General features: G+C 48.0%; 2 protein-coding genes and 1 long non-coding RNA gene across 3 annotated transcripts; 1 reads left to right on the top strand and 2 right to left on the bottom strand.

The window, feature by feature from the left end:
- Positions 1-28,810: 28,810 nt before the first annotated feature.
- LOC103650787 (uncharacterized) lies at positions 28,811-33,715 on the top strand. Its single transcript, XR_002268129.2, has 3 exons — positions 28,811-29,049; positions 33,123-33,216; positions 33,306-33,715. It is a non-coding gene; the product is annotated as an uncharacterized lncRNA (long non-coding RNA).
- Positions 29,300-29,886, bottom strand: LOC100276337 (uncharacterized). The gene has a single exon (NM_001363955.1). The coding sequence runs from the start codon at positions 29,764-29,766 to the stop codon at positions 29,614-29,616; it is 153 nt and encodes a 50-aa protein (NP_001350884.1). The 5' UTR covers positions 29,767-29,886; the 3' UTR covers positions 29,300-29,613.
- Positions 30,234-32,606, bottom strand: LOC103650786 (neurofilament heavy polypeptide). The gene is made up of 2 exons (NM_001351638.1): positions 30,879-32,606; positions 30,234-30,743 (listed from the first exon to the last, which is right to left on the bottom strand). The coding sequence occupies exons 1-2, from the start codon at positions 32,506-32,508 to the stop codon at positions 30,583-30,585; spliced, it is 1,791 nt and encodes a 596-aa protein (NP_001338567.1). The 5' UTR covers positions 32,509-32,606; the 3' UTR covers positions 30,234-30,582.
- Positions 33,716-71,893: the final 38,178 nt, after the last annotated feature.

The following is a 71,893-nucleotide window of genomic DNA, read 5'->3' as shown; positions in this document are numbered from 1 at the left end:
TTTGGGGATAATTCAAAAGGGAAAGTTCAAGGACTTGGCAAGGTGGCAATTTCAAATGATCTATCAATTTCAAATGTTCTCTTGGTTGCACCTTTGAGCTTCAACTTATTATCAGTGGGTGAAAGGGAAATAGAGTCAAACCTTTTCCTAAATGATTTTGGTGGTTGAATTGCCCAACACAAATAATTGAACTAACTAGTTTGCTCTAGATTATAAGTTCTACAAGTGCCAAAGGTTCAACACAAACCAATAAAAAGTCCAAGATAGGGTTCAAAAAGAAAGGAGCAAAACCAACCGAAGGTTGCCCTGGTCTGGCGCACCGGACAGTGTCCGGTGCACCAGGGAGATCAACTCTGAACTGCTCAGCTTCAGATTTTTGGAGAGCCACTCCACTATAATTCACCGGACTGTCCGGTGTAGCACCGGACTGTCCGGTGTGCCATGCGGAGCAACGGCTACTGCGCCAACGGTCGTCTGCAAAAGTGAACGGTGAACGTGAGCAGTGCGCGGACAGCGCACGCAGAGTCAGAGCATCGCCAGAAGGCGCACCGGACAGTGAACAGTGACTGTCTGGTGCACCACCGGATTGTCCGGTGGTCCCAACTGTCAGAGCTCCAACGGTCGAACCCTAACGGTTGGGTGACGTGGCTGGCGCACCGGACAGTGTCCGGTGGCGCACTGGACTGTCCGGTGCGCCCATCGATAGACAGCCTCCCCAACAGCCATTTTGGTGGTTGGGGCTATAAATACCCCCCAACCACCACACTTCAAGGCATCCAAGTTTTCAGCCATTGAATTCAATACAAGAGCTTTAGACTTCACTCCAAGACACAAACAAGAGATCAAATTCTCTCCCAAGTCCGGAATCACTCCAAACAATTAGTGACTAGTGAGAGAGAGATATTTGTGTTCATTTGAGTTCTTGTCGCTTGGATCGCTTTTCTTCTTCCTCCATTCTTGTTCTCAAGCAACTTGTAATCAAGTAAGAGACACCAAGTTGTGGTGGTCCTTGTAAGGGGTCTAAGTGACCCGTTGATTAAGGAGAAAAGCTCACTCGGTCTAGGTGACCGTTTGAGAGAGGGAAAGGGTTGAAAGAGACCCGGTCTTTGTGACCACCTCAACGGGGAGTAGGTTTGCAAGAACCGAACCTCGGTAAAACAAATCACCGTGTCATCTGCTTTCATTTGTTTGTGATTTGTTTTCACCCTCTCTTTTGGACTCGACTTTATTTCTAACGCTAACCTCGGCTTGTAGTTGTGCTTAAAGTTTATAAATTTTAGATTTGCCTATTCACCCCCCCTCTAGGCGACTTTCAATTGGTATCAGAGCCCAGTACTTCATTAGAGTCTAACCACTCGAAGTGATGTCAGGAGGATCCGCCAAGAGGGATATGGAGACCGACACAAGCCGTAGGAGAGCTCCATCAAAGGAGTCCGGTGCCAAAGGAAGGGAGGAGTCACCTCCCCGCGTCAAGTCGCATCGGAGTGGTGACAAGAAGAAAAAGATGAAGAAAGTGGTCTACTACGAGACCGACTCTTCGTCGTCCTCAACCTCTGGCTCCGATGCTCCATCCGTCACTTCTAAGCACCATGAGCGCAAGAAGTTTAGTAAGATTCCCCTATGCTATCCTCGCATTTATAAACACACTCCTTTACTTTCCGTTCTATTAGGCAAACCACCGGTTTTTTATGGTGAAGATTATTCTATGTGGAGTGCTAGAATGAAAGGTCATCTAACCTCACTCCACAAAAGCATATGGGATGTTGTTGAGTATGGAGCGTAGGTACCACACGTGGGGGATAAGGACTATGACTCAGATGAGGCCGACCAAATACGGCACTTTAACTCCCAAGCAACAACTATACTCCTCGCCTCTTTAAGTCGAGAGGAGTATAACAAAGTGCATGGGTTAGAGACCGCCAAAGATATTTGGGACGTGCTCAAGACCGCACACGAAGGAGATGAGGTGACAAGGATCACCAAGCAGGAAACGATCGAGGGGGAGCTCGGTTGATTCATGCTCAACCAAGGGGAGGAGCCACAAGCCATGTACAACCGGCTCAAGACCTTGGTGAACCAAGTGCGCAACCTCGGGAGAACAAAATGGGATGACCATGAAATGGTCAAGGTTATTCTAAGATCACTCGTTTTTCTTAATCCTACACAAGTTCAATTAATTCGTGGTGATCCTAGATACAAGCTAATGTCTCCCGAGGAGGTTATAGGAAAGTTTGTGAGCTTTGAATTGATGATCAAAGGCTCCAAACAAATCATCGAGCGAGGCGACACCTCCACACCCGAGGTGCAACCCGTTGCCTTCAAAGCAACGGAGGAGAAGAAAGAAGAGTCTACGTCAAGTAGGCTTCCCATCGATGCCTCCAAGCTTGACAACGAGGAGATAACGCTCATCATCAAGAGCTTCCGCCAAATCCTCAAGCAAAGGAGGGGGAAGGATTACAAGCCCCGCTCCAAGAAAGTTTGCTACAAGTGTGGTAAGCTCGGTCATTTTATTGCAAAATTGTAAAAGCCAAAAAAAATTTTGTATCAGAATAAATATTTATATGTTTTTATTAATTTATTCAAAGAGGATTATTCTCCTTATAAATTATATCAGTAAAAAATACTTTAAAATAATAGGTTAAAATATATCCTGATAGAGACTTCACATATCTTGCTCAAATAAAATACGTAATAGATAGCCATAGTGGAATTTACTTTTAATTAAATCACACAATCATAACAACTTTTTTCCCTAAAGTAAATGATGGGTGGGTATTTCGTATTTGCAACACAGAGTAAATAAATATTTGATAAAATAGACCATGTAAACATATTGGAGTTTTTGTTTGACACTTAAATATAATTTAAATTTAAACTCTATGTGAATTTAATTCGAAATTCAAATTTGAATCTAATGTGAAATCAGAGATAGAAAACAAAATGAAAAAAATGAAAATAAAAAAAGGAATGGGAACTCGTCACTTACGTGCACCAGTAGCCCACTCTCATTTCTATCCCTGCAGCCACGTTCCCTTGCCTTGCGTATTCTATTTTTTTTTGTTTCCTTCTGTTAATTTCCTGGCCGGAATCCATGGTGTCCTAACGTCATGGGTGACGTCAGCAAGCTAGCTTCCATCCACACGTATCTCGTCGCTGGCTCGCTGGGCCGTTTATCATGGTGCCTTCGCCTCTTTCTGCTGGGTCGCTGACTCTAACGTCCAACTTTTGCGTGGACACAGCGCCGACCATCGTCTGTACCGATTCTCCCTGACGCGTGGGGCCCAGGCGTCAGCTCTATCCTCTCCGCTCAACAACCTTCCGCCGCACCGCAGAAACTCCATGCCAAGTCTACCGCATGCGCAACGGCACCCGAAATTCGGGCGGTTCCCCTTGATCCAAAGCCTGCGCAGGGACCCCGGCGGCTTAATCTCCTGCGCTCTCCTTATCCCTACAGGTCCGGTGCCTGCACGATTATGCATGGCCAGGAATCTCGCGACCAGACGTCTAGGCTCTGCCCGGATCCTTCGCAATCGACCTTCTCAGCGCGGGGATCGGTCATAGTGACTCCGCTCTCAACTATAAATAGGACCGTGACTTATTACGCCGTTGCAGCCGCGCCATGGCGGGGTGCTTGCATGCCCCGTGGTGGACTCCGCGCCGCCACTGGATCCATCCGACTGGCGTGCGCCAACGGAGGTGAGAGAGAGACGTAGAGCGCCACGTGACCGTGAGGATCTTCTTCGTATGCTGACGGCTCGGATTCTGCTGGCGTCAACCACCACCGCATTGAACTCCGGCATCACGGACCCCAACTCGATCCGTCCCGTCGTCGACCGCGCGACCTCCGCGCTCGAATCCACCTTCTTCGTCGCGCTCAGCCGCACCCGTGGCGCGCTTCGTTTCGCCATCCTGGATACACCTGGTGCAGGCCTGGGTGTTGCGACTTGCCGCCGTGGGGAGCTTCATTACGGCCACCATATCTGGTATGGATTGCGCTCCCCAGTTCACCAATCCGTCCGCTTCGGGTGGGATCTGTTGATGCCAAGAATCACGCGCCAGGGAGAATCATCGCGTGCGCCGACGATGGCGCCGTCGCGATGCGCTTGTGCCGCTGCGCTCCTGCGGCAAGGGAAGAAGAAGTTGCGTGCGCCGTTGGATTTAATGAACGATCCCGATTAGAGATGGGAAGGGAAATAGCTTTAGGCCGTTGGATCCTTTTTGAGTGATCGTGATCAAAACGCTGATACCGATTCGACTCGGGGATGTTCGGGTCGTTGATCTTGAATCGGAGGGCCTCAGGTTGATTCCAGTTTGGATGATGCCCGATCTAATCCTGCCCATCGATTCTAGATCGGATGGCCGATACTCGCCCGTACCCCGCTTCGACCTGTGCATTTTGCAGAAGAGCCCCTTCTCTTTCTGTGAATCAACCCGCCGTCCAACTCGGGGATTTCTGAGTCTAGGGAATCTTTCCAGTTAGCCCCTGGACTTTTGTTTATTCTTGCGCCCAGTCCAGAGTTCTAGGAAAATCAGATAAATGAATTTAGAATTTGATTTTCAATACATAAATAATACTAAAAACTTGTATAATTCATAGAAAATCCATATTAAGTCCAAATTAGTCCATTCCAGTTCCTATAACTTTGTAATATTATTATTTATCAGTTTGTGCCACTATTTTGACATAAAATCCACATTAAAATTGTTATCTTAATTAATCTTGTACAAAGCACATAGAATCTTTTGAAAATTCATAACTTAAAATCTATAACTCCAAAATTAATAATTCCTGTTCCTGTGATCTTATTTCAGTATGTAGATTATTAATATGTATTTTGCATATATGTTTGGTGTAATGTTAATTTTGCCTATACACTGTTTGTTTGTATTGCTACGTTTAGCAGTGAGGACACGTGTCATCTGAAAAGCAAGTTGGTACCTGGAATCTCAAGTCCCAGGCAAGTTGTGCCTTTGATCACTTCTTTTTACCTACTCATGTTCTGATTAATCATAATGATCTGCATAGGTTAATTTTGATGGGACCCAATAGGTTACCCTAGTTTGATTATCTTTATACCTTGTTTACCACTGAACTTTTTGGGTAGTACTTGCTAGTGCTTTATGTGGTTTTGGGTATGAAGATACATTATTCAAGATTATACTTTTGTTATCCGTTGTTATTTACTGTTCATGATAAGATCATTATGTTAATTGGAACATGGAGCGACCACCCGGGAAAACAGTGCTACCACAAGGGTATAATGGGACGCCCTTGGCTGATTAATTAGGAAAGCTAGTGGAGGACTACCTTACCCGAAAGGGGCAAGGGCAGTAGGGGAGTGGTCAGTGTAGGGAGGCCCTCGGGATGATTTTGCTGTGATGGCGGTCCTGCAAGGGATTCCTGCATTGGAGCTTCCTATAAACTGTAGCGGGTTTTCTGAAGCTAGTGGAACTTTGTAAAGGCCTCGTAGTGTTACCCTGCCTCGCCTCCTCGGTAGAGGTGTATGGGAAGTCGCGATCCCTTGGCAGATGGGTAACATGACTTGTGGGTAAAGATGCGCAACCTCTGCAGAGTGTAAAACTGGTATACTAGCCGTGCTCACGGTCATGAGCGGCTCGGACCCTCACATGATTAAATTATGGAAGTTAAACTCAATTTGTCATATGCATTGCATCGCAGGTGAGGTTGTTACTTTTGTTCTACTACTTAATTGGGCTGGTATTTACTTATACTTAGTAATTGCTAATAAAATTTTGACCAACTTTAAAAGCAATGCTCAGCTCTAACCATCCTCTTTGGTAAGCCTTACACTTCACGTGAGCTCCCATCTTTGGCGAGTTCATGCACATTATTCCCCACAACTTGTTGAGCGATGAACGTATGTGAGCTCACTCTTGCTGTCTCACACCCCCCCACAGGTCAAGAACAGGTACCGCAGGATGATGCGCATGGAGGATGCTGCGATGTGTTCGTGAGAGGTCTAGGCCGTCGTCTCCCAGTCAACTTTGGGTTGCTGGACCGTTGTCTCCTTATAATGTAATTATTTATTTATTTTGTATAGAACTCCCGTTATATAGTAAAGATGTGACATTCGATCCTGTGCCATGATTCATCATATGTGTGAGACTTGGTCCCAGCACACCTGGTGATTATGTTCGCGCCCGGGTCTTGGTGCCCCAAAACCCGGGTGTGACAGAAGTGGTATCAGAGGAATGTTGACTGTAGGACGAAACCTAGATAGAACTGGACAACCATTATCTACTTACCTTACTCTGATTCTTTTCTAAACTTATCTTAATCTACTCTCATCTATTTCCACTTTACTCTGATTACTCTTACCTTTTTCTTCTAAATACAAATGTGGATTTCACACTTTGAAATCCTGTGCCTAAAGTGACTTTTAGGAATAGGAGACCTACTCTTAAGAAACAAAAATAAAACTATTTTCTATGAACTTGAATGTTTGTTCTTATGATACTTGTCTGATTTGGATCTTTGATTGAGTGTGATTAATTGTGGAGTAATGTCCACAATTACATCTGCATATACATAAAAAAATGCTTATAAAAATAACTAGATAAACTAGATTATCCCTCATTAAAATATCTAGCCTAACAATATCCATCTCATCTGGAAAGGATTCTATCCTACCTTCGTAGATCCATTCTTATCTTAAAAGAATCTATCTTATCTTATCTTATCTTATCTTATTCTAACCACTTTGCTTATCTCACCTCAGAGTAACAATCATGATCTAATCCAAATTAATTAGATTTTATCTAGTTCAAGCTAGTCACACCAATCTAACCTAGATCTGATCTAATCTAAAGTGACTTATCAAACATGTTAGATAATACTGATGAAATAGATTAGACTCTACTCCAATAGAACATGTCTTAACTTAGTTCACCCTACACTAAATTAAGAACGACAGACCAACTTGGCCATATGCAACTACCTTAACCATATGATAGTTGCATAACCCCTCGATTTTAAACCTAGCAATAGATTCTAACCTACCTACACCACATAATCCATGCTACTCACATATATGTTAACCATATGTCCTTAACTCGGATCGCAACTCCAACAAGAAAGGCCAAAGGAGACCAACCATGTCAAAGAAGGATAAGCATCAACTCAAGGCTTCAAAGATCAAGTTGAATCGCCAGTGGAATCAAGATCCAAGTTCAGGATGAAGTCTTTCCTTATTATACCCTTACCACAACCTCTACTCGCCATAACTGTACCTCATCTGACCTAATAAATGTCTAGACATACAATATTCATATCATCTACTAACTGTTATGTAAAAAAAACTTGAACAAAACTTTGATTCCCACAACCAAATGAGAAACTAAAATTCTAGACCAAACCTATTGTATCCCTCTTCTTACAAATCTCGGGGACGAGATTTCTGTTAAGGGGGTAGGATTTGTAAAAGCCAAAAAAAATTTTGTATCAGAATAAATATTTACATGTTTTTATTAATTTATTCAAAGAGGATTATTCTCCTTATAAATTATATCAGTAAAAAATACTTTAAAATAATAGGTTAAAATATATCCTGATAGAGACTTCACATATCTTGCTCAAATAAAATACGTAATAGATAGCCATAGTGGTATTTACTTTTAATTAAATCACACAATCATAACAACTTTTTTCCCTAAAGTAAATGATGGGTGGGTATTTCGTATTTGCAACACAGAGTAAATAAATATTTGATAAAATAGACCATGTAAACATATTGGAGTTTTTGTTTGACACTTAAATATAATTTAAATTTAAACTCTATGTGAATTTAATTCGAAATTCAAATTTGAATCTAATGTGAAATCAGAGATAGAAAACAAAATGAAAAAAATGAAAATAAAAAAAGGAATGGGAACTCGTCACTTACGTGCACCAGTAGCCCACTCTCATTTCTATCCCTGCAGCCACGTTCCCTTGCCTTGCGTATTCTATTTTTTTTTTTGTTTCCTTCTGTTAATTTCCTGGCCGGAATCCATGGTGTCCTAACGTCATGGGTGACGTCAGCAAGCTAGCTTCCATCCGCACGTATCTCGTCGCTGGCTCGCTGGGCCGTTTATCATGGTGCCTTCGCCTCTTTCTGCTGGGTCGCTGACTCTAACGTCCAACTTTTGCGTGGACACAGCGCCGACCATCGTCTGTACCGATTCTCCCTGACGCGTGGGGCCCAGGCGTCAGCTCTATCCTCTCCGCTCAACAACCTTCCGCCGCACCGCAGAAACTCCATGCCAAGTCTACCGCATGCGCAACGACACCCGAAATTCGGGCGGTTCCCCTTGATCCAAAGCCTGCGCAGGGACCCCGGCGGCTTAATCTCCTGCGCTCTCCTTATCCCTACAGGTCCGGTGCCTGCACGATTATGCATGGCCAGGAATCTCGCGACCAGACGTCTAGGCTCTGCCCGGATCCTTCGCAACCGACCTTCTCAGCGCGGGGATCGGTCATAGTGACTCCGCTCTCAACTATAAATAGGACCGTGACTTATTACGCCGTTGCAGCCGCGCCATGGCGGGGTGCTTGCATGCCCCGTGGTGGACTCCGCGCCGCCACTGGATCCATCCGACTGGCGTGCGCCAACGGAGGTGAGAGAGAGACGTAGAGCGCCACGTGACCGTGAGGATCTTCTTCGTATGCTGACGGCTCGGATTCTGCTGGCGTCAACCACCACCGCATTGAACTCCGGCATCACGGACCCCAACTCGATCCGTCTCGTCGTCGACCGCGCGACCTCCGCGCTCGAATCCACCTTCTTCGTCGCGCTCAGCCGCACCCGTGGCGCGCTTCGTTTCGCCATCCTGGATACACCTGGTGCAGGCCTGGGTGTTGCGACTTGCCGCCGTGGGGAGCTTCATTACGGCCACCATATCTGGTATGGATTGCGCTCCCCAGTTCACCAATCCGTCCGCTTCGGGTGGGATCTGTTGATGCCAAGAATCACGCGCCAGGGAGAATCATCGCGTGCGCCGACGATGGCGCCGTCGCGATGCGCTTGTGCCGCTGCGCTCCTGCGGAAAGGGAAGAAGAAGTTGCGTGCGCCGTTGGATTTAATGAACGGTCCCGATTAGAGATGGGAAGGGAAATAGCTTTAGGCCGTTGGATCCTTTTTGAGTGATCGTGATCAAAACGCTGATACCGATTCGACTCGGGGATGTTCGGGTCGTTGATCTTGAATCGGAGGGCCTCAGGTTGATTCCAGTTTGGATGATGCCCGATCTAATCCTGCCCATCGATTCTAGATCGGATGGCCGATACTCGCCCGTACCCCGCTTCGACCTGTGCATTTTGCAGAAGAGCCCCTTCTCTTTCTGTGAATCAACCCGCCGTCCAACTCGGGGATTTCTGAGTCTGGGGAATCTTTCCAGTTAGCCCCTGGACTTTTGTTTATTCTTGCGCCCAGTCCAGAGTTCTAGGAAAATCAGATAAATGAATTTAGAATTTGATTTTCAATACATAAATAATACTAAAAACTTGTATAATTCATAGAAAATCCATATTAAGTCCAAATTAGTCCATTCCAGTTCCTATAACTTTGTAATATTATTATTTATCAGTTTGTGCCACTATTTTGACATAAAATCCATATTAAAATTGTTATCTTAATTAATCTTGTACAAAGCACATAGAATCTTTTGAAAATTCATAACTTAAAATCTATAACTCCAAAATTAATAATTCCTGTTCCTGTGATCTTATTTCAGTATGTAGATTATTAATATGTATTTTGCATATATGTTTGGTGTAATGTTAATTTTGCCTATACACTGTTTGTTTGTATTGCTACGTTTAGCAGTGAGGACACGTGTCATCTGAAAAGCAAGTTGGTACCTGGAATCTCAAGTCCCAGACAAGTTGTGCCTTTGATCACTTCTTTTTACCTACTCATGTTCTGATTAATCATAATGATCTGCATAGGTTAATTTTGATGGGACCCAATAGGTTACCCTAGTTTGATTATCTTTATACCTTGTTTACCACTGAACTTTTTGGGTAGTACTTGCTAGTGCTTTATGTGGTTTTGGGTATGAAGATACATTATTCAAGATTATACTTTTGTTATCCGTTGTTATTTACTGTTCATGATAAGATCATTATGTTAATTGGAACATGGAGCGACCACCCGGGAAAACAGTGCTACCACAAGGGTATAATGGGACGCCCTTGGCTGATTAATTAGGAAAGCTAGTGGAGGACTACCTTACCCGAAAGGGGCAAGGGCAGTAGGGGAGTGGTCAGTGTAGGGAGGCCCTAGGGAGGATTTTGCTGCGATGGCGGTCCTGCAAGGGATTCCTGCATTGGAGCTTCCTATAAACTGTAGCGGGTTTTCTGAAGCTAGTGGAACTTTGTAAAGGCCTCGTAGTGTTACCCTGCCTCGCCTCCTCGGTAGAGGTGTATGGGAAGTCGCGATCCCTTGGCAGATGGGTAACATGACTTGTGGGTAAAGATGCGCAACCTCTGCAGAGTGTAAAACTGGTATACTAGCCGTGCTCACGGTCATGAGCGGCTCGGACCCTCACATGATTAAATTATGGAAGTTAAACTCAATTTGTCATATGCATTGCATCGCAGGTGAGGTTGTTACTTTTGTTCTACTACTTAATTGGGCTGGTATTTACTTATACTTAGTAATTGCTAATAAAATTTTGACCAACTTTAAAAGCAATGCTCAGCTCTAACCATCCTCTTTGGTAAGCCTTACACTTCACGTGAGCTCCCATCTTTGGCGAGTTCATGCACATTATTCCCCACAACTTGTTGAGCGATGAACGTATGTGAGCTCACTCTTGCTGTCTCACACCCCCCCCACAGGTCAAGAACAGGTACCGCAGGATGATGCGCATGGAGGATGCTGCGATGTGTTCGTGAGAGGTCTAGGCCGTCGTCTCCCAGTCAACTTTGGGTTGCTGGACCGTTGTCTCCTTATAATGTAATTATTTATTTATTTTGTATAGAACTCCCGTTATATAGTAAAGATGTGACATTCGATCCTGTGCCATGATTCATCATATGTGTGAGACTTGGTCCCAGCACACCTGGTGATTATGTTCGCGCCCGGGTCTTGGTGCCCCAAAACCCGGGTGTGACAAAAATGTCCTATGTCAAATGATAGTGATAGGGGCGACGACAAGAAGGGGAGAAGGAAGGAAAAGAAGAAGTACTACAAGAAGAAGGGTGGTGATGCCCATGTGTGTCGGGAATGGGACTCTGATGAGAGCTCCACCGACTCCTCCTCCGACGAGGACGCCGCCAACATCGCCGTCACCAAAGGCCTCCTCTTCCCCAACGTCGGCCACAAGTGCCTCATGGCAAAGGACAACAAAAGGAAGGTAAAATCTAGAGCCTCCACTAAATATGCAACATCTAGTGATGAGGATAACTCTAGTGATGAGTTTGCTTGCTCTTTTTGCCAACCTAAACATGCAACAAAAAGAAAAATTAAATGAATTGATAGGTGCTATTCATGAGAAGGATGAACTCTTGGATAGCCAAGAGGACTTCCTTATTAAGGAAAACAAGAAGCATGTTAAGGTTAAAAATGCTTATGCTCAGGAAGTAGAAAATGTGAAAAATTAACTAGTGAGCTTAGCATTTGCCATGACACTATTTCCAACCTTAGAAATGAGAATGCAAAATTAATTGCTAAGGTTGAGAAGGTAAATGTTTGTGATGATTCTCTTGTCAACCTCAAAAATGATAATGCTAGTTTGATTTCTAAAATTGACAATTTGAATGAATCACTTTCTAGCCTTAAGAATGAGAATGAGAATTTAATTGCTAAGGCTAAGGATTTAAATGTTTGCAATGATTCTATTTCCAATCTTAGAAATGAGAATGCCATGTTACATGCTAAGATTGATGAATTAAATGCTTGCGAACCCTCTACATCTACTATTAGCCATCTTTCTATTTGTACTAGATGTAGAGACATTAATGTTGATGGTATCCATGATCACCTAGCTTTAATTAAACAACAAAATAATCACATAGCTCAACTTAGTGCTAAAATTAATGAGCATGACTTAGAAAATGAAAAGTTTAAATTTGCTAGAAGCATGCTTTATAGTGGGAGACGCCCTGGCATTAAGGATGGCATTGGCTTCCAACAGGGAGACAATGTCAAGCTTAATGCACCTAAGAAATTGTCTAACTTTGTAAAGGGGAAAGCTCCCATGGTTTAGGATAACGAGGGTTATATTTTATATCCTGCTTGTTATCCCGAACACAAAATTAGGAGAATTCATTCTAGGAAGTCTCACTCTGGCTCTCATCATGCTTTTATGTATAAGAGTGAGGCATCTAGTTCTAGGCAATCCACTCATGTTAAATTTCCTAAAAAGAAATCTCCTATTGCATCAAATGAGCCTATTGTTTCATTTAAGACTTTTGATGCTTCATATGTTTTAACTAACAAATCAGGCAAAGTAGTTGCCAAATATGTTGGGGGCAAACACAAGGGCTCCAAGACTTGTGTTTGGGTACCCAAGGTGCTTGTTTCTAATGTCAAAGGACCCAAGACCGTTTGGGTACCTAAGAACAAGGCCTAAACTTGTTTTGTAGGTTTATGCATCCGGGGGCTCAAATTGGATCATTGATAGCGGGTGCACAAACCACATGATAGGGGAGAAAAGGATGTTCTCCTCATATGAGAAAAACCAAGATCCCCAAAGAGCTATCACATTCGGGGATGGAAATCAAGGTTTGGTCAAAGGACTTGGTAAAATTGCTATATCACCTGACCATTCCATTTCAAATGTTTTTCTTGTAGATTCCTTAGATTATAACTTGCTTTTAGTTTCTCAATTATGCAAAATGGGCTACAATTGTCTTTTTACGAATATATGTGTTACTGTCTTTAGAAGAAGTGCTGATTCAATAGCATTTAAGGGAGTGTTAGAGGGTCAGCTGTACTTAGTTGATTTCACTAGAGCTGAACTCGACACTTGCTTAATTGCTAAGACTAATATGGGTTGGCTCTGGCATCGCCGACTAGCCCATGTTGGGATGAAGAATCTTCACAAGCTTCTAAAGGGAGAGCACATTTTAGGACTAACCAATGTTCATTTTGAGAAAGACAGGGTTTGTAGCGCATGTCAAGCAGGGAAGCAAGTTGGTGTTCATCATCCACTCAAGAACATCATGACGACCGACAGGCCACTTGAGCTACTCCACATGGACCTATTTGGCCCGATAGCTTACATAAGCATCGGCGGGAGTAAGTATTGTCTTGTTATTGTGGATGATTATTCTCGCTTCACTTGGGTGTTCTTTTTGCAGTATAAATCTCAAACCTAAGAGACCATAAAGGGATTCTTGAGACGGGCTCAAAATGAGTTCTGCTTAAGGATCAAAAAGATTAGAAGCGACAATGGAACGTAGTTCAAGAACTCTCAAATTGAAAGCTTTCTTGAGGACAAGGGCATCAAGCATGAGTTCTCTTCTCCCTACACACCACAACAAAATGGTGTAGTGGAGAGGAAGAATAGAACTCTACTTGACATGGCGAGGACCATGCTTGATGAGTACAAGACTTCAGACCGGTTTTGGGCGGAAGCAATCAACACTGCTTGCTACGCCATCAACCGTCTCTACCTTCACCGAATCCTTAAGAAGACATCATATGAACTCCTAACCGGTAAAAAGCCCAATGTTTCATATTTTAGAGTCTTTGGTAGCAAATGTTTTATTCTTGTTAAAAGGGGTAGAAAATCTAAATTTGCTCCTAAGGCTGTAGAAGGCTTTTTACTTGGTTATGACTCAAACACAAGGGCATATAGAGTCCTCAACAAATCCATTGGATTAGTTGAGGTTTCTTGTGACATTGTGTTTGATGAGACTAATGGCTCTCAAGTAGAGCAAGTTGATCTTGATGAGCTAGATGATGAAGAGGCTCCATGCGTCACGCTAAGGAACATGTCCATTGGGGATGTGTGTCCTAAGGAATCCGAAGAGCCTCCACAAACACAAGATCAACCTTCATCTTCCATACAAGCATCTCCACCAACCCAAGATGAGGATCAAGCTCAAGATGATGAAAATGAAGATCAAGAAGAGCCACCTCAAGAGGAGGACAATGATCAAGGGGGAGATGCCAATGATCAAGACAAGGAAGATAATCAGGGTCCAAGACCGCCTCACCCAAGAGTCCACCAAGCAATACAATGAGATCACCCCGTGAACTCCATCCTCGGCGATATTCATAAGGGGGTAACCACTCGATCTCGTGTCGCACATTTTTGTGAGCATTACTCTTTTGTGTCTTCTATTGAGCCGTACAGGGTGGAAGATGCATTAAGATATTTGGATTGGGTGTTGGCAATGCAAGAGGAACTCAACAACTTCACGAGGAATGAGGTATGGCATCTTGTTCCACGTCCTAATCAAAATGTTGTAGGAACTAAGTGGGTCTTCCGCAACAAGCAAGATGAGCATGGTGTAGTGACAAGGAACATAGCCCGACTTGTGGCCAAGGGATATTCACAAGTCGAAGGTTTGGATTTCGGTGAAACCTATGCACCCGTAGCTAGGCTTGAGTCAATTCGTATATTACTTGCCTATGCTACTTACCATGGCTTTAAGCTTTATCAAATGGACGTGAAAAGTGCCTTCCTCAATGGACCAATCAAGGAAGAGGTCTATGTTGAGCAACCTCCCGGCTTTGAAGATAGTGAGTACCCTAACCATGTGTATAAACTCTCTAAGGCGCTTTATGGGCTCAAGCAAGCCCCAAGATCATGGTATGAATGCCTAAGAGATTTTCTTATCACTAATGGCTTCAAAGTCGGCAAAGCCGATCCTACTCTCTTTACTAAAACAATTGCAAATGATTTGTTTGTATGCCAAATTTATTTTGATGATATCATATTTGGGTCTACTAACAAATCTACTTGTGAAGAGTTTAGTAGGATTATGATTCAAAAATTCGAGATGTCAATTATGGGGGAGTTGAAGTATTTCTTAGGATTTCAAGTAAAGCGACTCCAAGAAGGCACCTTCATCAGCCAAACTAAGTACATTCAAGACATACTCACCAAGTTTGGAATGAAGGATGCCAAGCCCATCAAGACACCCATGAGAAACAATGGGCATCTCGACCTCGACACGGGAGGTAAATCCGTAGATCAAAAGGTATATCGGTCGATGATAGGATCGTTACTCTATTTATGTGCATCTCGACTGGATATAATGCTTTCCGTATGCATGTGTGCAAGATTCCAAGCCGATCCTAAGGAAGTTCACCTTAGGGTCGTGAAAAGAATCTTGAGATATTTAGTTCATACGCCTAAGTTTGGTCTTTGGTACCCCGAGGGATTCACCTTTGATTTAATAGGTTATTCAGATGCTGGTTGGGCAGGGTGTAAGATTGATAGAAAGAGCACATCAGGGACTTGTTAGTTCTTGGGAAGATCCCTGGTGTCTTGGGCTTCAAAGAAACAAAATTCAATAGCTTTTTCTACCGCCGAAGCCGAGTACATTGCCGTAGGCCATTGTTGCGCGCAATTGCTTTGGATGAGGCAAACCCTTAGGGACTATGGCTACAAATTAACCAAAGTCCCTCTCCTATGTGATAATGAGAGTGCAATCCGCATGGCGGATAATCCCGTTGAGCACAGCCGCACTAAGCACATAGCCATTCGGTATCACTTTTTGAGGGATCACCAACAACGGGGGGATATCGAGATTGCTTATGTTAGCACCAAAGAACAATTAGCCGATATCTTTACCAAACCACTAGATGATAAAACCTTTACCAAACTTAGGAATGAGCTAAACATTCTTGATTCTCGGAATTTTGATTGATACTTTGCACACATAGCTCATTTATGTACCTTTGATCATCTCTCTTTCATGTGTTATGACTAATGTGTTTTCTAGTACATTCTTATGCTAAGTCATAGATTGAAAGGGAAATGGAGTCTTCGGCGAAGACAAGGCTTCCACTCCACTCTATCGGTATCATTTATCCTTCGCCGTCACTCCGCATCACTCTCCACTTTGGTATAATCTTCACTCATATTCATTACTCATACCATTGGGGAGAAAGTAAAAGGGCTCTAAAGACTCCGTTTTTGGCGATTAATGTCAAAGGGGGAGAGAGTATTAGCCCAAAGCAAAAGGACCGCACCACCACGCCAATTTCAAATTTTTTCGAAACAAAGTTGTTTTCAATTAGTATCTTTAAAATTAATTAGTATTCCTCTATGAAATTCTATCTCAATTGGTATCTATATTTTAAGGAGGAGTTTTTTTTTCAAAAATTGGTATCTAAAATATTTGATCTTCTTTCAATTTGTAAAACCCTCTTGAACACTAAGAGGAGAATTTCATTAAGGGGGAGTTTTGTTAAGTCAAAGGAAAAGCATTTGAAACAGGGGAGAAAATTTCAAATCTTAAAAATGCTTCTCGAAATCTTAATCATATACCTTTGACTATTTGCAAAAAGATTTTGAAAAGAATTCCCAAAAACATTTGCAAAAACAAAACAAGTGGTGCAAGCGTGGTCCAAAATGTTAAAAGGAAGAAAGCAATCCATGCATATCTTTTAGAAGTTTAAATTGGTTTAATTCCAAGCAACCTTTGCACTTACCTTATGCAAACTAGTTCAGTTTTGCACTTATATACTTGCTTTGGTTTGTGTTGGCATCAATCACCAAAAAGGGGGAGATTGAAAGGGAAATAGGGTCAAACCTTTTCCTAAATGATTTTGGTGGTTGAATTGCCCAACACAAATAATTGAACTAACTAGTTTGCTCTAGATTATAAGTTCTACAGGTGCCAAAGGTTCAACACAAACCAATAAAAAGTCCAAGATAGGGTTCAAAAAGAAAGGAGCAAAACCAACCAAAGGCTGCCTTGGTCTGGCGCACTGGACTGTCCAGTGTGCCACCGGGCAGTGTCCGGTGCACCACCGGACAGTGTCCGGTGCACCAGGGAGATCAACTCTGAACTGCTCAGCTTCGGGTTTTTGGAGAGCCACTCCGCTATAATTCACCGGACTGTCCGGTGTAGCACCGGACTGTCCGGTGTGCCATGCGGAGCAACGGCTACTGCGCCAACGGTCGTATGCAAAAGTGAACAGTGAACGTGAACAGTGCGTGGACAACGCGCGCAGAGTTAGAGCAACGCTAGAAGGCGCACCGGACAGTGAACAGTGAATGTCCGGTGCACCACCGGACTGTCCGGTGGTCCCAGCTGTCAGAGCTCCAACGGTCGAACCCTAACGGTTGGGTGACGTGGCTGGCGCACCGGACAGTGTCCGGTGGCGCACTGGACTGTCCAGTGCGCCCATCGATAGACAGCCTCCCCAACGGCCTTTTTGGTGGTTGGGGCTATAAATACCCCCCAATCACCACACTTCAAGGCATCCAAGTTTTCAGCCATTACATTCAATACAAGAGCTCTAGACTTCACTCCAAGACACAAACAAGAGATCAAATCCTCTCCCAAGTTCGGAATCACTCCAAACAATTAGTGACTAGTGAGAGAGAGATATTTGTGTTCATTTGAGTTCTTGTCGCTTGGATCGCTTTTCTTCTTCCTCCATTCTTGTTCTCAAGAAACTTGTAATCAAGTAAGAGACACCAAGTTGTGGTGGTCCTTGTAAGGGGTCTAAGTGACCCGTTGATTAAGGAGAAAAGCTCACTCGGTCTAGGTGACCGTTTGAGAGAGGGAAAGGGTTGAAAGAGACCCGGTCTTTGTGACCACCTCAACGGGGAGTAGGTTTGCAAGAACCAAACCTCGGTAAAACAAATCACCATGTCATTCGCTTTCATTTGCTTGTGATTTGTTTTCACCCTCTCTTTTGGACTCGACTTTATTTCTAACGCTGACCCCGGCTTGTAGTTGTGCTTAAAGTTTATAAATTTCATATTTGCCTATTCACCCCCCTCTAGGCGACTTTTAGTGGGTCAACTCTGTGATCTTGGACTTTAATGCTTATTCACTCCAACAGAGGTTATTGTATCAAAAATGGATGATGAATCAATGGTGTTCAAAGGATTTAGATACAACAATTTCTACTTAGTGGATTTCACCTCTAAAGATGCAGACTTAAGAACTTGCCTCTTTACCAAAGCATCACTTGGATGGCTATGGCATAGGAGGCTTGCACATGTTGGAATGAGCACACTCAAGAAAGTATTAAAGAAGGACATGGTTAGAGGATTAAAGGATGTTGTATTTGAAAAGGACAAGCCTTGTAGTGCATGTCAAGCTGGGAAGCAAGTTGCTAACACACATCCTACAAAATCTTTCATGTCAACATCAAGGCCACTAGAACTACTTCATATGGATTTATTTGGACCTACAAATTATGTAAGTGTTGGTGGCAACCTCTACTGTCTAGTGAGAGTTGATGATTTCTCAAGATACACTTGGGTGTTCTTTCTTCATGATAAATCTGAAGTTGCATCTATATTTAAGAAGTTTGTCAAGAAAGATCAAAATGAATTTGATTGCAAGATCAAAAAGATTAGAAGTGATAATGATAAAGAATTTGACAACACCAACATTCATGAATACTGTGATGAGATTGGGATCAAGCATGAAGTATCTGCAACATATACACCTCAACAAAATGGAGTTGTTGAAAGGAAAAACAGGACCTTGATCACACTTGCAAGAACAATGATTGATGAATATAACACACCGGAGAGGTTTTGGGCCGAAGCTGTCAACACTGCATGTTATGCATCAAACAGGCTATTTCCTCACCGGCTACTTGCGAAGACTCCATATGAACTGCTAAATGGGAAAAAGTCAGACGTCTCCTTCTTCCGGGTGTTTGGATGCAAATGCTACATTTACAAGAAACACCATCACCTAGGGAAGTTTCAAAGATGTTGTGATATTGGTTTTCTATTGGGTTATTCATTAAAGTCCAAAGCATATCGAGTATTCAATCATGCCACTGGCATGGTAGAAGAAACATATGATTTGGAATTTGATGAGACTAATGGCTCCCAAGGAGCACTTGAAAATCTTGATGATGTAGGTGATGAGCCACTTAGGGAAGCCATGAAGAACATGCCAATTGGAGCTATCAAACCAAAAAAAGATGAAGAAGGGTGCAAAACATTAACATACCTTCTTCATCAAGTGTACCACAAGATGATGAAAAAGATGAGAGGCATGTAGATGAAGATACATTTGTCTCTCATGAACAAGCAAGGGTACAAGCTGAAGATGTTGATGCTCCATGACCTTCTTCCCAAGTGGTTGACAGGAGAAACTCATCACTACTTCAAGCACACCCTCAAAATCAAATCATTGGGAGTCCTTCACAAGGGGGTATTACTCGATCACATAAACATGCTTCTTTTATTGAACATCACTCCTTTGTTTCTTGTGTTGAGCCTACATGTATAGATGAGGTGCTACAGGATCCGAACTGGGTGAACACCATGCATGAAGAACTAAACAACTTCACCCGTAACCAAGTTTGGACCCTGGAGAAGCCCCCACAATATGCAAGAATCATTGGAACAAACTGGGTGTTCAGAAACAAACAAGATGATCAAGGTGTGATTGTTAGGAACAAGGCAAGACTTGTTGCAAAGGGATTCTCTCAAGTTGAAGTCATAGATTTTGGAGAGACCTTTGCACCGGTTGCTCGACTGGAAGCCATTCGTATCCTACTCGCATATGCATCATGCTATGATATAAAGCTTTATCAAATGGATGTAAAAAGTGCATTTTTAAATGGCTTCATAAATGAACTTGTATATGTTGAGCAACCACCTGGTTTGAAGATGCTAGATATCCTAACCATGCTTACAGGTTGTCCAAGGCGCTATATGGATTAAAGCAAGCTCCAAGGGCTTGGTATGAGCGTCTTCGCGACTTCCTCATCGAAAAGGGCTTCAAGCTCGGGACCGTCGACACAACTCTATTCACAAAGAAACATAACTGTGATATTTTCATTTGTCAAGTATATGTTGATGACATAATCTTTGGCTCGACAAATGACTATCATTGCAAGGAATTTGGTGAGTTGATGTCAAAGGGGTTCGAGATGTCAATGATTGGTGAGATGATGTACTTCCTCGGCTTTCAAGTCAAGCAAATGAAAGATGGTAACTTCCTCTCACAAGAGAATTATACCAAAGACTTGTTGAAAAGGTTCAACATGGAGAAGTGCTAACCAATCAAGACACATATGCCAACAAATGGACATCTCGACCTAGATGAGGGAGGTAACCCGGTTAATCAAACTCTCTACTGTTCTATGATTGGTAGTTTATTGTATCTTACCGCATCTAGGCCCGATATCAGGTTTAGTGTATGCATGTGTGCAAGATTTCAATCAAATCCTAAGAAAGCTCATCTTCGCGCTGTTAAAAGAATTCTTAGGTATCTCAGGCACACCCCAAGCGTTGGTCTGTGGTATCCCAAAGGAGCTACTTTTGACTTAATTGGCTATTCCGACTTGGATTATGCCGGTTGCAAAATTGATAGAAAAAGTACTTCTGGGGGTGCCATTTGCTTGGGAGATCACTAGTATCATGGACATCCAAAAAGCAAAATAGTGTTGCCTTGTCAACCGCCGAAGCGGAATACATTGCCGCGGGTGCTTGTTGCACAAAAATTTTATATATGAAACAAACTCTTCTAGACTATGGCGTAGTTCTAGAAAAGGTACATTTGTTGTGTGACAATGAGAGTGCTGTTAAAATTGCTAATAATCTTGTATAACACTCTCGCACCAAGCACATTGATATCCATCATCACTTCCTTAGAGATCATGTTGCTAAAGGAGACATCATTTTAGAAGGAGTGAGGTCGGAAGATCAATTAGCGGATATTTTCACTAAGCCACTTGATAAAACCCGCTTTTGCATGTTGAGGAATGAATTAAATATACTTGATCTCAGAAATTTTATTTAAGATGTCAAGTGGTGTTGTCGAGCTTGCATTGCATATTTACATTTCTTGTATTGCATCTAGGGCTTGTCTAACCTAGTTGAGATAACCGCCAATAAAGCGAGTGAAAAAGCTTAACTCGGGCTCAAACTTGACAAGTCTTAGTTTTAAGCTTTTAGTACTTAAATTCTTACTTACTATGCAATTGTTGGTTCTTGAGATATGCATGAGGCACTACACTTAGGGGAGTATTCAAAACTCAAATCTTTAAAACCCCTAGTGTAAAGCCAAAATGCAAATATCACCATTTGCCTATTTTCTCTAAAAATTATCTAGCCTATGGAAAAATATTTTGAAAATTATGAGAAAATATATGAGGGTGCCAATACCTGTCCCAACAAGTGTTATTATGTGTGATTATAAGTTAGGATTTGGTTTGGTTGAAAACTAGATAGAAAATTTGAAAAATTTCAAAATTCCCTCTGTCTGGGCTCACCGGACAGTCCGGTGTGCACCGGACACTGCACTGTGCACTGTCCGGTGCACCAGCCACGCACGCGTAGAACTCCTTTTCCTGTGCGTTGTCCAGTGGTTCACCGGACAGCTACTGTGTGTTGTCCGGTGTGCACCGGACAGGCACTGTATACTGTCCGGTGCGCCCATAACGCGTTTTAAAAAACGGCCTCTAGCCCGAGCCGAGCCAGAGGCCACACTCTTCCTCTGTTCTCTAGCTCATCTCTGCTCCTCTGGTGATCCTCCCCTCTTCGGCGACCACCCTTGTCGATAGCCGTCCTCCGGCGCCCAGGCCTCCTCGATGCTCTAGCTCCTTCCCCCCTCTCTGGTGAGCAGCCCTAGCTCCTTCTCCCCTTCCTTCTCTCTCTATTTCAAGGGCAGTAAAGCTATCCTTCCACCCCTTGGACTCAAACTCAAATCCAATCCAAATCTTGTGAATCCAAGTGCATTTGTGTATTCCTTTGTATCCCTTGAGCTACCTTGCAGGTTCCTAGCTCCTTAGGGAGGGTTTCACTTCCTCAAATGAGCATTTCTCCAAAACCCTAGAACACCACACACCACGTGCTCGGCGAATTGCCCAAACCAGCCAAAATTGCTCCAATTGAACCCAAACTTTTCAGGCACCTTTACCATACCTCTAGTAACATATTCGCCAAATTTCACGCCAATCCGATATTCCAGGCTTCAATTTTACACAATTCCCTATTTCTAGCGATCAATTCCGAGCTGAGTGCCCAAATTCCATTTTCTTCGCCTAAAATCAAACCAAGCGCACACTTCACTCATATTTACCCATTAAAACCTATTCGTTAAGTATCAGCTCAGTTCCACATCATCTCATGCCTCAATTCCAATTTCAAACCTCCTATGGCACTATTTCTCGTTCAAACGCCGTTTTCGCGTCGTTTGACCTCTCGATCGCCATATTTCTCGATTTCTGTGCCATAAAACTCTGTGTATGTATTTATTCACATTTCATATACTTATGACTATGTGACTAATACGTGCTCACCTCTTCTGCCATTTCAGTGACCTCGCCTGTCCGTGGGCCGTCTCCTGGTCTGCCTGGATTCTCTCCCTCTCGTGTGAGATTTCCAGGTAGCTATCTGTTCTTTTGTCATCCTATCGGCTGTTATCGACTTGTGGTTAGCTTCTCTCTCTCATTTGCAGTCGTCAGGTCAGGATGCCGCGCACGAAGAATGTGTCGGCTCTTGGGGGAGGAGATGATGAGGATCCTCCTCGCCCCTTCAGGCAGGTCAAGGGGAAGAAGGTCTACTTAGAGCAGCAGGAAGGCCGTAAGAAGTGGCGGTTGGATAGAGCAGCCCGAGCAGCTTTAGCAGCAGCAGTCGCTGAGCAGGCAGAGAGAGGTGATCAGCTGCAGATTTCCTCATATCAGATTGCTTATCGCGTTCGACGTCTCGCCTCTCGGCCTCGCTCCTCCGCACCTACCACTCCCACTACTGCTACCACTCCACCACCCACTTCGCCCGCTCCAGTCACTCCTGCGCCATCCACCACCTCAGCCATACCTACCACCTCCACTACTCCAGCTACCACTGCTCCTCCTCTCGCTCCCCTTTCCGCTCCACCTATTCCTCCTGCCTGCTTCTGGGAGCGAGATGAGACTGATGTGCGACCACTAGCTGCGGATCCTAGGTTGTTTGATCTTCAGCGTGCTATAGTGGCACGGGTACGTCGGTTCAGACACGTACCCGTGGAGACTTGGCTACCGGCTCAGAGGGACCCTGCAGCAGCCGATCTCTTCAGTACTCGGATATAGGAATCCTTCTTTCGAGCTCAGATGTCTGCCCAGATTGCTCTGCGAGTGCACCGACTTTTGGATCTTCCTGCGTTTCTGCTAGCCGCCGGTGCTGACTCTGAGGTACACCTCTCTTATCTGCTTGGACTTCTCACTCTTTTGACTACCAGTGGCAGATATGTTGAGGAATGGGTCCAAGTTTTCTATGCTTCTGTATGGATCAACCCTGATCACCAGTGGATGAGATTCCGTTTTGAGCGAGAGGATGTTACACTTCATGCGAGTCAGATTCGCCAGCTGTTTGGATTCAACGAGTCATCGACTCGTCTTCACGGCTTGTGCTACGGCACCTCTGATCCTCCTCATCACCCTCACGGCGGAGTTGCTCCTGGTACAGCTCATGTCGTGGCTTTGTTCCGACCGCCCTTCTCAGATGGGTCGCGACGTTCTCCGGTAGACTTCACTACAATGACCAAGTTTTTATATCAGCTCATGAGACAGATGCTTCTGCCGCGGATGGGTTACAGGGAGGCTGCTACTCATATCCAGCTTTGGCTACTTGGTGCCTGGTCTCTCACTCAGAGTTTGATGTTGTGGACTTCCTTATTTGTGAGATCGAGGACACCATACTGGATGGTCTACGTGCCCGGCGATAGCTGCCATATGCTCACTATCTCTACCACATCTTCGCTCAGCTGATTCGGCCACCACAGTTCTAGGGCACTCTTGAGGCCTCTCGCCTCCTCTTTGGCTCCTACCGTCCAGCCCCTGAGGACCCTGTGCCGACACCTGCTCCAGTGACTGATACTCAGGCCGAGGATACCACTTTTCATCAGTTCGAGACTCAGGCTGCGGCAGTCCATGATGATGATTATGATGATGACGATGATGATGACTTTGGGGTTCCTCCTCCGCCTCCCCGCTCTCATGATCATGAGGCCGGGAGTTCCAGTGTTGTTCTCGCTGCTGCTCCTGCGGTTGACCCTGCTCTGGCTGCTATCCTTCAGACTCTTACGCAGTAGCAGGCTCTTATGGCGTCCGAGCAGGCACAACTGGCAGCTGAGCAGGCTCGTCAGGCAGCAGTCCAGCAGTAGATGTCTGAGAGGATGTTTTCACTATTTCAGACTATTCAGGACAGGCAGGACACACTTCAGCAGCAGTTTCTAGCAGACAGGGCTGAGCATCGGGCATTCATGACTCATATTCTTCAGCATACCGGTGATCAGATCCCTCCGGTTCAGTCTGCACCCCCTCCAGCTCTTCAGGCGGCTGTTGTGCCAGCCATTCAGGCAGGACCCCCTCTTCCTACAGTCGGTCCTTCTTCCTCTCCGCTTCGGCCGATCACCCTGGTTTTCTCGTCGCCGGTTATCAGCTCCCAGTCGCTAGTGCCACCAGCTCCTATTGTTACCACTGCTGCTGTGGCGGTGTCTATGACCTCTTCAGCTCCGGCAGCTCCTGCAGTGCAGCCTCAGTTCGAGTCAGTACCAGCTCCAGCTTCTACGGTAGATCCTGGATCCGAGACTGACTTTGACCCTCAGCTGGCGTTTGCTCTTCTGCCATGACCATGACCGGATGCGCCCCCGCCACCTCCTTCCTCTTCTGGTGTGTAGGTTCGGGTTCCTTTTTGGTGTTTGACGCCAAAGGGGGAGAGATATGTGAGTTGTGAGAGCTAGGGGGGTTAGGGAGTTAGTAGAGAGTCATTTTGATGTAATATATGTGTTTGTCACTCTCTGTACTAGCTCCACTTTTGTATGATGATTTTGGCTCACAAACTCCATTATATACTCTTGATGCTTATGTTGACTGTGTGTGTATTATGTTTTCACCTTATATGTTATCACTAGTCTTCTAGTTCTTGTTCATCGTTTTAATTTCTCTTTTATATGAACAAGAAACTTACGATGTGTATGCGCTCATTCCTATTATTATGTTACACACTCTTTCTGTCAAAGACTATTGAGTCCAACTAACCATCTTCTCTATTGACAGAAATTTCAAAAACAAACTACTCTCACAAATCTTGTAGGGTTGTCATCAATCACCAAAAAGGGGGAGATTGAAAGCATCTAGGCCCCTAGTTGGTTTTAGTGATTAATGACAATGTAATGTTATATGTGACTAATGTGTGTTTTGCAGAGACAAATGGTAAGTTAGGTCGCATTATAGGTAGATGTACTACAGCGGTGAAAAACAATCCCGGAGATAAGAACGCGAAGCGACGGCTAAAGCGACGAAACAAAAGGTGAAGGTCTACGTAGTTCAAGTGTCAAGGAGTTGCGGACACTCGTGATATAGTTAGGTCTTTTATTTTGTTTTAGCCGTACTATAAAGAGGGGTTGTCGATGAGTAGTTTGACCAAGAGAGTTCTAGTGTAGTGTTGGTTCATATTCACACTCACATATAGTGCTAGGTGACACTCTAGAACATACTCACAAGTTAGAACGAAGACCAATTTGAAAAACAGCAGAAAATAGAAGTTAGAGTTTTTGGCTTTGGGGCACCGGACTGTCCGGTGCACCCTCTGTCAGGTGGGGCCAGGCTGGCCCGGGGAAGGGTTCCCCACGCAGAAACCCGAGAGCGCAAGGTTCACGAGTTGAATTATAGTGGTGCACCAGCAGCGCACCGGACCGTCCGGTGTGCCATCTGCACAACGGCTAGCTGTCAGAACTAGCCGTTGGAGTCTACCGTTGGCGCACCGGTGGCGCACCGGACTGTCCGGTGCGCCCATGCGCAGAACATTGCTGGTAACGGCTAGTTGGTGGGTGAGGGCTATTTATACCCCCCCCCCTCCACCCACCATATTCAATGTCTTGCTGCCCACATTTATTCCTGCACATTGGTAGAGCATTGTAAGCACCAAAAGCCTAGTGAGGTGATTAGAGAATCTTAATCCCGCATTTGGACCTCATTAGCGCTAGCGAGAGCCAACTAGAGCACACACCACTTGCATTAGGCTTCTCTTGGTCAAGCGAAAGTCTACGACTTGTTACTCTTGGTGATCGGCATCACCTAGACGACTTGGTGGCGTTGGGAGCTCGGTGATCACTGTGGAGATCTTGTTGGTGACCCGACTCAAGTTTGTAAGCGGTCGTGAGGGATCCACCGCGCCGGAGTGGCAAATGATCATCTCGTAGTGAGCACTTGGTTCTTGCGAGGACCAAGGGGGAGCGATACCCTTGTGCGGGTGCTCCAACGAGGACTAGTGAAGAGTGCCGACTCTTCGATACCTCGGAAAAAATTGGAGGAGTCTTCTAAACCTTGCTTTACAGTTCGCACTTAATTCAAGCATTTTACATTGTGTATTTGTTTAGCAAGTATTTGAAGTATTGTCTTAGCATTGTTGTATTTCTAGTATTATTCTCTTAGTGCTAGTTGTTGGGGTGAAGTTGGTCTCTTGGTTAGGTTTTAATTAGTGTTGATTTTTAGAAAAGCCCAATTCACCCTCCCCCTCTTGGGCATCGTGATCCTTTCAGTAGTATTGGCCTCCCGAAAGCCTTGAGCTACAACTCGTCGCGGCTGAGGCTGCCAACCTCGGCGCCGCACACGAACATGATACACGGCGAGGGGCGCTGGGGCTGGAGTTCCATCGAGTCGGAGAGGCCACAGATAGGAGCCTGGGGAAGGAGAGCGCAAGGGCTAGAGCTCCATCGAGTAAGAGAGGCTGCAGCGGAATGGCTTGAGGCGCTACGCGAGCTGTGAAAAGGATTCTGGAAGTCGAGCGAAGAGAGACGAAGCGTCGGTCAGAACTCCCTAGAGGCAAAAAGAAAGAGGAAGATGTATTCCAGAGAAGCAACAACGAACGTGGTCCGTTGATTAACAATCGAGTGGTCAGGTGTATTTACACCGACGTGGGTACCGCCAGCTTCATCGTTTTGGACCGCCTTTCATATATAGTAAATAGCATGCAAAAGAAAACAATATTGCAGAAAATAATGTGTAAGTAGAAGGTAGATACATGAGGAAAAATAATGAGCTCCAAAGTGGAAGACACCGGATCTTGCGAAAGCAAAGAACTTGGGAAAAAAGGAAAGCATAGGAATCGGACGACAAACCCTAAACCCTAAATGGCAGCATGAGGAATCTCCGTTCCTAGTCAAACCCTAGCAAGAAAAAAACAGATGAGGGGGGAGGGGGAAGAGTCGCCGCCGTCGCCGTGTCTACTCCAACCCCAGCACGACGAACCCTAGCAATGGGAACCGGAGTAGGGTGGAGGGGGCGGGGGAGGGAGCGCGCTTACCTTTGGGGCGCCGATGGAGGGAAACCGGAGTCCAAAACCAGCTGTCGCCGGAGCACGCGGGCGAGTGGGGGAAGGTGGAGATTTGGGGGAGGAGGAGAGAGCGTGAGATGTGAAGGAAGAAGACACAGAGAGGATACGAGGAGAGAAGAACCACCTGCTAGAAGCATCTACACACGGCGCACGGGAGAAAATGCCACCAATGATCAACGATCGAACAACCAAAAAATTCGCTGATGTAGACGATTGTGGGAGCAGATTTCCTTTCTGCTTTAATAATAAGGAAATTACTCATACTTAAAGAAAACCTCAATAAAATAGGAAACGTAGAACTGTATATAACATTGTTTATAGAGTAAAGTTTAAAATAAAGGATAAGATACGATAGAGATAGGGCATCTATTGGAGATACCCTCGGTGAAAACTGGTAAACCATTTGCGCCAATATGCACTTCGTATTTATCAGTGTTAGTTGCAGTCAGTGGTTCTTTTGAATCTACATGTTCTCCAATTAATTTGGTTTTCTTTGTCTTCATCTTTGTACTAACTCTTATACAGAAGTGGTGTCGTATATGTAATATGTCGCAGTCAGCATATTGTTTTAGTGGGCCTATACGGTGGCAAAGTGCCTTTTAATAGCCAATAATGGTAAATCTCTTATCTAAGGAATATTATATTATATTCAAAGGCTCCAAATAGACGGGGTATGATGGTATGTCAGGAATGGTGCTATACTGTGAACCACAATTTCTCTTAGGTCCCATTTGAATGCTTGAAATTGAATTTCATTTTAATAATAGTAATTTAGACATATCAATTAAGCTAATATGATTTTATAAAAAAAATATTTATATAACATTATTAGTAAGATGTCGAATATATTTATGTGGTATATTTTTACTATAGATGAGTGAGCTAAAGAGCGTATAAGTTGCAGAGTAGAAACATATTCAACTGATACATAAAATTATTTCACATTCCCTGTTTCATGAATTTGAGATAGTGTTATATCTGAAATTTAGAAAGTGGTGGAATGTAAAAAATCCAAACTAAATAGGTTACATTATTAAGTAAATTTCAATTCCTAAAAATAAATATAGTGGTTTCGTTTATATGTAATCGATTTGTATTAATATTTTATCGAATAATTTGTACGAAACACGATCACAGTCACAACTTTTGAGCTCTGATGATGAGTTGATGACATCAGATCCGTCCTCCCGAGTCCCGAGCTATCCGCCATTATTTATAAGCATTGCAAATTAGCAATATGACTATTTTGCACAAAACTCCCTGGAAAAGTGTAGTAAGAGACAGTTTGCGAAATAGCCCCTCTGCGCACTGGTTGGTGCTCCCTTCTCCTCCGGCGACGGCAACCCCGCCCCCCCCCCCCCCCCCCCCCCCCCCCCCCCCCGGCCCCTTCGCGGCGAGTGGGCTCCCGTTCCTCCTCGTAGTCCTCTACAGCCCCTTCCCAGCCGTGTTCCGGGCCGCTGCGCCACGGCGCTACCACGCCAGAGAAGGGGAGGACAGGGTCGACAAGGAGGAAGAAAGGAGTCGCCTGGGTTGCCGCGGATCATGAGGAGGAGGAGGAGGGATGGATACGGGGACTAGATCGGAGCGCGAGGTCGCGGACCATCGGTGTCCCAGGTCCAGGTGATCGATGCTGCTACGTTTGCCCGCTTCCTTATGAACTTGAACTACTTTTATTTTGCAACTGCTACTGTTCATCGCCACACATAATAAAAAGTAGCTTTTGAATCTTTTGTATCATCGAATCATGCTAAAGTAGCACAGATCGACTGAGCCTAATAAAAAGAAGGTGTATCACGGACCGATCAATGCAATTCATGAACCACTCGTCCCTTGAAAACTTCACACACAAATAAAAATAAAATCTTTCAGATACCAAGTCAACAAATTCCAGTAGTCAATTAATTTTTTACCAACAGACAGACTCTCGGATCAGGTTACAGACCGACCAGCCTTATGCAGTAGTCACATTGATTTACCAATAATAACAGAACGCTTTTACATACAAACAAACAATCCAGCATGATTTATTGTATACTCCACAACTCGGACTCGAATTGAACTCCACGTCTGATGCCTACCTCGGCGCCCATCGCAGAGCAGAGCAGAAGATTGATCCTTTCCTCCCTACCTCGAAGAAGGCTGAAGCTCGACGGCGTGTGCCACCGCCACCGCGTCCGTCCTGTCCTAGCAGTAACGGGGGTAGTAGGCGACGCAGCGCCTGCGGCGGGGCGGCGTGCACAGCATGAGCAGGAGCAGGGCGAGGACGACGGTGACGAGCAGCCCCAGGAGGTTGAACGCCGGCTCGTCGTCTTCCTGGCTGCAGCACAGCTTGCCCATGCTACTAGCTGTTGCAAAGCTCGGTGGGATGGTGAAGGAGGCGAGGGAGGGAGAGGGGGCAATTAAAGCCTTGCCCCCCGGCTGTGGAATTTCTCTTTGTGTCAACGACTGACTGTGGGATGGATGGAAGGAAGGTCTTTCTATTCTCTGGTAGACATGGTATGTCCGATTGATATGAATCTTCTGGGTGCTTTCAGGCTTCTTTGTTTTTTTTTGGGGGGTGGGGTGGGGGGGGGTGTTGTGGCTGTGTGGGGTTAGTTGTTGAGCCATCGCTGTCCGCTTTTCCTGTGCTGCAGCCTGCAGCAGTTGGTCCGTCTGCTGGTTGAACATGAGACGACTCGCTCAACCAGTCGGTCTCCGCACCAAACTAGTGCCACTACCACCCAATCAGGCTACAGGCACGTCTGCTCAGATTCATCTTCTTCTGACCTGCACTTTCGTTTCCAAGTGTTAGAATTTGATTTGATCGCGTATTGGTACCGCGATCAGCGCTGGCACCATGTGTGCTCATAGCACTGGTGTCCTATTAGCATTTGCATATAGACTTTTGAAGCCGACCTGCCTCTCCTTGGTTTCGAACAACAACGCAACAAACTCGTCAACAACAACTACCTCTTGCCAACTACTTCGAAACCACATGGTCAGTACGTACCGATGTTGAAGAACCAGGGCGTGTTGGACATGACAACGACGCGTACGCCATACATGTTCAAAAAAAAAACAAAGATGCACTAGAGGCTACTACTACTGGAGCGGCCACCGGCAGCAGCCTGCCTTTCCATCGGTGTTCGTGTTCTCCTTAATTATTCTCTGGGCTCAAGAAGACGACGACGCGCTTACAGGTAGAGCGGAATCCTTGTCATCACTGCCGCTCTTCTTCTCAGCTGGGATGCCTGGGTGATCATCCGGTGTCTTCTCCTCGGTGGTTCTGGCCTCCTCCTCCTCCAAATCCATGGGTTCTTTCCCATCCGGTTCCCCTGCACACGGGACGAATGGGTTAAGGATGGCAGCAGCCAGCAGCCAGAAGGCGGCTACTTGTTGCTTTGGCCCAGAGCAGATCAACTGCCATGCATGAGTTCATGCCAAAACAGAAGAAGAAAACCCAGCCATACCGCCGTCCTCGTCTCTCGGTCTCGAAGGTGCAATGGGTTTCCCCTCGTCTGGCTCTTTGCTGGAGACGTTCTCCCCAACTGTGTCCGCCGCACTCCTCTCCTCCTCCGCTTTGATCTCCTCGACAGCTTTGGTTAGCAGCTGCTCGACAGCAGTAGGATCGGGCAGGTCCGCGTCATCGTCTACCTCATCATTATCTTCAGAAGGTTCGGACTGCCCTGCCTCCTCCTCATCCTCTTCGGCTTCTGTTGCGCCATCAGCTTCGGCCGTGCCCTCCTCGTCATCAGAAACAGCAGGCTCATTTTCCGCCTCATCATTGTCCTTCCAATGCTCATTTTCTTCTTCCTCCTCCTCCTCCTCCAGTGCAACCGGTAAGCTGACAAATTCGTCGTCCATGGTCATCGGGGAAGCTGCGGAGGCAACACTGTCGTCGTCGTCCTTGGTCGTTGCAGGCCGGGCAGGCACAAAGGAAACGCTGTGGCCACCCTTGGTCACACTCACAGGGGCTAGCGGTTTCGCCAAGGTGACACTGCCATCGTCCTCTGCCACCACGGCGCCCACGACGTCCTGGACCTTGGCTGCCGGTGCAGCCGCGGAGGTAACGCTCTCGTCGTCGTCCTTGATCACAGGGGAAACTGGCACTGCGAACGTGACGCTCCCATCCTCCTCGGCCACCACGGCAACCACGTTGCTGCTGGTCGTGGGGGCGGCGCCGGCGGCGGCAGTCGCGAACTTAACGCTCCCGTCGTCGTCCTTGGCCTCGGCGTCATTGACTCGTACCTTGAAGGTGACGCTGCCGTCCTCCTCTGCCACCATGGAGACCGGGAACGTGACGCTGCCGTCGTCTACCTCCTTCTTGTCCTCCTCCTCGACGGCGTCGCCGACGTCCTCGGTCGACGACGCAGCCTCGTCGTCGTTCTCCTCGATCGCCGCCATGTATGGTGTACCGTCAGGTTCGTCACCGCCATTATTCCCCTTGTCGACGGCTGCCTCGGTGGTCGATATTTTGACCACGTCGTCCTTCCTGATGATGTGTTCTTCTTTCCCCGCGGTGACGGTGATGGCATTCACGTCCCCGCCGGTTGATGACGACTGTTTTGTCCTCGACGAATGCTTTATCCTCAGTCCCTGACCGGCGATCACCGCTTTGTCCTTGACGACGACGACGACCTCATCGCCTTCCTTCTCCCTGGCGGCCTTACCGGCCAACGCTTCTTTGCCCGCCTTTTCAACGGCGGCGGCGGCCGCTTCGCTAGCGGCATCCGTGACGGCGGCTGCTTCATCCGTCTTGGTCTCGACCTGCGGCTTCTCCTCCCGGATGGCACTCGCCTTCGACGACGCCGCGTTGCCCTCCTTCACAGAGACGGCTTCTTTGCTGTTCTTCACAGCGACGGCTTCCTCTTTCTTCTCCTCGACGGCTTTCTGTTTCAACGTGGCTGCCTTGTCCTTTGTCACCTCGCCGTTACTAGCCTTTGCAGCGGCGGCGGCGGACGCATTGTCGAGGGATGGCTGAAGCACACGGGACGATGGCTGGGTGGCGTCGACGACGCTGGATTTCCTCTTGAATCGGTTGCATCTGCTGCTGCCGGAGTTGCCGGTGGCCACCGCTTCTTTGGAGCCACCGCAGCCCATGGTGGCTCAAAGGAGAGGAGAGGAGAGGAGAGAGAGAGAGAGCGGCGGAGATGGAAAAAAAATGCAACGATAGGACGAGGAACCGATACGGGCTTCTTGGATCTGAGGGAATGAAAAGTCGGAGGAGATTAAGCGGGGTCTATGTGCCACGTGGATGCATGAATGGACAAAGTCTCGTGGGGGAAAGGGAAACGCATGCATGCATGCATGACGTGACAAATTTAGGGAGACCGTAACCAAACAAAAGTTGTCGTTTTTTTGATGTTGAAGGAAGGGGTTGCGAGACAAGCGTGCAAGCTTGTCTAATTGCAGCGCATCGTTGCTGTAAAATTTGCTTCGTCTTTTTTTTTTTTTTTGCTTGGGTTGCTGTCCTTGTTGATCTCAGAAGGCAGGGAGCTATTCAGGTGCTTCATTATCCCCACTATTATGATGACCTGGATAATACAAAATTGCAAATGCTGGTTGGGTGTGGAACGATGCAACAGCACCATGTTTTTGTAGATTAAAAAATTCACAATGCCGGCGACAGCTGAGGCACAATTAGTCATGTACTGAACCAAGCTTAAGAGAGCGCAAGAGTCTTCCCCTAGAATGCAGTAGTAATTGAAGAACAGTTGTTGAGGCAGAGACCAGAAGATGAGATGGAGGTGCCATTGAACGGGCAGGTGCATGCGCAGCTGCCAGTCCTGAATCTTGATCGCCGGTCAGGTATATAAAAAAAAAATCATCCTCCGCCTAGGCTAGCACTGCTTGTCTGCATCACATCAGTCCATACGTTCAAATTCTTTTTGTTGCAGCTGTGTCTGTGGAGGGTTCCTGTCTTCGTGGGCGGTCAATATTGGGTCCTCATGGACCGGGAGGCCCAAGTTGAGGCCCACCTGGAGGAGGCCGTGCAGGCTGGGGCCCGCCGCTCGGTGGGCCTGGTTCCTGGGGACCTGGGCTCGGAGTCGGCGGCTTGCTGGGGGTCTTGGTGAGCTTGCATATGTAACTACTGTAGCTAATAGCATTCCAAGCATCTGTAGACAGAACAAAACTGTCCAAATGTCCGATCAGATGCTCATAAGATTTTCAGCACCTATCGTCTAGTTTTTCTTTGGATCGTGTTAGCAGGAAATATTTTCAACCCTAATGGGCAGATGGGCTATGGTTCTTGTAAGGGCATGTACATGAGGTGACTCTAAAAAGGTATAAGAGACAAGTTCTTCTACATGGCTCTCTATACATATTGTCTAGTGTCTAGCCCTCTCTTCTATAATATAAGACATAATCATTTTTTATTCTACTTTTATAATATAAGATGTGTTCTCCCTATACATACATATATCAGTGTAGTAATACTAATATTAATAAAGAGAATTAAATACATTTTTTTTATCTTTAAACCAACCAGGGATAGTTAAGTTACGTCTTATATATTAGGACAAGCTTCTGATCAATTAGTGTATGTTCATTTTAATCTCGATCCATATGTATTGAACATATGTATTGAACGGGATTTGAAGAATTCTTTCTATTTTTTAATTACATCTAATTCATATAGAATAGAAATAACCGAACAAGTACTGATGTGGTCTTTAGCTGTCTTTTCTACTAATCGATCCAAGGGCTCTCGGTTTACATGCCTAACTGTTGCTGCTTGCTGCACAACTGTTGCCCGCCGTTCCTCGGACACCCCGGGCTGCCACCCTTCTGAATTCTGACCCAGTTGCTGATCAGATTCTCCACGTGAGATAATACAGTAGTTTGCAATGGTGGTGTTGTTGGGTGTGTCCTCTACAGCCGGTCAATAGAGACCGGATTGGGCTTAACCCAACTATCGTTCCTTTTAATTGGGCCCTTGATCGGGAGGGCCCACGCAAACCTCGGTTGGAGCCCCCAGACACACGATACTATATATATAGGACTAAGGGGTCGCAGGAAAGACTAACGCTAGTACCTCGCCCCAAAACCCTAGTCCCTAGAGGCCCCATCGCCTAGTCGTCGGAGTGTCTAGAAACGCGATAACCTATAGCGGCTCGGATCCCGATGTCGGCTGCTTCTCTGCAGAGCAACGGTATGAAGATAGCAACAGCAACAATAAGGTGTGTTTCCCAATTCCTCTCAGTAGATTAGATCTACTCGTCATCGAGGTTGCTTTCAGTTACAGATTAGTATTCTAGGGACTTAGGAATCGATCCTAGACAATATAGATACTAACAATGGTATCAAAACCACCTAAGAACCTAGATCTCCTAATCCGAATCGGTTTTATGAGATCACAGAAAGGTCTCAGATCAATGTGATTGAACTCATTTTTTATCATCGTTCATCACCCGAGAACCGATAGGTTAGAATAGAAAGAATATTTTTTATCTCTCGGTTAGGCTTTACCTAACCCTAAATCTAGGATTTTTGGCCACTATCAAAGACTTGGTCAAGTCTCGGCCAAACCTAGAAAATCCGAGATAGTAAAAACAGAACGATGTTTTAGGGTTAGGGTTTAATAACCTAACCCTAACCAGTTTTAAATCTAGGTCAACAGAGATCATAGTGACTCGGGATCTTTTGAATCCACGGCCTAGATGACAGAACAAATTAGAAAAGGTACGGAAAATCATCACAGGAAATAACGCAAGGTATCAGATCTACGTTATATCAACTCATAACTCGATCCCGAATATTACATTAGATCCATCTCATACATTCATTCACTCACAATAAGGGATTTGAGTAAATGAGGACTAGATCCGAGTTTTCCCTCACCATTCTCGGGAATGCGAGGCATAGAAACGGCCCAGTGAGCCAGATTTTACCTCGTCCTTCACAGGGACCACCGTCGGCGCCCGATCGACGGTGGCGCGCCCACCCGAAGGGACGCGCCTACCAGCGGGAGAGCCCGCGGGGTTCCACTTTGCCGAACACAGGGGCGGCCAAAAGAACCAGTGTAGAGCCGTTGGCCGAACAATGGCCTGTTCCTACGGGCGGTAGGAAGAAAAAAAATGGAGTGGCCAGCTGCCGGTGCTTCCTGGCAGCCGGTTTTGGCTATTGGCAACAGTGAAAGAAAAAAAGAGAGAGAGAAGACAGTGTGAAAGTTCCCTATGCCTGGGAACAGGATCTAGATGTCGCCTAGAGGGGGGGTGAATAGGCGAATAATAATTATCACTTTAAAACTTAAATTCTTACTCTACTCGAAGGCTAGATCGCAGTGGAATGAAGGACCCTTTGAGTAGGTTGCAGCGAAATAGAAGATCTTGTCTTAAAGTGCCCTGCACTTCAAATATAACTTGTACCACAAATGAGTATTGAAGTGCAGATATAAACAGTAGGTAAGACAGAGAATCAGCACACAGCCCAGAGCAGAGCACACAGACGCAGGGATTTATCCCGAGGTTCGGCCAAGCCTGAAATGCTTGCCTAGTCCTCGTTGGAGTTAGCCACACCAGGCTTGGAGTCTATTTCAACTCCTTCCTCTGTTTGCTCAGATCTATCAGTATGACAGATAGAGCCTTCCACTATGTTGAGTTCGGTTACAACAATACCGTGGCTGCTTACAGTCTTCTTGACAGCACTCCGGCAGAGTAACAATTCGCTCAAGACTTTGCTCTAGCTCTTTGCAGCACCTCTTCACTTCTCTAAAGGCTTATAACTTTGCCTTCACACAAACTAGAGAGATATACACGAGAGTGAGAGAGAGAATCGATCCGAGTGATGTATACAATTGTTGGCTGCACTTGTATGTGTGTTGGAGGCGCCTAGGAATCCCTTTTATAGACCCAAGGGGCCTAGGAGCCGTTGGAATTCATTTTGGAAGGCAATATTTGCTTTCTGTCGGGTGGCGCACCGGACAGGTCCTGTAGCTTGTCCGGTGCCCGATCTCCTTCCAAATCTGGCTCAGCTGACCGTTGGAGCAACGGTCGTCTTGGCTCACCGGACACTGTCCGGTGCACACCGGACAGTCCGGTGCGCCAACTGACCGTTGGCTCGAGCCACGCGTCGCCCACTGATTGCGCTGCCGACCGTTGGCACAGTCGACCGTTGACTCACCGGACAGTCCGGTGCACCACCGGACCGTCCAGTGAATTATAGCCGTACGCCGCCAGACTTTCCCGAGAGTGGCCTGTTCACCGGAGTTCAGCCTGGCACACCGGACACTGTCCGGTGCACCACCGGACAGTCCGATGTGCCAGACTGAGCTGAGTCTTGGTTGTACTCAGCCAAGCCTTTCACATCTCTTTTCTTTTCTTCTTTTTCTCTGTTTCTAACATTTAGACAAATACATTAGTACACAAAAGCCAATGTACTAAGTCTAGAAACATGCCTTCTCTTTGAATTTTACTTCTTTAGCATTTGGCATGATTGAGATTGATGTTGGACTCATAATTCATCAAGTTAGCTTGACTTGATCTAGATTGACATTTCTGAGCTCCAACATCCTGCAAAGGTCACATAGAATATCTCCAAACATAGGAACAACCCGAACTAAAGATCAAGGTGTACTTAGTTCTTTTGGGCTGCTTCCAGTTCTGATTTTGACATTGGTTCTCCTTCCAGTGACCTTGTTCACTTCTTGAGCTTGGTCTTGAGCCATATGACTTACACCTCATTGGTTGTAAGTCATGCCCATATGTAGTGTTACTTGATGTACCATAACTCTTCTTAACTTGATCAACCTTGATTCCGCAAGTCTTCTTCTTCACCCCTGGCCTTGGGTTCCTGGCCTCCTTGACTTTCTCTCATGCACTCGGTACCTCGAAGCTCTTCTTGCTTCCATCCTTGGCTTGATCGGTTGTCGCTGAGTTATGCACACCGAGTCTCACTTAAGCAATGTCCATCTTTCTTTTGACGTCCATTATCTATAAATAATTTAGTCTTTGGACCATCACACTTGTTCACTTGTGTTGAACCATATTAGCTTTACATGAAGCACCTATTCAACACTTAACATACTTGTTAGTCCTTTAATTGGGTTGTCATCAAAACACCAAAACCCACAAGAGAGCTTTCAATCTCCCCCTTTTTGGTGATTGATGGCAACACAATTAAAGCTTACATAAGAATGAAATTCAAAGCACAACTTTTGAACTTTAAGTTTATAAAATGCTCCCCCTAAATATGTGCTTACATTAAAATCTTAACTTTGGCCTTAAATGCCAAATTGCACATACTTAGGCTAATTCGAAGCATCACTACACCTTAGCACATGTGGGATGCATTGTCGATAATTAAACAAATGCACAGAATCAGAGTTAAACACCAATCAATTAAGAGGATATACCATAGGAATATCAACCTACCACTATTCACAATTAATATACCACTTTAAAATAATTTTAAAGCACCAGAACCACATGAATATCTATTACATGATTCACATATCTATTACAGGATTCACATATCTATTACAGGATTCACACAGTAGATACTAATTGATTCATATCAACGGAAGCAACAATTTTGCATTATCACCATATAATAAAACAAGAAGCATATGATAAGTATTATCAACAAAACTAACATATTCTTCCTTAAGATCAAAGGAACTCAAGGAAACCCCTTTGAGTCCTTCAGTACACAAAAAATTAATCTTCACCCTCTTCACACTTAAGATAAGCTTTCCTCTCGGGTCGAGGTTACCAAAGGAACTCAAGGAAACCCCTTTGAGTCCTTCAGTACACAAAAAATTAATCTTCACCCTCTTCACACTTAAGATAAGCTTTCCTCTCAGGTCGAGGTAAGCTTTAATGCACAAATTCTCCCCCTTTGACATCAAACACCAAAACCATATTCAAGCAAGAACATAGGATGATGTCAAGGGACAGCAGGGTATTAAGCAGGTAAAATGCAACACACTAACATTACTCCCCCTTACACATTAAACATATGCAACACAAGCATTGGAGGAAAATTAAGATACAAATACGCAAAAGGTCAATACCTCCTTTTGTACCTTTACCATGTTATGGTGTACTTTCCATCTAAGTAGGCGGAGTTCCTTTTGCCATCAATTTAAGATTTCTATCTTGAAAGTTTTATCTCTAGGGAGCTCCTTCACATTTGTGCCTGATCCTTTATCCTGACCTTTTCTTGTTGCTAAGACACCAAACTTAGAACAAGTGATAGTATTGTGGCACAAGATGAAGCTTCTATTCTAGTGATTACCAAAAGATACCAATTGAAGCACACTACCAAGGCTACTAATTGAAAGATCATCACTGTCATAGCTCCATGATATTTAAATATAAGCATTTAGGATCACCAACTATTATAGAGCATGAGCAATCTTTGAATACACAATTACTCACAACTTTAGATACCAATTACTCACAACTTTAGATACCAATTACTCAACTTGTGGAGGTACCCAAGTCCTGATTTCTCCATTTCTTGCTTATCTTCCCTTTTCCACCTTGAGACTATATAAGATCACTCAAGAAACAGTTAGTCTCAAAAGACACAAGTTATGTGTGCTCCCCCTAAAGTTGTGCATCAAGTATTCGAATGACTTGCATCTTGCACATTGTAGCGTCCTCAGAACTAGAGGGGATCACAACATACCTTAGTCAATGCATAATATATCAATTGCATCACAAAAAGATACCAATTGAATAGATGACAACTTATGACTAGTGGAAATAATGCATGCCTCAAGATATATAACATTTTAAAAGCAACCTAGGCACGCTTCACACATGATGATCATTGCAATACATATACCAATTAAAAACGACCAATTGATAAATAACAAGATCATGCATATAAAACACAATGTTTAAGCACACCATGATTAAGAAGTATTTTCCTAGGTACACCAAAGGAAACAACATTTTAAAGCACAAGGCACCTAAGCCAAGATACTACCAATTGAAAGGCAAGAACATAGCTATGATCACACTCAATAGAACTTCAAGATATTCAATGAAATTGCCTAGTTCCACTTTCCAGACCTTTGCCTTTTACCTGGATGGCCATGAGAGCACCAGTTGTCACCAATTGAGGGCTCCTTTTGCTCATTCACCTCATAGCTCAAAAGGGTGCATTTTAGGCATAACATAGACTTCTTGTTTTGTTATACACATAGTGCTAATACAAAGTAATTATGTGAACATGGACTAAACAACAACTATCCTGCTTGCACTTAGGTTGATCATTAAACACCATATAGCATGACTTAAAAAAGATACATGTTTATCCACATACACCAGGAGAGTTAATCATGGTGGATTTATCAAATGAAAAACTACCCATTGAATGATTCAGGAGATATATCCTATAAAGCACCCAGTCATGATTAAGCAAGCATCATTTTGATCTTTGAAATCATGAACCATTGATTGAAAGGTATTCAACACAGGCAATCTCAAAAGCAACTACTCCAAGGATGGGTAGCACAACAATCCAACTTACGAGCAATAATGATTGGCAATAATGTACTTAAGATACACGGGTACCGTCCTTTGGAGAGCAAGTTGCAGATTCTCATCAAAGTCCTTTGCTTGATTCACCAATACTGATTAAGGATCTCTACAACTTATTTAACTCGAGATGAACATGGGATTAATATTGCACAATAATCCAACCTTGAGTTAATAAATAGACAGTAAAGATTAACAGCTTAAGCATAGAGTTTGAATTAGCCATCTTAAGCTCTCCCATGGTCTCTAGTCCATCTCGAGGCATCTGCATGGTCTAGTTGGCACAGTTTGGTACCCATCTCGGGATGGGTCCATAACGATCATTCAAAAAATCCTTTGGTACCCAAATAGCAATTGTGCTAGTTCTAGGTGATCTCATTACTGATCTAGCACAAGTGTATGGTTTGGGTCTCCTAAGCGAATAAGATTGAGATAATTTTACTTGCTTAGGAACCTTACCCTTTTTACATACCTTGGATAGATGACCATACTCACCACACATGTAGCAAAAACATTGCTTAACTTGACATGACGCTCGCTGTTTGTCTTCTTTCTTAGTGGAGGTCATCTTGGAGGATGCACGTCCTTGATTCTTCATGAGCGGACATGAAGTGATCATATGGTCCTTGTCATTGCATCCAAAGCACCTCCTCATCCCTTCATCCTTGTAGTTGTATGGACACGACGTAATGAGGTGTCCTGTCTTATTGCACTTAAAGCACCTCCTTTTTCCTTTTCCGTTTTTGTTCTTGGAGGACATAGAGAGATGGTCAGTGCAAATAACATGACTGATTGAATCATTACCTTTTCCTTGTCTCATGTTGATTGCTTCACTTATTGCTTTAGGAACATCTTTCTCAAGGAGTTTGGCCCTTGCTGCGGTTTCTCCTTCCTCAAGCTTCTTTACCACGTTTTCGTAGATCTCTTGAGGAGGTCGAGCATGGCGTCTTCTCCTTAATTGTCTTTGTTTCTTGTTCCCAAGCAATTTTCTTTTTGACCCTACAACTTTTTGCTCATTCAAACATTCGCTTTCTTTTGAGCGACAGGGATTAGCACATGGTGATATATTATCTAAATGTGTACTTGTGCAAGAATGAGGTTCACATGAATTTAAACTAGTAATTACTACCTCATGAGCAATATCAAGCATGATATGGTCATCGACTAATTTATTATGAGAATATGACAACATATCATACTTTTCACCTAGAGCAAGCTTCTCTAAATTTAGCAACTCTACTTGCCTCTCAAGCATGGCATTTTCCATTTTAAATTGAGCAACACAAGATAAATCATTATCATTATTTCTTTGCTCAATTAAAACTAAATCATACCATTGGACCAAATCATCATGAGAGCACTTTAGCTCCTCATGTTCTTTGGTCATCTACTCTAGGCTGTTGTTTGTTTTGATGAGAGTCTCTTCCATCCTAAGTAGCGTCTCGCCTTGTTCCTTATTCCTCCTTAACAGCTTAACCAAGAGCACTTTGTCTTCTTTGTTAAGATGGGTGTAGAACCGGCGAATCTCCTCTTCTTCCACATCGTCGGTCTCATTTTCCCTGTTGTCGGCGTTTCGAGACAGGGGGGTCCCAAAGCCGACGAGTGAGTGTGCTGCGTGCCCCAGCCCAGATGGGTCGAGCGCGTGGGCGAGCGCGAAGGGGGGAGAGGCGAGGTGGCCGGAGTCGAGCGTGAGAGAGGTGGAAGTCCCGCGGCCTTCGTGTTCGTCCCGCGCCCAGGTCAGGTGCGCTTGCAGTAGGGGGGTTACAAGCGTCCACGCGGGTGAGGGAAGCGAGCGGCCCCAAGAGAGCGCCTGTCCCGTCCTCGGTCCCGCGCGGCCAACCTTCTCTAAGAAGGCCCTGGTCCTCCCTTTTATAGTCGTAAGGAGAGGATCCAGGTGTACAATGGGGGGTGTAGCAGAGTGCTACGTGTCTAGCGGAGAGAGAGCTAGCGCCCTAGGTACATGCCAATGTGGCAGCCGGAGAGGTCTTGGCACCTTGCTGGCGTGATGTCGTGGCTGTCGGAGGTGCGACGGAGCCTGGTGGAGGGACAACTGTTGGAGCGGTCGAGTCCTTGCTGACGTCGCCCTGCTTCCGTAAGAGAGCTGGGGGCCGCCGTCGTCACAGAGCTTGTGGAGCGCCATCATTGCCCATCCGGCGGAGCTGGCCGGATGGGACGTCGGTCTTGTTCTCCGTGACCCGAGTCGATTCGGGGTAGGACGATGATGACGCTTCCTGTTGATGTGGCGGGTCTGTGCCCTAGGCGGGGTGACGTGGGGGCTCCTCCGAAGCCGAGGTTGAGTCTGTCTTCTGTTGCCGAGGCCGAGTCCGAGCCCTAGGGTCGGGCGAGGCGGAGGTCGTTTGGCCGAGGCCAGGGCGGAGTCCGAGCCCTGGGGTCGGGAGAGGCGGAGTTTCGTCGTCTTCCGGGTCTTAGCCCGAGTCCGAGCCCTGGGGTCGGGCGGAGCGGAGTTCGCCGTCTTCCGGGTCTTAGCCCGAGTCCGAGCCCTGGGGTCGGGCGGAGCGGAGTTCGCCGTCTTCCGGGTCTTAGCCCGAGTCCGAGCCCTGGGGTCGGGCGGAGCGGAGTTCGCCGTCTTCCGGGTCTTAGCCCGAGTCCGAGCCCTGGGGTCGGGCGGAGCGGAGTTCGCCGTCTTCCGGGTCTTAGCCCGAGTCCGAGCCCTGGGGTCGGGCGGAGCGGAGTTCGCCGTCTTCCGGGTCTTATCCCGAGTCCGAGCCCTGGGGTCGGGCGGAGCGGAGTTCGCCGTGGCGCCTTTGGCAAGGCCTGACTGTCTGTCTGACTCACTCTTTGCGTTAAATGCTCCTGCAACTCGGTCAGTCGGTGTGGCGATTTAGTCAGGGTTGCTTCTGAGCGAAGCCAAGGCCTCGGGCGAGCCGGTGATGTGTCCGCCGTAAAAAGGAGGGCCTCGGGCGAGACGGAAGTCTCTCGAGGTCGGCTGCCCTTGGCCGAGGCTAGGCTCGGGTGAAGCATGATCGAGTCACTCGTGTGGACTGATCCCTGACTTAATCAAACCCATCAGGCCTTTGTAGCTTTATGCTGATGGGGGTTACCAGCTGAGAATTAGGCGTCTTGAGGGTACCCCTAATTATGGTCCCCGACAGTAGCCCCCGAGCCTCGAAGGGAGTGTTAGCACTCGCTTGGAGGCTTTCGTCGCACTTTTTTGCAAGGGGACCAGCCTTTCTCGGTTGCATTTTGTTCCGGTGGGTGCGCGCGAGCGCACCCGCCGGTTGTAGCCCCCGAGGCCTCGAAGGAGTGGTTACACTCCTTCGAGGTCTTAATAGCTTGCGTAATGCTTCGGCTGGTCTGGTCGTTCCCTCATGCGAACTGGCCGTAGCCCGGGTGCACGGTCGGGGCCCAAGCTCTCGGACTGGTATGTTGACGCTGTCAACGGTTTGGCCGGAGCCGGTTTTTGCGAGAGCAGCCCCCGAGCCTCTGCACAGGGCGAGAGGACGATCAGGGACAGACTCGACTTTTTACATACGCCCCTACGTCGCCTTTCCGCAAGGAGGAGGGGGGGAGTGCGCCATGTTACCCTCGATGGGCACCGAACATGGTGTCTCCGGTGAGCTGCAAGCGGGTAATCCGAGTGGGCGTCCGTGCCCCGTTCGTTGGGGGTCGGCTAGGGGCCCAGAGGCACGCCCAAAAGTACCTGCGGGTGATTTGCCGGACCCGGTCCCCTAGCGACGGGGTCCGAGGGCTCGATGCCTCCCTCCGATGGGATTCCGTTACAAGATCGTTCCCGCTGGTCTCGGAAATGTCCTAGGGTACCTCGGGAGCGCAGCCCGAGCCTCGGTTATGTATCGAACGTACCCCTGGTCATCCCTCGCTCGGTGTCTGAGGCGACTGTGAACCCTTCGGGGGCCAGCCTTCGAACCCCTGATCAGTAATGGGCGCGGAGCCCGAGTAGCCTGAGGCGGCCATGGAGCCCTTCGGGGGGCTGGCCTTCGAACCCCTGACCAGTAGTGGGTGTCGGGCCCACGCGATCTGAGGCGACTGTTGAACCCTTCGGAGGGCCAGTCTTCGAACCCCTGATCAGTAGGGGGGGCTCGGAGCCCGGTTCCTTCGCGGAAAAGGATCCTTTTCGGGGTATCCCCCTTTCCCGGTCCCTGTTGCAAGAGATAGAGAAAGAGGAAAAAGGAAAGGGAAACGAAATCGAACGACGTGGCGTACCTTTTTTTTGACGCGGTTATTACGGCGAAGATGAAGCGTCGCGCGCTTCTCCCGCCAGAGGCGCCGCGTGTCCCGCCGCGGAGTTAATGCGGCGGGGCGAGTGGTTGGCGAGGCGGCCGTTGCGCGTGCGCGATTCATTCGAGGAACGGGTCACGGGCGCCCCGTCTTCACGCCGTGGGAGGAGGCTCTCTTGCTGCCCCAGGATGAGACGTGAGCCTGGCTGACGACGTGACTGCTGCGCCCGCCCGCCTGCCACCACCATCACTGCTGGCCCACTTTCGGTCGCTTTGACCAACGCTCCAGGCTAGCGCTGCTGGGTCGCCTCGAGTCGCGGCATAGGCTCCGCAACCGAAGAGGCGCGACGGTGGCGCAAGTGGCGGTGCGGTTGCTTGCATGCAGCAACTGGCGCGCCGGTTGCTTGACGCGTGGGCCTGGGCTTCCAAGCTGGCGTGTCGGAAGTCGGAGAAGCGCGTCCACCTGGCGCGGTTGCATGCCGTCTGCATGGCTGCCCGCCCCTTCCACCCATTGGTCTGGGCAAAAGTGGGGGTCGCTTGTAACCGCTGGACAGTCGCGCGCACCACGCGCGGCGGTTTGGCTTCTTCTGCCCTGAGCTGGTTTGCATGACATGCGGGACCCAGCCCCCGAGTCGCAGGGGAGGGCCTTGGAGCGTGTTGGAGAAGACTCAGCCCGCGGCGTCTAGGGGCGCACGTAGGGAGAGTTGCCTTTAAAAGGAGGGAGACTCCTTTCGGAAGGCAACCATGTCTTCTTCCTCCCTTATGCGTCGTGTCTTTCCATCTTCCAAGCCCCCGGATGGGGGGTATCCGCCGCCTTTCCGCCTCCTCGTTGGAGGAACGCAACCCCGTGGGAGTTGGTACCTCTCAGCCATCGTTCGGCTTCAAGGATTTTCATCATGCAGCCCGGCTGCTCCCCTCCACCGGCGGTCACCCGAGATGGTGACCTCCGGCTTGATGGTGGGGGAAAGCGAGCCGGGCTGCGGCCTCTGCCCCTCCCTCAGCCTCAAGGATTTTCATCACCAGGGCTGGGGAGGGGAGTGCGCCGAGTTGAGGTCGGCCCCCGTGTGGGCGGCGGCCCGCTCCTTCACTCAGTGATGGGGGGGAGGAGCGGTTGTTGTCCGTGGCGCTGGCAACTGCAGCGTGCCCGGTCTTCAAACGCGAGTGGCTTCAGAGCCGCTCGCGGCGCCGGCGTCCGCCACGGCAGCTGGAAGAGGTTCTTCCGCCGGCACGATAGCCGGGGCCGGCCACGGACTGACCTCCAACTCTACGGCCTTCTGTCCGTCCTTGCCTCACGAGTTTTGTCGTGGGCGGGGGCCTCCTGGCAGCAGCATCCGCCCTAGGGTCAGTGCTGCCGCTGTTCGACCCCCCGGAGCAGAAGTCGTCGTCGTCGCCGCTGCTGGAGCAGGTGACGGCGCGCCGTTCGTCGGCCTTCCGTTGCTCCGCAGGCCTTCCCCCTCGGAGTGGGGTTGTTCGTACCTGCGGAGGGGGAACCGGAGTTCCGTTCGTAATGGCACTTCGAATGCCAGTGTGTTTGTTCATTGTGGCTGTCGGGGCCTGAACATGTATCTAATTTCGGCACGGAGCCGTGTTTTTTCCTCATTTTCGAGCACTAAGTCTCGCCTGTTGGTTATCTGAACCGCTTTACCAAGCATGAGTCACCCCGTGTCAAGGTGATGAGTGAGGTATCCGTATCCCGGAGGCGTAGGAATCCCTCGGCCCGTTCGGCCTTGTTGTCTGGGGCTCCTCTAGCTTAGTCAAAGAGACCCCTCGGTTGCCCTTCGATGAGCCGAGGCCAGGGGTAGCGATATCAGTATGAACAGAGGCGGAGTTGGCTCGAGAATGGGAACCTGGTTGGCCGAAGCCTAGTCGTGTTGTCCGTCAGCGGAGCCGACGCCAAAGTCGATCCGCCGAGGCCTCGGGTCGGGCTGGCGCCCTTGGAAGCCGGTTGGCCGAGTCCCCAGGGGTAACCGGCCGAGCCGCCTGCTCGGGCCGGATTCCCGGAGGGGTCCCTGGACCGCGCCGCCGTCCGAGGCTGGGTCGGGCATAGCTGAAGACGCCGTCGATGCCGAGGGTGCCGTCGCCTCCCTTCAGCGTGAAGACCCGAGCCTGCAGGATCAGATCGTCCTGTAGCGTGTGCCTTCTGCGGCCGCCGAGGCCAGAAAACACACCCTCGCTGTGCTTGCGAAGCTGCGTCTTTTTTCCTCTTGTTTCGAGCATCTGGACTCTGTCGGTAACAGGGATGTTTGTGTGAGCGAGAGTTGCTTCTCGCGGAAGGGACGAGTGAGGTATCCGTATCCCAGAGGCGTGGGAATCCCTCGGCTCGGTCGGCCTTGCCGCTTGCGCGTACTTTCACCCGTTCATGAGGCCCTGTCCCCGACTTAGTCGAGAAAGCTTGAAGGACTACTTTGGCAGGAGAGCTTCCGAGCGTGAAGACTTGTTCGGTCCACGGAGTCGCTTTATCCGAGCGCGAGTTACTTATCGCAGAAGGTGATGAGTGAGGTATCCGTATCCCGGAGGCGTAGGAGTCCCTCGGCTCGGTCAGCCTTGGCTGCTTACGTGTACTCCGTCGTTTCCAGGATCCGCTTTCCGAAGTAGTCAAGAAGCACGAAAGTAATCCTGCTAGAAAGAGATCCTTTTTCGAGGAAAAATTCGACGCAGAGGGGGTCTCTCCCCTTTTAGCCCCCGAGGGAGGGTCGGGCTTTGCCGGGGCTAGGCCGACCCTTCCTTGACGACTAAACTTTGCGTAGGTGCGAGGTATATGAACAACTTGGAAACATCTTAAGGGTAGAAGCGACGTAGCTGTTTGATGTTCCAGGCGTTGCCGTAGATCTCGCCTTGATTGTTGGCCAGCTTGTATGTTTCGGGCTTCAGAACTTTGGCGATGACGAATGGCCCTTCCCAGGGGGGCGTGAGCTTGTGCCTCCCTCGGGCGTCTTGCCGCAGCCGAAGCACCAGATCGCCCACCTGGAGGTCTCGGGACCGGACCCCTCGGGCGTGGTAGCGTCGCAGGGACTGTTGGTACCGCGCCGAGTGTAGTAAGGCCCTGTCCCGAGCCTCCTCCAGCTGGTCCAGCGATTCTTCTCGGCTAGCTTGGTTGCTTTGATCGGTGTAGGCCCTCGTCCTCGGGGAGCCGTATTCCAGGTCAGTGGGCAAGATAGCTTCAGCCCCGTAGACCAGGAAAAACGGCGTGAAACCCGTGGCGCGACTCGGCGTCGTCCTTAGGCTCCAGACCACCGAGGGGAGTTCCTTCATCCACCGCTTGCCGAACTTGTTGAGGTCGTTGTAGATCCGAGGCTTGAGCCCTTGTAGAATCATGCCGTTGGCACGCTCTACTTGCCCATTCGACATGGGATGAGCCACGGCGGCCCAGTCCACCCGGATATGGTGATCCTCGCAAAAATCCAAGAATTTTTTGCCGGTGAACTGGGTGCCGTTGTTGGTGATGATGGAGTTCGGGACCCCGAAGCGATGGATGATGTTGGTGAAGAACGCCACCGCCTGCTCGGACCTGATGTTGTTCAGAGGTCGGACCTCGATCCACTTGGAGAATTTGTCGATGGCGACCAGCAGGTGCGTGTAGCCCCCGGGCGCCTTCTGCAAGGGACCGACGAGGTCCAGACCCCATACGGCGAAGGGCCAGGTGATGGGTATCGTCTGCAGAGCCTGAGCGGGCAGGTGGGTCTGCTTCGCATAAAATTGGCACCCTTCGCAGGTGCGGACAATTCTAGTGGCGTCAGCCACCGCCGCTGGCCAGTAGAAGCCTTGCCGGAAGGCATTCCCGACAAGGGCTCGGGGCGCCGCGTGGTGGCCGCAAGCCCCCGAGTGTATTTCTTGCAGTAGTTCCCGACCTTCGGCGATGGAGATGCATCGTTGGAGGATGCCCGAGGGGCTGCGATGGTAGAGCTCCTCTTCATCGCCCAGCAAGACGAACGACTTGGCGCGTCGCGCTACCCGCCGAGCCTCGACTTGGTCGGGGGGTAGCTCTCCTCGACGGAGATATTGCAGGTACGGGGCCTGCCAATCTCGATCAGGCGTGGCCCCGCTCTGCTCTTCCTCGACGTTCAGTGCCTCGCCCTCGGGGGCCGAGGGTACCTCGGGCTGAGCCGAGGGTGCCTCGGGCCGAGCTGAGGGCGCCTCGGCTTGAGCCGAGGGTGCCTCGGGCTCGGGCACGTCGTCGATCTTGACAGAGGGTTGATGCAGATCCCGGGAGAAGACGTCCGGGGGGACCGTCGTTCGCCCCGAGGCTATTTTAGCCAGCTCGTCTGCGGTCTCGTTGTAGCGCCGAGCGATGTGGTTGAGCTCGAGCCCGAAGAACTTGTCTTCCAGGCGCCGAACCTCGTCGCAGTAGGCCTCCATCTTCGGGTCGCGGCAGTGGGAGTTCTTCATGACTTGGTCGATGACGAGCTGCGAATCACCACGGGCGTCGAGGCGTCTGACCCCTAGCTCGATGGCGATCCGCAACCCGTTAACCAGAGCTTCGTACTCGGCCACATTGTTGGACACCGGGAAATGGAGGCGCAGCACGTAGCGCAGGTGCTTTCCAAGGGGCGAGATGAAGAGCAGGCCCGCGCCGGCTCCTGTCTTCATCAGCGACCCGTCGAAAAACATGGTCCAGAGCTCCGGTTGGATCGGAGCCGTCGGCAACTGGGTGTCAACCCATTCGGCCACGAAGTCCGCCAACACCTGGGACTTGATGGCCTTCCGAGGGGCGAACGAGATCGTTTCGCCCATGATTTCCACCGCCCACTTTGCGATCCTGCCCGAGGCCTCTCGGCACTAGATGATCTCCCCCAGGGGGAAGGATGACACCACAGTTACCGGATGAGACTCGAAGTAGTGTCGCAGCTTCCGCCTTGTCAGGATCACAGCATATAACAGCTTTTGAACTTGTGGGTAGCGGATCTTGGTCTCGGACAACACTTCGCTGACGAAGTAGACCGGCCTCTGAACGGGCAATGCATGCCCTTCCTCTTGCCTCTCGACCACAATCGCGGCGCTAACCACCTGTGTGGTCGCGACGACGTAGACCAAGAGGGCTTCTCCATTCGCCGGGGGCACCAAGACAGGCGCCTTCGTAAGGAGCGCCTTCAGGTTGCCGAGGGCTTCCTCGGCCTCAGGGGTCCAAGCGAAACACTCGGCCTTCCTTAGGAGGCGGTACAGAGGCAGACCTCTTTCGCCGAGGCGTGAGATGAAGCGGCTCAGGGCCGCGAGGCATCCCATGACCCTCTGTACACCTTTTAAGTCCTTGATGGGCCCCATGCTGGTGATGGTCGCGATCTTCTCCGGGTTGGCTTCAATGCCTCGCTCGGAGACGATGAACCCTAGGAGCATGCCTCGGGGCATCCCGAAGACACACTTCTCAGGATTGAGCTTGACTCCTTTCGCCTTGAGACATTGGAATGTCACTTCAAGGTCGGAGAGGAGGTCGGAAGCCTTCCTTGTCTTGACTACGATGTCATCGACGTAGGCCTCGACTGTGCGACCGATGTGTTCGCCGAACACATGGTTCATGCACCGCTGGTACGTCGCGCCCGCATTCCTCAAACCGAACGGCATGGTGACATAGCAGTACATGCCGAACGGCGTGATGAAAGAAGTCGCGAGCTGGTCGGACTCTTTCATCCGGATCTGGTGATACCCTGAGTAGGCATCGAGGAAGGACAGGGTTTCGCACCCAGCGGTGGAATCCACGATTTGATCGATGCGGTGCAGAGGGTAGGGAACCTTCGGACATGCTTTGTTGAGACCAGTGTAGTCTACACACATCCGCCATTTCCCCCTTTCTTCCTCACAAGCACAGGGTTGGCGAGCCATTCGGGATGGAATACCTCTTTGATGAACCCTGCTGCCATTAGCTTGTGGATCTCTTCGCCAATCACTCTGCGCTTCTCCTCGTCGAATCGGCGCAGAGACTGCCTGACGGGTCGGGCTCCGGCCCGAATATCCAGCGAGTGCTCGGCGACATCCCTCGGTATGCCGGGCATGTCCGAGGGACTCCACGCAAAGACGTCGGCGTTTGCGCGGAGAAAGTCGACGAGCACTGCTTCCTATTTGGGGTCGAGCCCGGAACCGATCCGGACCTGCTTGGTGGTGTCACCACTGGGGTCAAGAGGGACGGCCTTAACCGTCTTTGCTGGCTCGAAGTTGCCGGCATGGCGCTTCACGTCTGGCACCTCCTTGGAGAGGTTCTCCAGGTCGGCGATGAGGGCCTCGGACTCGGCGAGGGCCTCGGCGTACTCCACGCACTCCACGTCGCATTCGAACGCGTGTTTGTACATGGGGCCGACGGTGATGACCCCGTTGGGGCCCGGCATCTTGAGCTTCAGGTAGGTGTAGTTGGGGACGACCATGAACTTCGCGTAACATGGCCTCCCTAGTACGGCGTGGTAGGTTCCTCGGAACCCGACCACCTCGAACGTCAGGGTCTCCCTTCGGAAGTTGGAGGGCGTCCCGAAATAGAAGGGGAGGTCGAGTCACCCGAGGGGCTGGACGCGCTTCCCAGGGATGATCCCGTGGAAGGGCGCAGCGCCTGCTCGGACGGAGGACAGATCGATGCGCAGGAGCTTGAGGGTCTCGGCGTAGATGATGTTGAGGCAGCTGCCCCCATCCATCAGGACCTTGGTGAGCCTGACATTGCCGACAACGGGGTCGACGACGAGCGGGTATTTCCCCGGGCTCGGCACATGGTCGGGGTGGTCGGCCTGGTCGAAGGTGATGGGCTTGTCGGACCAGTCTAGGTAGACTGGCGCCGCCACCTTCACCGAGCAGACCTCCCGGCGCTCTTGCTTGCGATGCCGAGCCGAGGCATTCGCCGCATGGCCTCCATAGATCATGAAGCAGTCGCGGACCTCGGGGAACTCTCCTGCTTGGTGATCCTCGTTCTTGTCGTCGTCGCGGGCCCTGCCACCCTCGGCGGGTGGCCCGGCCCTGTGGAAGTGACGCCGAAGCATAATGCACTCCTCGAGGGTGTGCTTGACGGGCCCCTGATGGTAGGGGCACGGCTCCTTGAGCATCTTGTCGAAGAGGTTTGCACCTCCAGGGGGCTTCCGAGGGTTCTTGTACTCGGCGGCGGCGACAAGGTCCGCGTCAGCGGCGTCGCGTTTCGATTGCGACTTCTTCTTGCCTTTCTTCTTGGCGCCGCGCGGAGCAGACGCCTCGGGAGCCTCTTCCGATGGGCGGCCCTGGGGCTGCTTGTCCTTTCAGAAGATAGCCTCGACCGCCTCCTGGCCAGAGGCGAACTTGGTGGCGATGTCCATCAGCTCGCTCGCCCTGGTGGGGGTCTTGCGACCCAGCTTGCTCACCAGGTCGCGGCAAGTGGTGCCGGCGAGGAACGCGCCGATGACATCCGAGTCGGTGATGTTGGGCAGCTCAGTGCGCTGCTTTGAGAATCGCCGGATGTAGTCCCGGAGCGACTCCCCCGGCTGTTGCCGGCAGCTTCGAAGGTCCCAGGAATTCCCGGGGCGCACGTACGTGCCCTGGAAATTCCCAGCGAAGGCTCGGACCAAGTCGTCCCAGTTGGAGATCTGCCCCGGAGGCAGGTGCTCCAACCAGGCGCGAGCAGTGTCGGAGAGGAACAGGGGGAGGTTACGGATGATGAGGTTGTCGTCGTCCGTCCCACCCAGTTGGCAGGCAAGGCGGTAGTCCGCGAGCCACAGTTCCGGTCTCGTTTCCCCCGAGTACTTCGTGATAGTAGTCGGGGGTCGGAACCGGGTCGGGAATGGCGCCCGTCGGATGGCCCGACTGAAGGCCTGCGGACCGGGTGGTTCGGGCGAGGGACTCCGATCCTCCCCGCTGTCATAGCGCCCCCCACGCCTGGGGTGGTAGCCTCGGCGCACCCTTTCGTCGAGGTGGGCCCGACGGTCGCGTCGATGGTGCTCGTTGCCGAGGTGGCCCGGGGCCGCAGGCGCGGTGTTGCGCGTGCGCCCGGTGTAAACCGAGGCTTCCCGCATGAATCGGGAAGTCGCGGCATGAGGTTTCGAGGGATATCCTTGCCTTCGGGAGGCAGTGCTCTCGGCCCGTCGGGCCGCAGCGCCTTCCAGGAGATTCTTGAGCTCTCCCTGGATTCGCCGACCCTCGGTGGTTGATGGCTCCGGCATCGCGCGGAGGAGCATCGCTGCGGCTGCCAGGTTCTGACCAACCCCGCTGGATGCGGGCGGCGGCCTGACCCTGACATCATTGGCGACGCGGTGCTGGAGACCTTGGGGCAGGTGACGTATTTCTCCGGCCAGGGGTTGGTCCGCCCATACCTGCCCGACGTCCCGACGGATCGGCTCAAGCGCTCCTGTTCCCTCGTTGAGCCTGGCCTGCGCCTCGCGGACTTGCTCGAGTTGTGGGTCGTAACCCCCCGCCGGAGCGGGGACCACAGCTAGCTCCCGTGGGATGTCAGCGCGAGGCACCGGCCTAGGAAGATCACCGTCCTCCGGCATGCCGAGACGGTTGCCTTCGGAGGGATCCCCTAGCTCGATGTGGAAACATTCGCGGCTTGGGCCGCAGCTCTCGTCGCCAAGGCTGCGGCTTCCGTCGGAACAGTCGGATAGGCAGTAGTCACATGCGGTCATGAAGTCCCGCATGGCACTGGGGTTGCCAAGTCCGGAGAAATCCCAACAGACGCTGGGGTCGTCATCTTCCTCGGACCCAGAGGGCCCGTAGGTCGAGACGTCCATCAGCCGGTCCCAAGGTGACCGTATACGAAACCCCAGTGGGGTTGCACTCGCCTCAATGAGAGCGCCCGCCAAAGCGAGGTCGTTTGGTGGGTTGAGGCCGAGTCGAAATGACGTAAGATGGGAGTTAGTCGGTACCTTTTGGTCGACGAGGAGCGACGTAGTCGCATCGGGGACTGGTTGCACCGTCATCTCAGGTACGAGGGCGATGTCCTGCAGGCTTTCCGCGAGCGCGCCGGCGTCGTCTTCTTGCTCGGGGTCAGCGTGTCGCGGGGGGACGGCGCTTGCCTTCGTCTTGAACGCGAGGTCGACGTCCGGCGTGCCTTCCATCGGGGCGTCGGGGGCGTCGATTCGCTCGACGGCCAACGAAGCGCGGCCTCCCGCTTGGCCTTGATGGCCCCGCCTCCTCCTCCGTTGGCGGGGGAGAGAACGGAGCGAGCTCGAATGTTGTTCTTCCGCCACGCGGGGAAGGTGTCGTCGATTCCGCCGCCGGCGAGCGGGTTGTCGGCCGCCATTGTCGTTGTCGTGCGGCGGTGGAAGAAGTATCATGTCGTAGCTGCCGTCGAAGGACATGAACTCAAGAGTCCCGAAACGAAGCATCGCCCCGGGCCGGAGAGGTTGCTGGAGATTGCCCATCTAGAGCTTGACGGGGAGCTGTTCGTCAGCACGCAGCAGGCCCCTACCTGGCGCGCCAACTGTCGGCGTTTCGAGACAGGGGGGTCCCAAAGCCGACGAGTGAGTGTGCTGCGTGCCCCAGCCCAGATGGGTCGAGCGCGTGGGCGAGCGCGAAGGGGGGAGAGGCGAGGTGGCCGGAGTCGAGCGTGAGAGAGGTGGAAGTCCCGCGGCCTTCGTGTTCGTCCCGCGCCCAGGTCAGGTGCGCTTGCAGTAGGGGGGTTACAAGCATCCACGCGGGTGAGGGAAGCGAGCGGCCCCAAGAGAGCGCCTGTCCCGTCCTCGGTCCCGCGCGGCCAACCTTCTCTAAGAAGGCCCTGGTCCTCCCTTTTATAGTCGTAAGGAGAGGATCCAGGTGTACAATGGGGGGTGTAGCAGAGTGCTACGTGTCTAGCGGAGAGAGAGCTAGCGCCCTAGGTACATGCCAATGTGGCAGCCGGAGAGGTCTTGGCACCTTGCTGGCGTGATGTCGTGGCTGTCGGAGGTGCGACGGAGCCTGGCGGAGGGACAGCTGTTGGAGCGGTCGAGTCCTTGCTGACGTCGCCCTGCTTCCGTAAGAGAGCTGGGGGCCGCCGTCGTCACAGAGCTTGTGGAGCGCCATCATTGCCCATCCGGCGGAGCTGGCCGGATGGGACGTCGGTCTTGTTCTCCGTGACCCGAGTCGATTCGGGGTAGGACGATGATGACGCTTCCTGTTGACGTGGCGGGTCTGTGCCCTAGGCGGGGTGACGTGGGGGCTCCTCCGAAGCCGAGGTTGAGTCTGTCTTCTGTTGTCGAGGCCGAGTCCGAGCCCTGGGGTCGGGCGAGGCGGAGGTCGTTTGGCCGAGGCCAGGGCGGAGTCCGAGCCCTGGGGTCGGGCGAGGCGGAGTTTCGTCGTCTTCCGGGTCTTAGCCCGAGTCCGAGCCCTGGGGTCGGGCGGAGCGGAGTTCGCCGTCTTCCGGGTCTTAGCCCGAGTCCGAGCCCTGGGGTCGGGCGGAGCGGAGTTCGCCGTCTTCCGGGTCTTAGCCCGAGTCCGAGCCCTGGGGTCGGGCGGAGCGGAGTTCGCCGTCTTCCGGGTCTTAGCCCGAGTCCGAGCCCTGGGGTCGGGCGGAGCGGAGTTCGCCGTCTTCCGGGTCTTAGCCCGAGTCTGAGCCCTGGGGTCGGGCGGAGCGGAGTTCGCCATGGTGCCTTTGGCAAGGCCTGACTGTCTGTCTGACTCACTCTTTGCGTTAAATGCTCCTGCAACTCGGTCAGTCGGTGTGGCGATTTAGTCAGGGTTGCTTCTGAGCGAAGCCAAGGCCTCGGGCGAGCCGGTGATGTGTCCGCCGTAAAAAGGAGGGCCTCGGGCGAGACGGAAGTCTCTCGAGGTCGGCTGCCCTTGGCCGAGGCTAGGCTCGGGTGAAGCATGATCGAGTCACTCGTGTGGACTGATCCCTGACTTAATCAAACCCATCAGGCCTTTGCAGCTTTATGCTGATGGGGGTTACCAGCTGAGAATTAGGCGTCTTGAGGGTACGCCTAATTATGGTCCCCGACACCTGTCATTAATATCAGTGGAAGAAATATAGAAAAATGTACCTTGTGGTGATGAAGATTCATCCTCGCTATCATCCTCATACTCCTCCTCATCATTGCTTTCGTCTCCACTATCATTGTTAGCAATAAGACATTTATAACTAGTGGAAGACGAACCTTTTGGTGAGGTAGACTCATCGTTTGATTGCCATTGTTCTTGTTCTTCTCCCTTGGACAAGTTAGTATTACCAGCAATAGATGGTACAGAAGCAGTGCATATGGACTTAAAAAATTTCAACTTAATTTTGGTCCATAGATTATGAGCATCAACAAATAAATCACTATCACTACTTATGATGGCAAAGTAGGCACCTCTAGAAAGAGAGTCAACTAAGATGTTGCAAGCATGGTGATTGAGTGACAGACATCTTAGTTCAGCATTAGAAGGTTCTCTACTAAAATCAGAGGGAAAAATACTTCTACTAAAGATCTGTCTCAAATCAGGGTCAATACGCATGAAAGCATTATAAATAGAGACAGACTAGGATTTATAATTAGAACCATCGCTTAGGAGAAGTTCTACAGTTACCTCTTGTGACGACATCGTCATCTCCGGACAGCTAAGCCCACACTGGAGAGGCCTAGCTTTGATACCAATTGAAAGTTCCCTATGCCCGGGAACAGGATCTGGATGTCGCCTAGAGGGGGGTGAATAGGCGAATAATAATTATCACTTTAAAACTTAAATTCTTACTCTACTCGAAGGCTAGATCGTAGTGGAATGAAGGACCCTTTGAGTAGGTTGCAGCGAAATAGAAGATCTTGTCTTAAAGTGCCCTGCACTTCAAATATAACTTGTACCACAAATGAGTATTGAAGTGCAGATATAAATAGTAGGTAAGACAGAGAATCAGCACACAGCCTAGAGCAGAGCACACAGACGCAGGGATTTATCCCGAGGTTCGACCAAGCCTGAAATGCTTGCCTAGTCCTCGTTGGAGTTAGCCACACCAGGGCTTGGAGTCTATTTCAACTCCTTCCTCTGTTTGCTCAGATCTGTTAGTATGACAGATAGAGCCTTCCACTATGTTGAGTTCGGTTACAACAATGTCGTGGCTGCTTACAGTCTTCTTGACAGCACTCCGACAGAGTAACAATGCGCTTAAGACTTTGCTCTAGCTCTTTGCAGCACCTCTTCACTTCTCTAAAGGCTTATAACTTTGCCTTCACACAAACTAGAGAGATATACACGAGAGTGAGAGAATCGATCCGAGTGATGTATACAATTGTTGGCTGCACTTGTATGTGTGTTGGAGGCGCCTAGGAATCCCTTTTATAGACCCAAGGGGCCTAGGAGCCGTTGGAATTCATTTTGGAAGGCAATATTTGCTTTCTATCGGGTGGCGCACCGGACAGTCCGGTGCACCACCGGACAGGTCCTGTAGCTTGTCCGGTGCCCGATCTCCTTCCAAATCTGGCTCAGCTGATCATTGGAGCAACAGTCATCTTGGCTCACCGGACACTGTCCGGTGCGCCAACTGACCGTTGGCTTGGGCCACGTGTCACCCACTGATTGCGCTGCCGACCGTTGGCGCAGTCGACCGTTGACTCACCGGACAGTCCGGTGCACCATCGGACCGTCCGGTGAATTATAGCCGTACGCCGCCAAACTTTCCTGAGAGTGGCCTGTTCACCGGAGTTCAGCCTGGCGCACCGGACACTGTCCGGTGCACCACCGGACAGTCCGGTGTGCCAGACTGAGCTGAGTCTTGGCTGTACTCAGCCAATCCTTTCGCATCTCTTTTCTTTTCTTCTTTTTCTCTGTTTTTAACATTTAGACAAATACATTAGTACATAAAAGCCAATGTACTAAGTCTAGAAACATACCTTCTATTTGACTTTTACTTCTTTAGCATTTGGCATGATTGAGATTGATGTTGGACTCATAATTCATCAAGTTAGCTTGACTTGATCTAGATTGACATTTCTGAGCTTCAACATCCTGCAAAGGTCACATAGAATATCTCCAAACATAGGAACAATCCAAACTAAAGATCAAGGTGTACTTAGTTCTTTTGGGCTGCTTCCAGTTCTGATTTTGACATTAGTTCTCCTTCCAGTGACCTTGTTCACTTCTTGAGCTTGGTCTTGAGCCATATGACTTACACCTCATTGGTTGTAAGTCATGTCCATATGTAGTGTTATTTGATGCACCATAACTCTTAACTCGATCAACCTTGATTCCACAAGTCTTCTTCTTCACCCCTGGCCTTGGGTTCCTGGTCTTCTTGACTTTCTCCCATGCACTCGGTACCTCGAAGCTCTTCTTGCTTCATCCTTGGCTTGATCGGTTGTCGCTGAGTTATGCACACCGAGTCTCACTTAAGCAATGTCCATCTTTCTTTTGACGTCCATTATCTATAAATAATTCAGTCTTTGTACCATCACACTTGTTCACTTGTGTTGAACCATATTAGCTTTACATGAAGCACCTGTTCAACACTTAACATACTTGTTAGTCCTTTAATTGGGTTGTCATCAAAACACCAAAACCCACAAGAGAGCTTTCACAGTGCCGGTCAGTTCAAATGCACAGAGCCAATGTCCAGTTCTCCCTGGCGGCTGAGTACTAGTGTGGCAAGAAGAAATTTAAAAAAAATAGTGAGAAGGGGCACAACTCACTATGGTGCACAAAAACAAAAGTACAAGAGAGCACGTAATAGAAATGAAGAAAAAAGGCTCTGGGCGCTGTAGGGACTGGTCGGCCAGAGGCCAGCCGTCGGAGCTCCCTGGCGGCTGTGTTTTTTTTTACTGTGGCGGTTGGGGAGATTTCCTTATTATGAAAGGCGGTCCAAAATGTCGCTTTCTAGCCTATCCACGTCAACTGAATTTTTACCCGCCCCTTGATCAGGAATCGACGGCTTGATGGAGCAAAATGGCACAGATAGGGCAATACGGTCGCATGGCGTCCATCCCGTCTCTCTCGAAGCTTCCTCTCCAAGGCAGAGCGGGAGGGCTTCGCACTCGAGCCCTGCCATCCATCCCGGCTCTCGAAGGTTCTTGTCCAAGGCGGAGCTGGAAGGCCTCGCGCTCGAGCCCTGCCATGCCACCTTCTGACCAGAGCCGCACGCGCTCGACCTCCACCATCCCTTCCCCAGCCTCTACCTCCCTCGCTTCCCAGCGGCGCTCCTTTATCTAGCCCCAACTCTGCTTGTCGCAGGCTCGCGGCTCCTCCAACTCCCACCGTGACCATGATAGGGACCGAGAACAGGAGCGTAGGGATGAGGGACCGACTGGAGAAGATGGTGGAGCGGGAGTGTCAGAAGGAGCTCCACAGCGTGGTTGACGACTTGGAGGAAGCTGGCCGATAAGAGGTAATGTTCTGGCGCTCTGCGTAGCAGTGCTAGAAGTTTTCTTGTGATCGTCCATTTGCAATCAAACAAAGGTCTTGAGGATGCAAGGCCCTGAATAACATCACTAGCACCAGGTTCCCTAGACATTCAAAGAGATGGTGGCTTGATGACAGGTATTTGTGGAGGGTCGTGGAATGGAAATCGATCATGAAAAAATAAAATGTGTATGCCTCTCAAAGCAATGTTCTATCATGGATCAACTGTCATACTGTGTTCGGTATGTGACAGAATCATAATTATTCTCGCTTTTTATTATAAGAATTTTTCGTAATAACATAGTGTGGTCAAGTAATTATTACATCAGGAATTCTAAGAGATGTTGTTTTATTCTGCAGCACCTGCTAATAGTTTCTGCTAGAGCTCTCATTCGATGGGACTACATTTCAGAAAGAAAAGAGACCAACTGTCCACTGTTGTGGCCCCTAGGGGAAATTTTCTTGGACAAAAAGAACGTGCACTCCTCAAGTTGGCGACTTGACATTACTTTTTCATCAACTAAAGGAGAAAATATATCCAATACCTATTATGCCCTGGCACATAAACATTGTGTAGTTCTAGTGTTTCCTGCATTTCATTTTTTAATTGGGTTTCACAATCTGGTGGCCTGCAGTGTGATGTCTTTTATTCCTCGGAAGGATGGTTTTGTTCCAGTCGGCATGGCAACATGGTTTTATCAAGACTTAAGGAGCACTATTTTTTCAGTAAAATCTGAACTAGAATGATCCATGGTGTCTGTTTTATGGGAGTGTCTATGCATAAGCCTCACAGACAAAAATCTATTGATCATGTCTCCTGTCTAACAAGGAGTTTGCATTTGGAATCATCTTGCATTCTAGCTAGCCTGGCCAAATTTTAATCTCCCTGCAAAATATGGCCTCCATTTACATTGGGTTTCTACCAAATTTTGTTATTTTGTTGGTCTGGCTTTGGCTTGTCCTAGCAAACAAACCTGATGATGTTGTCAAGAAGGCTATGGACTTTATCAAATCTACAAAAAGGTGTTGTTTAATCATGCATGCTTATTCTATGTTTTGCCAATGTGTAGTGTGGATATTCTTTCAAATCCTTTTTCGTCAGATTTTGATGTTTTCTCTCCAGTTATTTTCAGGTTTTATGATACTCGCGACAATAGGGAGGTTGCTTTTGATTACATCTTCATATTCTTGCAAGTTTTGACAATTTCATTTATGCAGAGCAAGTGGCAGGTTTGTATTCTGGATTTCTGGTTCATTCTTGTGTTAACACACGACATGGCAAAAAAAATCCTGACTTGATTCCATCAGTGCCTTGAACGCCTTGAATGACTGGAATTCCGTCAGTACCACAAGAAAATCTCTGCTAGATACTAGATAAAATATTAAAGTAGGTCCAAAAAGGCAATGGCGAGGCTATCCACGTCGTCAAAAAAATTGAACTGTTTGATCGCCAATCAACGATTGATAGCTCCTTTGCTCCCCTGCTCCCACCGTCTCTGGATACTTCCGTTTGATTCGACGCTTGGCCATCTCTGGGAGAGGTGAGAGAGGGGCGCACTGATATGGCGAAGGGGGTCGGAGTCCATGAGGAGCCTCGAGAGCATGGTGAGGGCGGTGCGCTGCGACTTGGTGCCGACGTAGCTGCAGATGACGCGGTCGACCGTGGCCACCATCACCTTGTGTTCCAGCTTCGACATGAGCCGCCGCATCGCTCCGCCAGCTAGAGCCGCTGCCCGACGCAACCTTCTAGGCGTACAGTGATGACAGGTATGCTAAAACTAGCTTCTACATGTATTCACTTGCAGCAGCTATGACTAGAGAAATCATGCTCCTATTTTGTTTCAGGCTGTTTGCAATAGTAGATTCCTGGTTACGAAGTGTGATTCTTCCATCACGGTATTGTATAAATTATGAAATCATATATTGGTAAAGCTGATTAGCGTTAGCACTGGTTTAGCCCATGACCTTGTGAGAGCACCTAGAGGGGGGGTGAATAGGTGATCCTGTGAAACTTAAACTTATAGCCACAAAAACTTGTTAAGTGTTAGCGCAATAATCGCCAAGTGGCTAGAGAGAAGGTTTTGCACAATACGATAGTCACAAAGAATTCAACACAGAGAAGACACAGTGATTTATCCCGTGGTTCGACCAAGTACAAAACTTGCCTACTCCACGTTGTGGCGTCCCAACGGACGAGAGTTGCACTCAACTCCTCTCAAGTGATCCAATGATCAACTTGAATACCACAGTGTTATGCTTTTCTTTTCTTATCCCGTTCGCGAGGAATCTCCACAACTTGGAGCCTCTCGCCCTTACACTTTTGATGTTTCACAAAGAATCACGGAGTAAGGAAGGGAAGCAACACACACAAATCCACAGCAAAAATGCGCACACACACGGCCAAGAATCGAGCTCAAAAGACTATCTCAAAGTTCTCACTAGAACGGAGCTCGAATCACTGAGAATGACAAACGAATGCGCAAAGACTAAGTGTGGATGATCAAGTATGCTCTAAGGTTGCTTGGTGTACTCCTCCATGCGCCTAGGGGTCCCTTTTATAGCCCCAAGGCAGCTAGGAGCCGTTGAGAACAAATCTGGAAGGCCATCCTTGCTTTCTGTCGTCGGGCGCACCGGACAGTCCGGTGCACACCGGACACTGTCCGGTGCCCGATTTCCTTCCTTAAATGGCGAAGCCGACCGTTGCAGATGCGGGAGCCGTTGGCGCACCGGACATGTCCGGTGCACACCGGACAGTCCGGTGCCCCCTTCCGACCGTTGGCTCGGCCACGTGTCCCGCGCAGATCGCGCGGCCGACCGTTGGCTCGGCCGACCGTTGGCTCACCGGACAGTCCGGTGCTCACCGGACAGTCCGGTGAATTTTAGCCGTACGCCGTCGGCGAATTCTCGAGAGCAGCCACTTCGCCCGAGGCAACCTGGCGCACCGGACACTGTCCGGTGCACCACCGGACAGTCCGGTGCCCCAGACCGAAACAACCTCTTGGCTGTACACAGCCAACTCTTCTCTTTTCCTCTTCTTCCTGTTTCTGATACTTAGACAAGTATATTAGTACACAAAACCAATGTACTAAGACTTAGAAACATACCTTTGCTCTAGATTTGCACTTTGTTCATCCATGAGCATAGATTCACATTTAAGCACTTGTGTTGACACTCAATCACCAAAATACTTAGAAATGGCCCAAGGGCACATTTCCCTTTCAATCTCCCCCTTTTTGGTGATTTATGCCAACACAACATAAAGCGACTAGAACAAGTGCAATATCACTTCAAATAAAACTCAAATTTATTTTGATTCAATTTTGGCATATATGGATCATCCTTTGCCACCACTTGGTTTGTTTTTGCAAATCAAACTCAAATCTCTATCTCTAAGTCAAACACACATGTTGAAGCATAAATAGAGTCATTCCAAAAGAGATTGATCAAAGATTTCAAAAACTCCCCCTATTTCCCATAATCAACACTTCTCCCCACAAGAGGCCAACTTTTGACAAAAGAGACAATGCAAGAGTTTTGACAAAACAAAAAGCTCTATTTTACTATTTTCAAAATTTCTCAAGTGGTAGCTGATCCATTTATTGCTTTGGCCTTTATTTTCTCCCCCTTTGGCATCAAGCACCAAAACGGGATCAATCTTGGCCCTATAACCCCATTGCCTCACCAAAGTCTTCAATTTAGATCAAATGGCAATAAGAGTTCATGAGATGAACTTGGAATAAGTTACCCTCTCATCGGAGTGCAGTGGAAGTCTTTCATGGTCCAAGTCCACCTTTTCCCTTTCAATCCTCCTTCGAGACTAAATCATCAAACTCAAGCGCATGGTTAGTCTCAAAGGGTCAAGTTGTAACACATCTCCCCCTAAACATGTGCATCACTTTGCAACGGACTTGTGAGGTCCAGGGAGTGTTTGTACAACTTGAGTACCATAATAAGCAACAAAATGCAAAAAGGAACATGATCAAAAGCATAAATACATGTATGCTACAATTCAATCCAAGTTCCACGAATCTAAGACATTTAGCTCACTACGCAGCCTGCAAAAGGTCTTCTCATCTAGAGGCTTGGTAAAGATATCGGCTAGCTGGTTCTCGGTGCTAACATGAAACACTTCGATATCTCCCTTTTGCTAGTGGTCTCTCAAAAAGTGATGCCGGATGTCAATGTGCTTTGTGCGGCTGTGTTCAACAGGATTTTCCGCCATGCGGATAGCCCTCTCATTGTCACATAGGAGTGGGACTTTGCTCAGATTGTAGCCAAAGTCCCGGAGGGTTTGCCTCATCCAAAGCAGTGGCGCGCAACACTGTCCTGCGGCAACGTACTCGGCCTCAGCGGTGGATAGGGCAACGGAAGTTTGTTTCTTAGAGTTCCATGACACCAGGGACCTTCCTAAGAATTGGCACGTCCCCGATGTACTCTTCCTATCGACCTTACATCCAGCATAGTCGGAGTCTGAGTATCCAACCAAGTCAAAGGTAGACCCTTTTGGATACCAGAGCCCGAAGCAAGGCGTAGCAACCAAATATCTAAGAATTCGCTTCACCGCCACTAAGTGACACTCCTTAGGATCGCCTTAGGATCGGATTGAAATCTAGCACACATGCATACGCTAAGCATAATGTCCGGTCTACTAGCACATAAATAAAGTAAAGACCCTATCATTGACCGGTATGCTTTTTGATCAACGGACTTACCTCCTTTGTTTAGGTCGGTGTGTCCGTCGGTCCCCATCGGAGTCTTTGCGGGCTTGGCGTCCTTCATCCCAAACCGCTTTAGCAGATCTTGCGTGTACTTCGTTTGGGAGATGAAGGTGCCATCTTTGAGTTGCTTCACTTGGAAACCAAGGAAGTAGTTCAACTCGCCCATCATCGACATCTCGAATTTCTGCGTCATCACCCTGCTAAACTCTTCACAAGACTTTTGGTTAGTAGAACCAAATATTATGTCATCGACATAAATTTGGCACACAAACAAATCACCATCACATGTCTTAGTAAAAAGAGTTGGATCGGCTTTCCCAACCTTGAAAGCATTAACAATTAGAAAGTCTCTAAGGCATTCATACCATGCTCTTGGGGCTTGCTTAAGTCCATAGAGCGCCTTAGAGAGCTTACACACGTGGTCGGGGTACCGTTCATCCTCGAAGCCAGGGGGTTGCTCCACGTACACCTCCTCCTTGATTGGCCCGTTGAGGAAAGCGCTCTTCACATCCATTTGGTACAACCTGAAAGAATGGTGAGCGGCATATGCTAGCAAGATACGAATTGATTCTAGCCTAGCCACAGGAGCAAACGTCTCCTCAAAGTCCAAACCTGCGACTTGGGCATAACCTTTTGCCACAAGTCGAGCCTTGTTCCTCGTCACCACCCCGTGCTCGTCCTGTTTGTTGCGAAACACCCACTTGGTTCCCACAACATTTTGCTTGGGACGAGGCACCAGTGTCCAAACTTCATTGCGCTTGAAGTTGTTGAGTTCCTCCTGCATGGCCAATACCCAATCCGGATCTAGCAAGGCCTCCTCTACCCTGAAAGGCTCAATAGAAGAGACAAAGGAGTAATGCTCACAAAAATTAACTAATCGAGATCGAGTAGTTACTCCCTTGCTAATGTCACCCAGAATTTGGTCGACGGGATGATCCCTTTGAATCATCGCTCGAACTTGGGTTGGAGGTGCCGGTTGCGCTTCTTCCTCCATCACGTGAACATCTTGTGCTCCCCCTTGATCACACGCCTCCTTTTGATGAACCTGTTCATCATCTTGAGGTGGGGGATGCACCGTTGTTGAGGAAGAAGGTTGATCTCGTTCATCTTGTTCCTGTGGCCGCACTTCTCCAATCGCCATGGTTCGTATAGCGGCCGTCGGAACATCTTCTTCATCTACATCATCACAATCAACAACTTGCTCTCTTGGAGAGCCATTAGTCTCATCAAATACAACGTCGCTAGAGACTTCAACCAAACCCGATGATTTGTTGAAGACTCTATACGCCTTTGTATTTGAGTCATAACCTAACAAAAACCCTTCTACAGCTTTGGGAGCAAACTTAGAATTTCTACCCTTCTTTACTAGAATGTAGCACTTGCTCCCAAATACATGAAAGTAAGATACATTGGGTTTGTTACCGGTTAGTAGCTCATACGACGTCTTCTTGAGGAGGCGGTGAAGGTAGACCCTGTTGATGGCGTGGCAAGCCGTGTTCACGGCTTCCGACCAAAATCGCTCGGGGGTCTTGAATTCTCCAAGCATCGTCCTCGCCATATCGAGGAGCGTCCTGTTCTTCCTCTCTACCACACCATTTTGCTGTGGTGTGTAGGGAGCGGAGAACTCATGCTTGATCCCCTCCTCCTCAAGGAACTCCTCCACTTGAAGGTTCTTGAACTCGGACCCGTTGTCGCTCCTTATCTTCTTCACCTTGAGTTCAAACTCATTTTGAGCTCTCCTGAGGAAGCGCTTGAGGGTCCCTTGGGTTTCAGACTTATCCTGCAAAAAGAACACCCAAGTGAAGCGGGAAAAGTCATCAACAATAACTAGACCATACTTACTTCCTCCTATGCTCAGATAGGCGACGGGTCCGAAGAGGTCCATATGTAGCAGCTCCAGGGGTCTTGATGTTGTCATCACATTTTTGGTGTGATGAGAGCCTCCTACCTGTTTCCCTGCTTGACAAGCTGCACAAGGTCTATCTTTTTCGAAATGAACATTGGTTAGACCTATCACGTGTTCTCCCTTTAGAAGCTTGTGGAGGTTCTTCATCCCCACATGCGCTAAGCGGCGATGCCACAGCCAGCCCATGCAAGTCTTAGCCATTAAGCATGCATCTAGACCGGCCTCTTCTTTTGCAAAATCAACTAAGTAAAGCTTGCCGTCTAGAATACCCTTAAAAGCTAGTGAACCATTACTTCTTCTAAAGACAGACACATCTACATTTGTAAACAAACAGTTATATCCCATATTGCATAATTGACTAACAGATAGCAAATTATATCCAAGAGACTCTACTAAAAACACATTAGAGATAGAGTGCTCATTTGAGATTGCAGTTTTACCTAACCCTTTTACCTTGCCTTGATTCCCATCACCGAATATTATTGAGTCTTGGGAATCCTTATTCTTGACGTAGGAGGTGAACATCTTCTTTTCCCCCGTCATATGGTTTGTGCATCCGCTGTCTATAATCCAGCTTGAACCCCCGGATGCATAAACCTGCAAGGCAAATTTAGGCTTGGGACTTAGGTACCCAACTCTTGTTGGGTCCTACAAGGTTAGTCACAATTTCCTTAGGGATCCAAATGCAAGTTTTATCACCCTTGCATTTTGCCCCTAACTTCCTAGCAATCACCTTTCTATTCTTTCTACAAATTGCAAAGGAAGCATTCAAAGCATGATATATTGTAGAAGGCTCATTAACTTTCCTAGGAACATTAACAACATTTCTCCTAGGCATATTATGAACAACATTTCTCCTACCAACATTCCTATCATGCTCATAGAAAGAACTAGAAGCAACCATGTCATGATGAACATATGAATCAAAAACATTATAACTTCTATTTGCATTTCTAGTATGTCTCCTATCATGATACATAAAAGCATGGTTCTTTTTAGCACTACCAGCCATAGGGGCCTTCCCTTTCTCCTTGGCGGAAATGGGAGCCTTATGGCTTGTTAAGTTCTTGGCTTCCCTCTTGAAGCCAAGTCCATCCTTAATTGAGGGATGTCTACCAATCGTATAGGCATCCCTTGCAAATTTTAATTTATCAAATTCGCTTTTGCTAGTCTTAAGTTGGGCATTAAGACTAGCCACTTCATCATTCAATTTAGAAATTGAAACTAGGTGTTCACTACAAGCATCAACATTAAAATCTTTACACCTAGTGCAAACCATAACATGTTCTACACAAGAGTTAGATTTACTAGCCACTTCTAGTTTAGCATTTAAATCATTATTAACACCTTTTAAAGTAGCAATGGTTTCATGACAAGCAGATAATTCACTCGAAAGCACTTCATTTCTTTTAACTTCTAAAGCATAAGATTTTTGTGCCTCTACAAATTTGTCATGCTCTTCATATAAAAGATCCTCTTGTTTTTCTAAGAGTCTATCCTTTTCATTCAAGGCATCAATCAATTCATTAATCTTATCTACTTTAGTTCTATCCATTCCCTTGAACAAACTAGAGTAATCTATTTCTTCATCACTAGACTCATCATCACTAGAAGAATCATAAGTGACATTGTTTTGATTGCATACCTTCTTCTCCCTTGCCATAAGGCATGTGTGACGCTCGTTGGGGAAGAGGGATGACTTGTTGAAGGCGGTGGCGGCGAGTCCTTCATTGTCGGAGTCGGAGGAGGAGCAATCCGAATCCCACTCCTTTCCGATATGTGCCTCGCCCTTGGCCTTCTTGTAATGCTTCTTCTTCTCCCTTTTGTTCCCCTTTTCCTGGTCACTTTCGTTATCGGGACAGTTAGCAATGAAATGACCAATCTTACCACATTTGAAGCACGAGCGCTTCTCCTTTGTCTTGGTCTTGCTTGGCTGTCCCTTGCGACCTTTAAGCGCCGTCTTGAAGCGCTTAATGATGAGGGCCATCTCCTCATTATTTAGCCCGGCCGCCTCAACTTGCGCCACCTTGCTCGGTAGCGCCTCCTTGCTCCTCGTTGCCTTGAGAGCAATGGGTTGAGGCTCATGAATAGGACCGTTCAACGCGTCGTCCACATATCTTGCCTCCTTGATCATCATTCGCCCGCTTACAAACTTCCCAAGAACTTCTTCGGGCGACATCTTGGTGTACCTAGGATTTTCATGAATATTGTTCACCAAATGAGGATCAAGAACGGTAAAGGACCTTAGCATTAGGCGGACGACGTCGTGATCCGTCCATCGCGTGCTTCCGTAGCTCCTTATTTTGTTGATAAGGGTCTTGAGCCGGTTGTATGTTTGAGTTGGCTCCTCGCCCCTTATCATTGCGAACCGTCCAAGCTCGCCCTCTACCAACTCCATCTTGGTGAGCAAGGTGACATCATTCCCCTCATGAGAGATCTTGAGGGTGTCCCAGATCTGCTTGGCATTGTCCAAGCTGCTCACCTTATGGTACTCGTCCCTGCACAAAGAGGCTAGCAATACAGTAGTAGCTTGTGCATTTTTATGAATCTGTTCATTAATAAACATGGGACTATCCGTACTATCAAAGTGCATTCCACTTTCTACAATCTCCCATATGCTAGGATGGAGAGAGAACAAGTGACTACGCATTTTGTGACTCCAAAATCCGTAGTCCTCTCCATCAAAATGAGGAGGTTTACCAAGTGGAATAGATAATAAATGAGCATTAGTACTTTGAGGAATACGAGAGTAATCAAAAGAAAAGTTCGAATTGACTGGTTTCTTTCTCTCGTATTCGTTGTGGTCGTCGTCCTTTTGGGAGGAAGTAGACTCATCGCTGTCGTAGTAGACGATCTCCTTGATGCGTCTTGTCTTCTTCTTCTTCCCATCTTTGCGTCTGTGGCCCGAGCCCGAGTCGTTGGACTTGTCATCCCTTGGCTCGTTGACGAAGGACTCCTTCTCCTTGTCGTTGATCACGATTCCCTTCCCTTTAGGATCCATCTCTTCGGGCGGTTAGTCCCTTTGTGAAGAGAACGGCTCTGATACCAATTGAGAGCACCTAGAGGGGGGGTGAATAGGTGATCCTGTGAAACTTAAACTTATAGCCACAAAAACTTGTTAAGTGTTAGCGCAATAATCGCCAAGTGGCTAGAGAGAAGGTTTTGCACAATACGATAGTCACAAAGAATTCAACACAGAGAAGACACAGTGATTTATCCCGTGGTTCGGCCAAGTACAAAACTTGCCTACTCCACGTTGTGGCGTCCCAACGGACGAGAGTTGCACTCAACTCCTCTCAAGTGATCCAATGATCAACTTGAATACCACAGTGTTATGCTTTTCTTTTCTTATCCCGTTCGCGAGGAATCTCCACAACTTGGAGCCTCTCGCCCTTACACTTTTGATGTTTCACAAAGAATCACGGAGTAAGGAAGGGAAGCAACACACACAAATCCACAGCAAAAATGCGCACACACACGGCCAAGAATCGAGCTCAAAAGACTATCTCAAAGTTCTCACTAGAACGGAGCTCGAATCACTGAGAATGACAAACGAATGCGCAAAGACTGAGTGTGGATGATCAAGTATGCTCTAAGGTTGCTTGGTGTACTCCTCCATGCGCCTAGGGGTCCCTTTTATAGCCCCAAAGCAGCTAGGAGCCGTTGAGAACAAATCTGGAAGGCCATCCTTGCTTTCTGTCGTCGGGCGCACCGGACAGTCCGGTGCACACCGGACACTGTCCGGTGCCCGATTTCCTTCCTTAAATGGCGAAGCCGACCGTTGCAGATGCGGGAGCCGTTGGCGCACGGACATGTCCGGTGCACACCGGACAGTCCGGTGCCCCTTCCGACCGTTGGCTCGGCCACGTGTCCCGCGCAGATCGCGCGGCCGACCGTTGGCCCGGTCGACCGTTGGCTCACCGGACAGTCCGGTGCACACCGGACAGTCTGGTGCACACCGGACAGTCCGGTGAATTTTAGCCGTACGCCGTCGGCGAATTCCCGAGAGCAGCCACTTCGCCCGAGGCAACCTGCACCACCGGACACTGTCCGGTGCACCACCGGACAGTCCGGTGCCCCAGACCGAAACAGCCTCTTGGCTGTACACAGCCAACTCTTCTCTTTTCCTCTTCTTCCTGTTTCTGATACTTAGACAAGTATATTAGTACACAAAACCAATGTACTAAGACTTAGAAACATACCTTTGCTCTAGATTTGCACTTTGTTCATCCATGAGCATAGATTCACATTTAAGCACTTGTGTTGACACTCAATCACCAAAATACTTAGAAATGGCCCAAGGGCACATTTCCCTTTCACCTTGCATTTGTCTATTCAGGAGAAAATCATTTCTTAGTGATACCGTTTGCTTCATCCCAGATTTACCAGTACAGGTATGTTTTCTTGCGTTTGAATATTGGAGATCTTGATGATGAGATGGTAACCTTTCTCTTATAATTTTTACTGAAAATTTCTACATTATTATTCATTTATGAAAGTGATGTCCAAAATAAGGTGAACGATCTATATTTTGTCACCTGCACATCACAATTCACAACCTAATCTTTTGACTACATTTTGTAGCCAGCGCCTATGAGATAACCATGTTACAACTTTCTTAAATATCAGCTTAGTTTCCTGTTAGCTAACACAATATACCTTTCCTAATTGGTTCAACGGTTGATTCCATTATAAAGTAATCAACTATAGAATTATTCGTTTGTGAAGAAACATAGAAGCATGCTTCATGACTAGCCTTAATCAATTTTGATTGAGAGAATACAAAGGGAGGGAGGGAGACAAATATTCTTAGGTTACAAATTTGCATATTCAAAAACAAAGGAAATTTTTTTGGTCAACTTGAACTTGATGTTTTTCTTTTTTGACGCAATATGACGAAAGACAGGAATATAGAATTAAAAAGCATCATGTCACAAGAACCTAAATATATGAGTACGTTTTCAGACTTTTCTAGGTTATATCCAAAATGGCAACAACGAAGCCACCCACGTCATAAAAAAAATTCAGACTATCCGATCGTCAATCAACGGTTGATGGTTCCTCTCGCTCTCGTGCTCCCTTCGTCTTTCGATACTTCCCACCGGCTTTGGATACTTTCGTTTGATTTGACGCTTGGCCATTGGATGCCTCTCCTCACTCCCTCTGCCTCGTCTTTCTTCCTCCTCACTCCATCCTAGCCCAACAAAAGAAATGCTTGAGTCATTACTCTGTACCGCCTCTTCTAGTAGCATAAATCTGAATGTGTCATTCTCAAAGGCATTAGCTGAATCACTTGATAATGCAAAGGTGAATTTTTTGTGTTTTATATTACTTTTTGGATACTTCGTTATATATGATAATGGGCTCTTATGCTGACTCTTTATTACTACATAACACGCATAGCATTGACTCTTGCTTGAGCAAGCTTCTTATAATTTTGGAGAGTAGATGCATGACACAAGTAATGGAAATGAAGTCCCTATTTAATTTACTAATTTCAATGAATCCATATAACTCTCCCTGTTGCAACACACAGGCAGTTTATTTCTGCAGTGGATATTTGACATTTTCTTGAGTACTACCATTACGGGCTTGCAGCTTTTCTTTACACTCATTTCACTTCTCCCATTCGCAGACATGCAGGTTTGTTTTCCATCCTTAGATACTCCGATGCATGAAAATAATCTCTTTGATGTGTTGTATATAATTGTGAATCTAAAGCCATTAAAGGCATGTACTTAGCTACTTTCTTCACCTGTCCTTCTAGCTCCTTAGCCTTTAGGATAATTGTAATCTAACCTTTCTTTTTGTTGATTGCATGTAGCATGAGTGAAACTGTTGCAAAAAAATTTGTTGTGATTCTCTACCTATTAGTTGACTACGAAGATATAGTGATGTTTGCCACTAATTATAATCATTTTTTCTCTATGAGGGAAATTTGTTTCACTTCCATAATAATCCAAGGATGAGATGCCTTACCTGGATCCTGCAGTACAAATAAGCGGACAAGAATTATTCAACTTACTAGGTTCAACACTCATAATGACTTGGAATATTAACAAACTAAAAGCACATTTCCTCCAAAAAATGTTCAAACAAAGCCAGATTACAACATCAAGGTTCATTACGACAACATGGTATAGCCATTTGGATAACATCATGATGTCCAAACCTTCAATTTGTTTTGACGCTTCATGATGTTTCTGTTCTGCTTCATTTTTCTATCTAAACCACAAGGTAATACTCACAGAGAAAAAACCTGCAATCCCGTCTGTAATAGAATTCTTTTTAATTGGTATGTGTTGATTTGAAGCATTTCAATTGTTTCTTTAAGCTTAGGAATTCTTTGCAAAGGTTCACCTTTCCTTTTATAGAGATTGAATTTGTATTCGTTCTATCCTTTTGCAATACAATCCTGCAGTTAAGTTACTATATACTACTCTTTGAACTTCTCTCCACTGAACATAAACATAAGGGTTTAAATTGTAGGTAATGCAATCATGGTTCTATTTACATCTTTTCGTCATGTACATTATCTTAGAATTACTCACATTACTATGGTTGAACTACACAACAAAGTATTTGACAAACATTTTCAGCACAACGAATCTTCCTCTTATTTGTATACAGGTATTTGCTTTTGCATACATATGAAGGGCTTCATCACTTTTGAATAAAAAAGCTTCTATGTAGATATAAACCAGCTGTTTGAGCATTTATGAATCTGTATATATTCATGAAACCCTGGAAACACACTGTTATTAGCTCTCGATGTACGCTACTTTAATGCTACTTCATATGTATTGTAGTCTCATTTCACTCTACAACTGGTGTAAGTACTACAATTCTCGTTTCAGTTTAGTCGCCAGCTGTCGCAAAACAATATAATTTGCCTAAGTCTTGTACTTATATACTTATACGAGCTCCATAATGACTATTCTGCATGTGTAAATGTTCACG

The sequence above is a fragment of the Zea mays genome, chromosome 3 (assembly GCF_902167145.1).
Source record: "Zea mays cultivar B73 chromosome 3, Zm-B73-REFERENCE-NAM-5.0, whole genome shotgun sequence".
Taxonomy (NCBI): Eukaryota; Viridiplantae; Streptophyta; class Magnoliopsida; order Poales; family Poaceae; genus Zea; species Zea mays.
Note: the sequence above shows the minus strand (reverse complement) of the source record. Positions and strands in the feature narration are given on the sequence as shown.

Coding starts and splice junctions, on each gene's coding strand:
- LOC100276337 (NM_001363955.1), bottom strand. CDS start 29,766: ATGGGCAAGCTGTGCTGCAGCCAGGAAGACGACGAGCCGGCGTTCAAC.
- LOC103650786 (NM_001351638.1), bottom strand. CDS start 32,508: ATGGGCTGCGGTGGCTCCAAAGAAGCGGTGGCCACCGGCAACTCCGGC. Junction 30,744..30,878: donor ACCGAGAGACGAGGACGGCG/GTATGGCTGGGT, acceptor TCCCGTGTGCAG/GGGAACCGGATGGGAAAGAA.